This window comes from Lissotriton vulgaris, chromosome 3_1, assembly GCF_964263255.1.
Source record: "Lissotriton vulgaris chromosome 3_1, aLisVul1.2, whole genome shotgun sequence".
NCBI classification, from domain to species: domain Eukaryota; kingdom Metazoa; phylum Chordata; class Amphibia; order Caudata; family Salamandridae; genus Lissotriton; species Lissotriton vulgaris.
Genome location: NC_141689.1, coordinates 1482923112 through 1482995200, shown reverse-complemented (window position 1 = coordinate 1482995200; position 72089 = coordinate 1482923112). Strand labels below are relative to the sequence as shown.

General features: G+C 43.1%; 1 protein-coding gene across 1 annotated transcript; it reads left to right on the top strand.

Annotated features, from left to right (window-relative positions):
• Positions 1 to 749: 749 nt before the first annotated feature.
• Positions 750 to 1196, top strand: LOC147728051 (myb-related transcription factor, partner of profilin-like). Its single transcript, XM_086963724.1, has one exon. It carries the CDS (start codon positions 750 to 752, stop codon positions 1194 to 1196), a length of 447 nt encoding a protein of 148 aa, XP_086819850.1.
• The last annotated feature ends 70893 nt before the right edge of the window (positions 1197 to 72089 follow it).

Here is a 72089-nt window from a genome sequence, read left to right as displayed (position 1 = left end):
ATAAGTGACAGTCCCCAGAAGAAATACAAGTGGGCTCTACTGGCAACCACCAGCTCAAATCAAGTATGGCGGAAATGTTTTCTAAAATAAAGGGCCTGATTACGATCTCGTTGGGAAAGCCTTCCCAACAACTTGGATCGGGAATGCCTTCCAAACGACTCTTGTGCTTGTAGTTTGAATTACGGAGTATGATGCAATGCATGTCAAATCCAAACAACTCGCACAGAACACAATACGGATGACCAACTCGTAAGGAACACAATCCATCCAAGCGAATCCTACGGAAACAAGGCAATGTGACCGACTCCTAAGCGAATGCTGCATGATAGCTTAGTATGTATGGGACAAACTTGGGCCACCCCCGACTGCATGATTAGGCATCCGGTGCAGTCAATGGAACGTGTCGGTTTTGATCAATAAAGTACAACAGAAATAGACAGAAAATGGCCAAACAAACATTAACAAAGGAAAAAAAGAATTTTTTAAAATCTAAACATCAACCACACCCACATCTCTACACATATATAAGACCAAAATAATGACCTTTGCTAATTTTCAACAACTGACAGGACATAGCCACTGATTACCTGCTGTCTGCCACATACACTCACACTTCACCCACCACACAACCTGCACTCATCTAGCACCTTTGATCAACTACATTCTCAAACACACACTCATTTACTCATACCCACTCCCCCTCACCTTCATACTCACCCACACCCTAATCTCCACCACCACCCCTCACCATGCCCCCAAGGAAGAATCCCAAGTTCACAGAGAAGGAGTTGGAAGTGATGAATGATGAAATTCTCAGAGCAGAGCCACAGTTATTTGAGAACTTAGTTCAACAGACCCCCCTGTCGCAGAGAAATAACAAGTGGGACAGGTTAGTCAACAAAATGAACGCTCATGCACCTTGCCTGCGCACAATGGATGATATCAGGAGTAGGTACTATGATGTGCAAGGGAGGGTCAAGAAGCTGCTGGCCAGAGACCATGCCCTGAGTGAGCCGACCGGCGGTGGCCTTCCTGCACCACCCGTGCACTTCACTTACCTGGAGGAGAAGGTGCTGGACATCCTTCAGCCAGAGGGCGTCTATGGAATACCAGGAGCCCCAGAGCCTGGTGAGTACATACTCAGAAAGCCAATAATGTTAACAAATACACAGGCATCACTGTCAAGGAAACAGTGAAACTAAACACTGTTAAGAAAGCTAAAATAAAACAGTGCAAAATAGCATGTAATGTGTATGCCAATTTGACTAACAATATACCTGCAATGTAACTGGAAATCTCACCATTTCCTAACATGTACATACTTATCGCTAACTCACAGCAAGGCTATGGGATCCAAACACAAGTCAACTGCATCAGCCATCTTTTTTGCACACAGTCATTCTCAGGAAAGCTGAGTCACAGGAAGGGTGTCTGGGATGGCTAAGAAGGTGGGTGTGGGTACAAGCTGGCTTGCACTGCTATAAGGTGTTGATCCTGAAGCACAATACCATCATAGCCTTGTGCTACAAACACCAAGACCCAGTGTCAGCCTTCTTGCCAGTGCTTTCCCACTGAGTTTGAGGTAAGCACAGTACCTGGTCGGCTTGTTGGGTTATGTGGAATGAGGAATATTTATACTGACTTCAACTCCCATCATGCCCTGTCCTCCACACACCTTCCCAGCAAGACCAAAAGGCACACCTGGGACTATGCAGTCTCCGAGAGTGAATGGAAATGTACTGCCAAGATGGCTGACACTGAGGACTAGTGTTTGATTTGACCACAAGTTCCATCAAGGCCTTGTTCTCCTCACACCAGTCCACAGTGTCAGCCATATTGGCTGTACATTTCCATTCATTCCCAGGGACTGCATAGTCCCAGGTGTGCTGTTTGGTCTGGCTGAGAAGGTGTGTAAAGGACAGGGCATGATGGGAGCTGACGTCCGTGCAAATACTCCTCCTTCCACATAACCCAACAAGCCCACCAGGTACTGTGCTTATCTCACAGTCAGTGTAAAAGTACTGCCAAGATGGCTGGCAACGGGGACTGGTGTGAGGAAAACAAGGCCTTTATGGGAACTGTGGTCAAATCAAACACAAGGCCCCAGTGTCAGCCATCTTGGCAGTACTTTTACAATCACTGTGAGGTGAGCACAGTTCCTGGTGGTCCTGTTGGGCTATGTGTGAGGAGGAGTACTTGCGCTGACTTCAACTTCCATCATGCCCTGCCCTCCATACTCCACAATGAGTGGCCTGGTGAAGCGGTATCGTCAAATGCAATCTCGTTCTTTCATGCTCTGAAGGTCATGGAAAGGCCTGTGCACTGCTGATCTCCTGCGGTACATATGTATCGAGTGAAAACACAGTTGAGGTCACTTTCCAATGTGCACAACAACATGCAATTACACACACACAGCATTCATTCATGACACAATGAAGTTAGAGGCCAAAGGTTGAACCTAGATACAAAGCACAGCGATGTGACACTTAACACACATGTTACCAAGCTATGGTTAGGCACCAATTGCAGTGCTGTACTGAACCTAGTCACAAATATCACATGGTTGAAAGGCACACCGAATTGCATCAGATAATGCCAGATTTGTGGCACATATGATACAGACAGCAGGTCACTGTGTGAACCATGCACTGTCACACAGTGGACACTGTCATGATGTCATGTCTGACAAACGTGTACAATCACATACACAGAACATTGACAATGTGAGGCAGGCATTTATTTGGCAAGCACCCATGTATGGCTGTGACACACAGACGCAACAACTACTCACATGACAAAACCAAGCTGATGTTGCAGCTAAATATCATGGTACCAAAATTGTGAAGTGTCTGAGTTGTACAAGACTCAGACACAGTAGATTTACAGACACAAAAAATTAACACAATGCATATTCTGAAACACAGTCGACCACAGCAGTGTATTTGTGGAGACACAACATGTCTTCCCCAATGATCCCCTGGGACTGTGTCCAAGCTCAGAAACGTGATCTGTGAAGTATACTCTCAATGTTGTGATGGCCCTCACAAACAGTGTGTTGTGTGCCCCTCAAGCTTGGCACTTTATAGGAGTGTGAGCTATCAAGCCCAATGTACAATATGTCATGTTAACTACTGTCCCCACACATGTAATGCACCAGAACATAACATTTTCTGCCCTGCTGACCGATTAGTGGAAGGACGCAGTGCCCGCATACGCTTCGGGCCAGACGTCACCTTTGGCTGTTGCTTGTAATGGTGAACGATGCGGGTGAGGATTCAAAGGACGCGTTAGCCACATCCAAACTGAGTCAGACGCCACCTTTGGCTGTTGCTTGTAATGGTGAACGACACGGGTGAGTATTCAAAGGATGCGTTAGCCGCATCGGAGATGGACGCACAAATTGGCTGTTGCTTGTAATGGTGAACAACGTGGGTGAGTATTCAAAGGACGCGTTAGCCTCATATACTCACCCATTGGTTGTTTATCATCACAGTGATGGACGCACGTTTTGTTTCGTGTCTGAATCACATGCAATCCGACTCCCTAACCTTCCATCACCAATGTATCAAACTCAATAGGGGCGGATACAGATATTTTGAATGTCGCAATAGGCTTGTTGGATGTCAGGAGCATTACAGATCAGACCACCTGCATAGTGTAGTAGTTGACATAGTGGTTGTGGTATTTGACATTGATCTAACCAATGTTGCACATGACATCATGTGTTTGGGAACCATAGTTTAATGGCAGACTGGTAAGGCAATGTTCACATATGTGTAATGATTAGAAACCTGCAGTCAAAATGATGTATATGCTTGCTCTGTGATGTGTTGTAATAATACTCATGTCAAGTCTATGTAGATGACTCATGTGAATCTCTTTGTCATCCTTGTTCACAGCATCAGCACCGGCTACTGGAGGAGGCAGTTCCACAGCCCAAAGGGAATCGGCTAGCCAGACTGGGTCCATAGTGAAGGGGGATGAGGGACCCAGTGGCACAGAGGGTGCGGGGAGCCACACTGAGGGCAGGTCAGAGACTTATACAACATCCAAAGACCACTCCAGCTCCAGTGATGACTCCCTTGTGGCAGTGGGTGTTACCGGATTAGATCACAGAATATTGAACTCTGCCACCACCACTGTCATCTCCACCCTCACTGCTGCTACCATTCATAGTGTCCACGGTCACTCTCATTTTAGGGAGCATGTCTCCTTTGTGCCAGGCTCTGCACCTCCTACATCAGTCTCCCCTGCTGCCCTGAGTGTGGAGACCGTGGATTTACTGAAGCAGATCCATGTGGGGCAGACATCAATACTGAATGTCCTCCATGCACATACCAATCTTTTGACACAATTGGTGTCATACATTGAGGGAATCTCATCAGGCATGTCTGCTCTACAGAGATTTAATCAGGCCATGGCCTCCTCACTGACGGCAGCAGTGTCCCTCATCCAGCAGTCTCTCACCCCTCCTTCCTCTGCCCCATCCACAGTCCCCACTACCCTACCAGGCCCAAGCACACTCAAACAGGCATACACACATACAGCAACAGACACATGCAGTACACAAACCCCCAAACAAAAGTCAAAACACACATGCATGCACACTCAGGGTACTGACATCACACACAGGGGGGAGAGGGCAAAAACAGGCAAACATGCATCCACAGCCACTCTGCATTCCAAAGCTACCTCTGCCTCCACAACCCCTACCCTTGACTGTTCTTCAACCCCCTCTTCCCAGCGGGTCTTCCTCTGTGAACTCGGCCTCTTCCCCACTGAGCCATCAGACCACCCTTGCAAGGGAAGAGAAAATCCACCAAACCAGAGTTGAAATCTACACCTGCCTGCATGCCCACCCCTAAGAGGAAGACCCCAGAGCCCCTCACTTGTACATTCCCCCAATCTTTAAAATTAAAAACCCCACCACCAACCCACAGTTCCCCTGTAAAATCTACTTTCTCCCGGTCCAAGGCCCCACCTCCCAAAGGGCACACCTCAGACCCCATCGCTGTTTTCCCCACCCACCGTTGCACCATCATCAAGTAGGTCAAGCACTCCCCCCTACCACAAGCACTTCTCCACCAACAGCACCCCCTTCGGTCTGTTGCTGCCAATGCAATGGACCCCCTCAATCTGGTCAGTCCACTGCAGTGGACCCACACACAACACCAGATCCCATCCCTCCCGAAACCCAAACCAATCCCCCCTAGTCCTGTCCCTGCGGTGCCTGGCATGCCCCCATAGATGCTCCTCCCAGGGGAGATGTCTCCTTGCGGTTAAAGTGCAAGCTAACAATGGATGGTGATTGCCCTGACCCCCTCCAGGACTGTACAAAAATGAACAGGCCCTTGGCCTAGCGTTTGTTTTGAAATATTGATATTTCTATCATTGAGTATAAAGCATGTGAGGTTCTTTTCACAGTTGCTTTCTGTGTCCCCCAACTTGGTCATAAGTCAACTGTCATTAATGTGTAAATCTTGTTGTGGGTATACGATGATGTTGTGATGTCATGGGCTACATGTGGTCCATGGACTGTGACCTATTACAGTATGTATCCGAGTCCTCATTGTCTACATTGTCTACATTTGCAGAGTGTCATCATCAACATCATTTGTGGCCATGAGGGTGACATGAATTTGCCACACTAGCATGTTTTACTTACACTTTTGCACATATGTCGTGGTGACATTTGAATACATTGTGCAAGTCCTTCACAGTGCAACCACTAGGATGGGCATGAAGTATAGGGCTGTGATGTGCAATAAGTCATCTGTCTCATCATTACAACTGGGTACACATGAAGTTTATATACGTGGTGGTGACTTTGGACACACCCATGTGCACAGGCTGATTCAACTAAAGTATGATGTGACTTAGAAGTGTCGGAGCCATGTCTGAGTGTCCTTCTGACATGGTAGACCCCTGCCAAGAACAAGCTTGCCACAGGTGGCCCTCCATTGTAGGGAATTCCCCTCATGACAATGTGTTCATCTCTGACATTTCCTGAGCCCATGGTGTGTGTGAGGTGATCAGGAATCTCAAGCTTCAGACCCAGCCTCCAAAAACTTAAGTCCATTCAGATGTGCCTGTTTGTCAAGGTTACTGTGGTCTGACTAATCCAGTGCTTTGTCAACCTATTGTGAGTTGTGCCAACCAGCTTTTGTCTTGCTACATCATGTTGATTAAGGGTTGTGTCTGTGTGTGCTCTAACTTCATGTATTCACCCACACCCCTCATGTAATTGGGCATAAGTATCTTTTGTGTGTTGTGATTTGTTCTTGACCAATAATTTAGTCAATTTCAGCTATTCATGATGCCCTACTTCTATGCCATGTCCCGCGCAGAGTCTCCATTTCCCAGTCGCTCCTGAACCTTCATTGGCTCAGGATTGCAAGCAGAGTTAAGTTTAAGGCTCTTTGCTATATATTCAAGATCAAACAGGGTATTGATCCTTTATATTTATAGCAACTCATTCATGCGTATTACCCCAAACGTTCTCTCAGGTCTTCCTTTAAGGGTGACTTAGTGATTCCCAGATTTAAGCTTGTGAGAATGGGCGGACGCTCGTTCTCCCACTTAGGCCCTAAAATCTGGAATTCCCTGCCTACTTCATTGAAAACTGAAATCTACCTCAACTTTCGTAAGGGCCTCAAGACATTTCTTTTTCTGCAATAAACTGCTTTTTGTTCTCTTTTCATTCTTTTAAACTATCCCTTGGCACTGGGAAACCCTGTGTGGGTAGCTGTGTGCCTTAAAAGTTAAATAAATAAAAGATTTAGTCAATTTCAGCTATTCAAGATGTTGTACCTGGTCACACAAAACTGGCCTACGGGTGCAAGGATGTATGTTTTTTATCGCTGTGTGATATGTGTTGAGCAGAGTAGAGTGTGGGTGCCCAGATGTATATAGTGCGTCCATCTGTCATGCATGCGCCACGGGAGCCTGTGTCACATCCATTCTCTTCATTGGCAAATAGGGTAGTAATAGTACATTTGTTTGCACAGCATAGCGGAAGGTGTGTTCATCAAGGATGTAGACTGGTGTATCGTATGTCTGCATGGAGTGTAGACTCCTATATGATTCCAAAAAAATAAATTGGGGAAGTGTAGAGGAGATGATAGAATCACCCTCCTGAGCTAGACTTGTAAAAAATGGGATTCTATCAATGTGAGTGGTGAGTAATTTTATATGATTTTGTATATTTCTCTAAACTTGTGAATACACTGCAATGTGAAAATTAGGCCTCTCTGTGGGTGGCAGAATGAGGGCACTGTGTGTTTTTAAAATACTTCTCACACACTATGAATCCCAGAGTGTCATTCTCCCATCATTGGGGTCTTCCCGTCCCTCTACGGGGCGGGGCGTGCTTCGACCTACGAGTGACACGGGAGCACTTATATTTTTGACTATAGGCTATGTGATGTGATGAGGATAGTGATATGTGTTAGGGAGTGTAGGGACCTATTTACGTGAATGGTAGTGTAAAAAAAGGGGTTAAAAATTCCCTGGCTAGTCGAAAAAATTAACTTTAATGGTTTCGCAAGCTGGGAACATTAAAAGGGGGTTAGTAAGTAGAATTACAAGTGTGGTCTACTTTATCGACATGACATGTTTCATAGGCAGACCCCTCCTGCCTACTCATCAGGACCTCTGTTGATCCCTACAACAATACTCAATTCTAAACTAAATGTTAAATGCCTATGGTCCTAAAACTTAACAGCAAACATCGGCTGCTAGGTTTAGCCTCGGGGCTTGAGTTGGCCCTTAGTGAGGCATTATCATGAAAAATAACCTAATATGGTCTATTTGAAGTGTGGTGATAGGGCCTCATGAGCCTGCGTCTTAGGGTGATTAGTTGACTGGTTAGTGACCGCATGCCTAATCTGGCTTTTTTCCATACCCTTCAGCAGCTCCATAGATGTGGATCCACATCTACGGAGCTGCTGAAGGGTATGGAATAAAGCCAGATTAGGCATGCGGTCACTAACCAGTCAACGAATCACCCTAGGACACAGGCTCATGAGGCCCTATCACCACGCTTCAAATAGACCATATTAGGTCATTTTTCATGATAATGCCTCACTAAGGGCCAACTCAAGCCCTGAGGCTAAATCTAGCAGCCGATTTTTGCTGTTAAGTTTTAGGACCATAGGCATTTAACATTTAGTTTAGAATTGAGTATTTTTGTAGGGATCAACAGAGGTCCTGATGAGTAGGCAGGAGGGGTCTGCCTATGAAACATGTCATGTCGACAAAGTAGACCACACTTGTAATTCTACTTACTAACCCCCTTTTAATGTTCCCAGCTTGCGAAACCATTAAAGTTAATTTTTTCGACTAGCCAGGGAATTTTTAACCCCTTTTTTTACACTACCATTCACGTAAATAGGTCCCTACACTCCCTAACACATATCACTATCCTCATCACATCACATAGCCTATTGTCAAAAATATAAGTGCTCCCGCGTCACTCGTAGGTCGAAGCACGCCCCGCCCCGTAGAGGGACAAGAAGACCCCAATGATGGGAGAATGACACTATGGGATTCATAGTGTGTGAGGGGTATTTTAAAAACACACAGTGCCCTCATTCTGCCACCCGCAGAGAGGCCTAATTTTCACATTGCAGTGTATTCACGAGTTTAGAGAAATATACAAAATCATATAAAATTAGTCACCACTCACATTGATAGAATCCCATTGTTTACAAGACTCCTATATGATGGCAGCACGACCATTTGAGATGGTGTCAGGAGGTTTGGGGTGTGAATAAAGTTCATTGTCATTTCTTGTGTACTGGACATGGAGTGTCCATATTGTCCGTATGTGAGTGCTTGTCATGCAGGTGAGTGATTCAGAGTATATGAGCTACATTTAGTGTTGCCACCCTGCACATGGTATGATAGAAATGTGTGTATGTGATAAGGGGATATCCCGGTGGAAAGGTTGTGTTGTGGCATGTAATGAGAGCTGGTGAGTGAGGCACTATTGTGTGTTTTTGCTGTAACAGTGCAGTTCTGGATGAGTGTTGTATGGTGATACTGTGCATGAGTCCATGGGGATATTGGTAATGTGAGCCAATTGTAGATATGACAGGGCAACATTGAGACAAGGTCTGACTAGTCATAAGGGACAGAGTGGATTTGTGAATGTGAAGGTATCTACATCAATGATGTGATCATGTGTGCTGGATGTTGAAATTTGTTGTGCTGTAGAGTTGTAATATGTGGTATTTGAATGTGTGGATGCATATTTTCTCGAGTGACTATCCTTTGCACTTGTGCTGTTTTGTTTGATTATACAGTAATATGCAAAAGACACAGCCATTGCACTATGTATGTGTCTTGTTGTGAAATGTGGTGCTGTGTTGAGTTTGCATGTCTGTGCTTTTTGTGATGCTGCGTGTTTTGGATTGAGTGCAGTCCAAGGCATCACTCATTGTGCAGCTGGTAATGAGAGTGGTCCATCGGACATGTTTAGTTTGTCATCTGCTGAAGAGGGAATGTGTACTGTACATTGTGTGCATATCATGTATCTGTGAGGTGTTGAGTACATGTTGATGGAGAGTGGCGCTGCGAGTGTAGGTGTGAACGTGATGAGGGCTGCACCCATTTGGTTTTGTATATCTTGGTTTGCAATGGTAAGTGCACTGGGCTCGATCGCATAGTGCAGACATGCTTGTCCGTCGAGATGCACCAAAGAGAGATTATGATATGCTTGAGCCCCCCCCCCCCCCCCACCCCACTCCCAGGCGTTGTCACCAGTGCAGGCAGATTCTCTTACACATTTGGCTGTGCATTTGATCCTCCAACCCCTGTTGTATCCTCTATCTGGTGACTCATGTGTCTTCCAACTCTCCTGTTGTACACACTCTGCATAGTTAAAATGGCATTAGCCATTAGCTGCACATACTGCAGCTTTTGAGCTAGATGCAGAGTTGCTGTGAAAGACATGCAACCAAGTCAACAGTGTACATGTTCTGATCTTGAGTTGTGTGCAACACCACCAGGCCACACATGGTGACTGTCTACTACATTGTTGTTGGATCGATGTTTTTCTCCATAGCAGGTAGGAATGTGGTCTAGACATGTGACGCTGACAGCTGTGACACAACCACTGCTGGTTTGTTGTAGTGAGAGGCTCATCATTCAAATTTTGTGTCTGTGTACTTGTGGGATCACTGAAATATTATCGACGGACACATTATCGACTTACCAAAATATCGTTGACAAATTATCGACGACAAAAATATCGACTTACTATACTTATTACACAAACTACAAAAATATCGAGTAAAAAATATCGAGTACTAACTATATTGAATACATAAATATCGCTTAAAAAAATATCGACTACAATTATATCGTTGGACATGAAATTAGCCCTCACACTACAAAAATATCGACTACAAAAATATAGACTACCACAATATCGTTAAAAAAAAAATATCGAGTTCATGTTTGCACACTTTTCTTTCTAAAATACCATCTTTATCATCAATAAAAGTCATTTCTCACTAAAAAAAACGTTTCACATATAATACCTGTTTCTTACATAAAATTACTATTAATCCACATTTACTATACATTCTATTACATGCATTTTATCATTTTCTATTATTCTTTGCATTTAACTAACATTTTCATTACTTATTTTCACATATAAATATATTTCATTTAAACACGAACCTGCTTTAATGCGGGAACAACCACATACCACCATTCTCACATCAACAAACACTCCAATTAACTTAAAAAAATTCAAACTAGCCTATACTATGCTTCCTTACATCCTACAACCAATCAAATCAAAGCACACATATACTATAAAAGGGCTACATGCATTCTACCATTTGTTGCTGCTACCTCTCTGAAAAGTAGATGCCAACACTTTGAAGATTTTGTTGCAGAATAAACATCTTTAAAGATCCAGCTTACTAGCTAATTAATCAAGTAAGTAACACAGCATTTTTTTATAAAACTAAATTAGAAGTGCACTATTTTCCTTACATCTCTTATGTCTTACACTTATTTTATTTTCATGTCTTCCTACTTTTCTGATAGAAACTACTCCAACACAATTCCTATTACATGGTCATATTTCTTCATGTGCAAAATCAGATAGTAAGTATATAATAATTCTCTGTTACACACCAACTGCTTTTTTTAAACACTAATTTACAAAAGTATTTATTTTTCATTAACATTATATTTACAGATATACAGAAATTGTGCTATTTCTACAGCAAAAACGATAAAACTACCCTAATTACACATGTAAGTATAGATGTGTTTGTTATAAAACGGCAAATTTCATTAATGCACATTTTTAAACAACATATCTTGCTTTTTACATCTTCCCTATAGATCATTTGAAAGATCCAAGATCAACTATAGCAAAACACAAGAATACCCTTCAGAAAAATGTAAGTATAATTGTTATTTGCTAAAATGTGGGCACAAAAAACGCTAACTATATTCTTAACACCATGTTATTTATTTTGAATTGCCTCTACAGATATTCAGAAAACATCATACATCTATTCTACATATCATATGAAAACATCCTACACAAAATATACCAATATAGAAGAATAGCCTTGTAAAAAATGTAAGTATATTTATCATTTCTCTAAAACTGCCGAAAATAACACAGTCTATGTTCTTAACAACATCTTATCTATTTTATATTTCCTCTACAGATATTCTGAATACATCATACAGCTATTCTACCTACAACAAAGAAAACGACATATTTAGAAGTTAGTATACGTTTAAATCTGTTACATTTCCAAACGGTTCAGTATTAAAATTATAATATTTTGCTTTTATTTCTTCTATCTACTCTACAGATCATACCTGTACTAAATTGATGAACTCCAGCAATTACTACTATTCTACTATTTAAACAAGTAAGTATATGTAAAGCTTACATCAAATGCACTAGTAGACAATAATGACAACTGCTTTTGAGTAGGAAATACGTTTGTTATATATAAACATTAACGTTGTTTTTCTATATTTTCATACCAACAGCAAATAAAGACATACATACAAGAACATCATTCAAAAGACATTTCTGCTTCTGTGACTACTACTTTGATTAACTGTAAGTATAAATGCATCACTAATGATGTTAGCACCACATACGTAAGAAAATGTGTACTGATTTTGTTTCTTTCTACTCTTTCCTAGAACAAGTAAATCAAAATGACTGAAGGTGCAGAATTTGTCATGTCTCAGAAAAATAAATTGCTATTATGCTACATGGGTTATGTGTATAATCAGGAGAGACAAAGTGGTAGAAAGGTTTTTTGGAAGTGTACAAAATATTACTCCAACAAATGTTATGGGAGGGCCACTACCGAGGAAACTAATGTGCTATTTACTAGAGAACATAATCATCCCCCAAATGTCACCGAAATTGAAATTAGAGATGCCTTAGAAAGTATTAAAAGTGCTAGCACACAAAGTGACAAACCCACCACCCAAATACTTAAAGAAGAACTGGTAAAAATCCCTGCCCATGCTTCAGGGCAACTACCCTCTATTGACTCCCTGAAACGCACTATTGCACGCACCAAACGACTCACTAGCACAACCCAACCCAACCCAACTTGTTTTGAAGAAATTATTATTTCACCCGAAATGGCCATCACACACAATAAAGATACATTTATTCTTTTTGATAATGAAAGCAGTACAAACAGAATAATTATGTTTGCAACTGCAAGTAATTTACAAAAAATCCAACAGTGTCCCCAATGGATGATGGATGGAACATTTAAACCCTGCCCAAAACCTTTTTACCAACTGTATTCCATCCACGGTTTATACCATCATTCTAACATACCTTTCATTTACTGTTTGCTACCCAACAAACAGCAAACAACCTACACCGAAATTTTAAATGTTCTCAAAACGGAAATCAATAATTATTTTCCCGAAAAAATAATTATTGATTTCGAATTAGCTATGATAAATAGCATTTTGAGAACATTTCCCCACACAGCAATCCAGGGTTGCTATTATCATTTTAATCAGAGTATATGGAGGCATCTCCAAAAATCTACTTTAAGTGTACTATACTCTACAGATAGCACCTTTGCCTATCAAGTTAAAAAGTTAATAGCCCTGGCCTACGTCCCTGTTACAGATGTTGCTGAACATTACAATTTATTAATTGACAGCGCATATTATAAGAGGAATGAGGATAAGCTAACACCATTGCTAGACTATTTTGAAGACACTTGGGTGGGAAGGTTGCACAGATCAGGACATCGACGCCAGCCCAAATTCCAAATCCCTTGGTGGAATGTCTATCTCAGTACTTTAAACCAAGAGGCGAAAACCAACAACAGTGTTGAAGGGTGGCATAATGCTTTCCAAGCAACTACAAACAGAGGCAAACCCACATTCCACAACCTTCTTGAAGCTTTGAAAAAAGAACAAAGCTATCAGGAACTAAGAATGGAACAATCAGTGTCACAAATAGGGCCCAAACTCACTAAACAAACCCAACAAATGTTCCGACTACTTCAAAGTCAAGTCACATTATACCCTACAACTAGAGGTTTAGAATACCTGGCAATAATAGCAAAAAGTCTTCTATAAAAATGTCAAGTAAATATACGAATGTCTTCTTACAATACTAATAAAATTCACATGTCATAAACATATATAATGAATTATAAATAAAATATATTTGTTTGACAAACTTTTAAAAGTTATGTAAAAAAATTCGTAACAAATATGCAATGTTTATAATTTTTTATAACATACACATAACATTAGAAATCGACATTTCCCACCCAATCAAAATTGTAAAATAAATACTTACAATTTTTGGACTTGAGAGACGCAATCAAGGAAAAATCAATCCATACAATCCAATCCAATATCTTACAATTCCAATATGGGATAACCCTCAAAAACCCGAAAATAAATTGTAAAACGTAAAAAAACGCTCCAGGAAATCCCGAAAACAGTAGTGTGTACACGTTAGGATTTAAAGTTATATACACACTATTTAAAAAAAACGGTCACGCATATCAATGTATCAATCCGATTCGAAACCCTCCAAAAAACCCGAAAAAGGTTTAAAAAGTGAAAAAACCGCTCCTGGCAAACCCGAAAAATAGGAGATAAAAGTCAAAATATAAGCATAATAACTTAAACATTTGTTTCTCCGTTAAAAAACACGCTTCCTTCCATGTAGTTTTCATGCGAGGAACCGAAACCTGTAAAATAACATACATAACGAAAGCCACCCACAAATACCCCCTTCACATTTGTAAATATACTAACAATTAACATTAACCATGTAAGAAGACATTTCCGAACACTTAAAATTAGACTTGAAGGAAAAAAAGCACGACACATCTATAACGGAGACTTTTCACCCAAACGCTACTTAAACTAATAATACATACACCAAAAAACACTACAGAGTTTGATTACACCCTCAAACATGACCACTTACTTATAATTTGTAGTTAAAAATAACCTTACCTCTCTCCACGCGAAGCAACTCCCAACCGCGAGCTTCTCCAGTCCTGAATGGAGCGCAATAACCTTACGCGGTAAAAAAGTAGTCCCCTTAACCCATTTGTGTAAAAGGATAATAGAATAAACAATGTGAAATATAAAATATATAATACATACACATGTATAATGTAACAAATTAATACACTATACTCATGACAATTTTCCTTTATTAACAAAAAATAATATATTTAATATAAATTAATATATAATATGTATTATATATTAATAATATTAAATAATTATGTAAAACTTTGAATAAAAGATGTAAATATTTAGTTATTCTGTATATTTATATGAATAATTTTGTGTATAATTTTAATAAAACATTATAAATGTTTATGGGAATAATTAATAATGATAAATAATATAACTTATTTATTGTTATTAATATAACAAGTAGAACCATTTAGTATATAAAGAATGGCCTGAAAAAAGTCTCTATTTTATCTGTGAATGTATATATTTTTGTTAATAATAAATGAATGTTTATGTTTATTAATTAATAATAATAATAATTAATAAAATAATTATTATTTTTATTAATTAGTAAAAAAAGATTATATAATTATTTCTAATTGTAATAAAATTATATAATTGCTTTACTAATATTTGATAAATACCAGATATTATAATTAAACATATTGTTTCCCTATACAATTATAAACTTTACAACCAAAGCGATTTATATGTTTTATGTAAAAACAACATTGTGTGAATTATACACCAAGAAAATTTATTTTTGTATTTCAATTTATCCTAACAAATGTAATAATAGTCATGTTACTTGTTAAAAAGAAATATGTATTATATATTTTATTATATTAATATTTAATATTAACATTATTAAATATTAATGTAAGAAATATATAACAAATCATTGTTTAATGTATTTCTATATAAATACTTTAAATTGTAAATGACTGATGGGAATATGTAAAATTTACTGAAAGAATCTAGTAATCCAAATTATTTTTTACATTGACCACATGTATATAAATGTAAAGATGTTATTGTGTGAATAATAAAAGTTAAAAAAAATGTGATGTTATATTTGTTTTTGATTTTATTGTAGTACACAATAAAAAAATTAAAAATTGTTTAATAAACTAATTTGAAAACATCTATGTTGCATTAATTTTTATTATTAAAATACAGTAATGAACAAATGTATACAAATGTGCTGCACACTGACCAATTTTATATGTATTGTTACTACTCCAGTCAATCTAAAATCATAGAAGCTGCAGGACAGTAGCAAAAATTATTTTACTATTCCTACTACACTCAAGGTAATACCATAAAATGTGGTGGAGACTAACCAATGTATTTTTATTAATCCAACTCCAGTGTTGGTAATATTACTGATGGTGCTGGACACCAACCAATTAATAATTAGAATTCCAACTCCACTCTAGCTACTGTCTGGAAACATGCTAATACATAAATTGTTTTTATCTAAATAAAGGGTACTAATGTAAAGTTATAATAATAGCTATTTTCGTGTAATAAATTTAATGTATCACTGTTAAGTTAAACTATACATCAGCACTCTAAAATACCCAAAACTGTCCCAAAACACTAAAAAGACCCCTTCACCCTAAAGGCCAAAACTGACCCAGAACCCCACAAATACCCCTTTATCAACAAACTGAAAACTGACCCTGAACCCTACAAATACCCCTTACCCACAAACTGAAAACTGACCCTGAACCCTACAAATACCCCTTTACCCACAAACTGAAAACTGACCCTGAACCCTACAAATACCCCTTTACCCACAAACTGAAAACTGACCCTGAACCCTACAAATACCCCTTTACCCACAAACTAAAAACTGACCCAGAACCCTACAAATACTCCTTTACCCACAAACTGAAAACTGACCCTGAACCCTACAAATACCCCTTTACCCACAAACTGAAAACTGACCCTGAACCCTACAAATACTCCTTTCCCAACAAACTGAAAACTGACCCTGAACCCTACAAATACTCCTTTCCCAACAAACTAAAAACTGACCCTGAACCCTACAAATACCCCTTTACCCACAAACTGAAAACTGACCCTGAACCCTACAAATACCCCTACACCCACAAACTGAAAACTGACCCTGAACCCTACAAATACTCCTTTCCCAACAAACTGAAAACTGACCCTGAACCCTACAAATACCCCTTTACCCACAAACTGAAAACTGACCCTGAACCCTACAAATACCCCTACACCCACAAACTGAAAACTGACCCTGAACCCTACAAATACTCCTTTCCCAACAAACTGAAAACTGACCCTGAACCCTACAAATACCCCTACACCCACAAACTGAAAACTGACCCTGAACCCTACAAATACTCCTTTCCCAACAAACTGAAAACTGACCCTGAACTCTACAAATACCCCTTTACCCACAAACTGAAAACTGACCCTGAACCCTACAAATACCCCTTTACCCACAAACTGAAAACTGACCCTGAACCCTACAAATAGCCCTTCACCCACAAACTGAAAACTGACCCTGAACCCTACAAATACTCCTTTTCCCACAAACTGAAAACTGACCCTGAACCCTACAAATACCCCTTTACCCACAAACTGAAAACTGACCCTGAACCCTACAAATACCCCTACACCCACAACCTGAAAACTAACCCTGAACCTCCAAAAAACTCCTTTACCCACAAACTGAAAACTGACCCTGACCCCTACAAATACCCCTTTACCCACAAACTGAAAACTGACCCTGAACTCTACAAATAGCCCTTTACACAAGAACTGAAAACTGACCCTCAACCTCAAAAATACCCATTTACCCACAAACGTAAAAATTTTCCAAATCCCACTAAATACACCTTTACTCACGACTAGAAAAATGACCCAGAACCCTAAAAAATTAACCTATAACAAAAACTATGAAACAAAGCCAGAACACTATAAATAATAATGAACACAACATTAAACATAAATATATAAAAAAACAAATATTTTTTAAAAAACTATTATAAAATATATTATCACATTAGCTATAATAATAATTTAGATTAATTAATATTGTTTAATTCCAATTAATTAATTAACATCAACATTAATTAACACATTACATTTAAATGTATACAATTAATGTAATTAAGTCATTATTATAAATTAATTACCAATTAATTTATTTAAATGATATGCAATATATTAATTACATCATTAACTAATTATAATTAATGTGTTAGCAATTAATAAATGTAAATAATATACTAATTCTTAATACAATAAATCACTAATTATTATTAATTAATAACCAATGTATCAATTAAAATCATATACAAATTAATTTTTAAAAATATTAATTATTATTAATCAATTAATCAATTAATCAATTAAATTATATGCTAATTAATCAATTAAACAATTAACTAATTAATATTAATTAATTACCAATTAAAATCTAATTAAAACAATTACCAAACATATATTAACGAATTAATTATTATTAAATTACTTCCCACCCTATTCCCCTATAAACCCACAACCCGCTCCTAAACATTAGGTACTATTTATTTATATAATATATATATATTATTTTATAAAATCAATATTTTCTAACATTTTCTCGATATTTTTTACTTTCACTATATTTCGATATTTTGTCTAGTCGATATTTTTGAGTCGATATTTTTGTATTCGATATTTTTGGGTCATTTTTGCAGTCGATATTTTTTTCAACGATATTCCTATAGTCGATATTTTGTTAATGTCGATATTTTTCCGTCGATATTTTGTCCATTCGATATTATGTAGTCGATATTATGTCCAGTTACCGTACTTGTGTGGTGTTGGGGCCAGTCTTCTCTGTGCTTCAGTGTACACTGACTCATAACAATGTCATCCTTCTGTGAGTTTGTGTACTCCTGTTGCCCTGCAGGGATTGAGTATGTGTTGTGGTAGACAGACATGGTGACTTTGTGTCACATACACGTGTGTGTCTGACACCTCCTGTTCCACCATCAAATGTTTGTTTGTACTAGTATGTGGCGTGATGGGTGTATCTACTTGATGGTGCGATTCCCCCTTTAGTCATACACAACAGTACACAGGCACATGGTTGTATGATCTCGACACCTTAGATAAGGTGGCACGCCAAGTTAAATCAGGCTCCCCATGTGACCCCGCCCCCCCAGATGTCCTGCTGCAGGCATCTAAAACTACCTTGCCAATAATGCTGGAACTTCTCAACTCGTCCATCTCTGCATGCGTAGTCCCCACGACATGGAAGCAAGCCATGGTGCGGGCGCTGCTAAAAAAACCTAGCCTAGATCCCGATGATAACGCTAGCTATCGCCCCATCTCACTTCTCCCTTGGGTCAGCAAGGTCCTGGAGAAGTTTGTAAACGCCCAACTCGTTCAGTTCCTGGAGAACCATTCTCTGCTACATACATCGCAGACAGGCTTTAGACCAAAGCACGGTACTGAAACCGCCTTGCTAGCAGTCACAGAAGAATCTCGAAGGGTACTGGATCAGGGGGGATCAGTGGCAGTGATCCTCCTTGATCTAAGTGCCGCATTCGATACGGTCAGCCATAACACCTTGCTGAACCGTCTCCATGACATCGGAGTATCTGGCGACGCACTAAGGTGGTTTGAGTCTTTCCTGTCGGAGAGATCCTTTCGGATCTTTGATGGCGAGACAATGTCCTCCAGGAAAACCCTCAGCTGCGGAGTACCACAGGGCTCTTCCCTGAGCCCTGTGCTGTTCAACGTATACATGAGGCCGCTGGCGAGTGTCGTCGAACCGTATGGCATCAAAATTGTGTCATACGCCGACGACACTCAACTAGTGGTCTCACTGGCCGCTAGCAACAACAGGCAATGCCCGGCAGATCTGCTAAAATGCTTAGAGGATGTCAAGGGATGGATGACCTCCTCCTCCCTAAAACTGAATGGGGACAAGACGGAGCTAATGCTCCTAGGCCCAACCCCCCCAGTACCTTTCACCTCTCTATGGCCCTGTACTCTGGGTCCCCCCCCCACCCCCAAGGAAAGTGTGAAGAGCCTAGGTGTGTGGCTGGATAACAAACTCTCGTTTACCACCCAGGCCACGAAGTTGTCCGCCACATGCTTTGGCCTACTAAGAATTCTCAGAAAGATCCTTCCACTTCTACCGCTAGAAGCTAGAAAGGTGGCGGTACAAGGCCTCATTCAGTCTCGTCTGGACTCGAATAATGCCCTGTATGTTGGGGCTCCTGAAATGACCCTCCGGAAATTACAGATCGTGCAAAACTGTGCAGCTCGCACCCTGCTACAGATTCCACGATCCCAGTCAGCCAGACCTGCTCTGAAGAGTCTCCACTGGCTGCCAGTGAGGCAGAGAGTAGCATTCAAGGCGTTATGCATGGCACATCACGCCTTTTGGAAAACAGGCCCACCCATTAACAACGACCTTGTAACCCCCTATCACCCAAACAGGAACCTTAGGTCGATGGAAGCCTTTCTTGCTGTTGTTCCCAGAGTGAAGAGAGCCAGGTCGGGTGGTAGGCTGTTCTCTCTAAACACTGCCAAACTCTGGAATGCTCTTCCCCTCTCACTCCGATCGAATCCAAATCTGCTTTCATTCCGGAAAAACTTGAAGACACTACTGTTCGCTAAATCCTTTGTGTCTTAATTCCTCCGTCCCTGGTCTCTCCGCCTCAGCACAACTTAGCGCTTGGACGCCCCCGGGCAGCAATCGCGCTCAATAAATTTATTTTCATTTCATTCATTTCATATCACAATGATGGGTGGTCAATAATGGATCATCATTAGACATCCAGGGATCCACGCTGTGTAGGTGCCCTCTACAATGTCACCTGTCAAGTGAAGTTTTGATGAGGCACGATGCTGCTGATCAAGGGGGGTGGTGTTTAGACTGGCCAAATGTGAGTTGGCTCCTGACAAGGCACCTACCTCCAATGCGGACTCCCTGCACCAGCCATGCCCTGGGAGTCATGTTTGGGTATGTGAGATGACAGTGCTTCTTTCACGGCACATGACACAGTGTGCAACAGTGAGTCTGCTCCTAAGCCTGGCCCCCATCCACAATTTGCATCACAGCGGATTAGCAGACAGGATACAGGCACCACAGTGCTGTGGCCTGGAAGTATCTGTGGAACTGAGTCAGTCTCCTGGTGTAGTGTTTGGTGGTCCCCCATGCGTGGCCCACGTGTGAGACTGATGCACCCGCTCATCAACCAATGCCTGATTGACCACATTGAGTAAATATATGGAATATATCCTGATTGGACTCAACACACATATGGCTCAGTGGAGTGAAGCCGCCGTCATGTGTGTCGGCCAAAGGTAAGCCAACTTCTACCCTCACACACATGTTTTTTTTGTTCCGCACTGGGTGGGTAGTCAGTTGTCTTTGTGAATCTTCCCCTGTGTATTTCAACAGGCGCGGTGCATCCATTGGGGTGTGGGGGCGTAGTCCCCCCACTCGCAGCTCCCTCGGCATTTCTGAACTTAAGTAAACTGACTCAGTTACATAAGTTCAAAGACGCCGAGGGAGAACTGACAATCATGTCAGTCAGCATGACATTGGACCGCCCACCCCCTTCAGAGACTGAAGGAGGTGGGATGTCCGGCGTCATGTTGACTGACAAAATTGTCAGACTGTCACCAGGGGCAGGCAGCTGCACAACACAAGTGCGCATGAGTGGGGACAGAGGGCGAATTTTTAGCCCATGCCCAGTCATGCGCACTTGTGTTTGAACCGGTTTGCACATGCCCATTAGGAGCCCTTCGGTCTCCTAATGGGCGTGCAGCGGGCGAAGAGTAGCTGTGCCCTAAGCCAATCCTGGCGCTGCTGGAGGCGCCAGGATTGGCTGAGAGGGGCTGCCAGTCCACTCTAGTGCTGGTGTGAAGGAGCCAAGGGGAGCAGAGAGGCGGCGCGGACCGGTGGTCAGGTAAGTGTTCAGTTCGTTTTATATTTAATTCACTGTCTCCCGCCCTGTGAACCGCGACCCCCCCTACCGTACAGTAAGTGTAATTCGCAGATGTAAGTAAATATTTGCACTAAATCAAGGGGCCCTCGAATAACACTGCTATTGTAATAAAGAGATTTTGGAGGGTGGAAGAGCTCCACAGATGCTGACAAACACGCGGCAGCACCCCTCATCTTGTGATGATGCCATTTCTAGTAACTTGCTCATATTTGGCCCAGGCCCTGAACTGTTGTCATCAGCTACGATGACTTATCCAGCAGTAAAGCTTTCCCTTCTGTAAAATAAGCCCCTAAGATTTCGATGATTCGCAAGTGGCAGAAAGGGAAGCACCATGCATGCAACACCTTTCACATTTAAAATGACTCTGAATTTCATGGACATTTTGTACAAATATTTGACCATCGGTTGTGTGTAGATCTCGCTAAGAGACAGCAATGCATCAATTTCCTCATGATAGAATGCTACTTGCATGGCTATCAAATGAAAATCAGTTGTTTGCGTAGTTCACTCCTTATTCAAATAATACCTGTTTGTTCTAGATGACACTTAAGTCACAATTATTCTGAAGTAAATCTAAAGATGCTGCTGTACATGTGTGTTAATGATTAATAAAGTATGCTGTTGGTGTTGCATTAGAAGCACACATGAGTTACTGGACATTGCTTGGAGGAGCTTTCTCAAGGTTTTCAGAAAATGCACAGAGCTTGTCTGCAGAGTGCCAAATAAATGCAATGGGCACACAAGCAGTGTAAATACTAATACAAGTACCGAGTGTGGGTACGACTCCATAATAGTGCCACTGCCATGCACAAGCAATCCACAAATGACTGTGAGCCTTGAGAAAGCACTTGCTTGTGCTGGGTCATGATGTATCCGCTGGGTTTTGCTCCAGGGGTCTTTTTCTATCCAGAACAGTGTTTGAAACTTTATTTTGTCAATGGTGACTTTTTATACTCTTGAACATGCATTGGTGCTTTATTTATGTAGCCATAGTTTTTGACTTGTGTTTTGTGGAAGCGTCGATCTTTTGCCAATTGTGTCTTCACAACAGAGGTGATTTTGCACATTGATCAATCGGCAATCGGTGTCCCTGTCACGTTCACTTTTATGTCAATTGGTTAACCTGAAGAATTCATTCCTAGGGGATGCCACCAAGGGAAGTGCTGTATGAGAAGTTTTAGTAAGTGGGAGAACAAAACCTACGAAAAACAACAACCAAGTTTGCAATTACCATGTAAACTCGAGCCTAGTATGTTCTATAATTTCTTTCTAAAAGGTGGTTAATTTTAAGACCATTTGTCAAACTAGCAACTGGGATTGAAAGGCAGCCTTTTGTGCTTCTAACCTTTGGGAACAATAATGAATATAATTATACTGCCATTAGAACGTTGTCAAAGAAACAATTTATACTTGGAAATGTATTTATTTAAACATCAACTAACCTGCCGGAAAATGTTTTTTAAAAGAACATCTAAATTGCAGAAAATTGTATGGTCTGTCCACTGGATAATTAATGTAATTGACATATTTAGTATTTATGTTTGATATTTGTACACTAGTGCTAATGGAGAAATCCTAAGAAAAAATGTTGATTTGCTGAAAAAAGCATGAAATAATGAAATGTCACCCTGTACAATTGATAACAATCGGTCTTTTTGTGAAACTAATTATTAAATAATGGCTTACAGATATTTTACAGGGAAAATAATTGTTTTGATTTTTTTGAAGATAGTTTTATTGCCCTGCTTGAGATGCATTAGATCTTGATAATGGGATCAAGTGGCCTTTTTGTTAAGCTGCAGAGGCAACATTATGTGTAGCTTTAACCAGTCTGTGTTCTTTCATGTATTTACTTTCCTGAGGCAATGGCATTTTATTTGTTGATTTATGGCTGTACTATTTGCACATTTTGGATATCATTCTAATGTTTTCTTCACACTTGTGCTTCAAAATACTATATATATATATTCCCCCTTTTTTCAACATTTTGCATAAAAAAATCCCCGCACCCTCCGTTTGCAGTTCGGTCTCGCTCGCTCCGCACACTCACTTGTTTCATTAGGGTACAACATTTTTTTGCCACCCAACTTTCAAATTCCACCAGCTGCCCCTACCAACTGTCTTTGTTGGGCATTGAGTGGATGTTGTGTTTTGTTTCTTTCTCTGCTGGCCGTGGGCCTCCTACATCTCCACTTTGCACATTCATTTGTTTTGGCAGTTTACGTTGCTGCCACAGTCTGGGACTGTATCTAATCAAATATGGGCCTTGGGATTGAATTCTTTGTATGTACTGCTGCTCACGTCCCAAATGTGTGTGTTGATGCATTTTTTATGGTCACATGTCACATTGTCCAATTACACATTGCTGGGAGTGTTATCCCCCAAAGCACTGACTGGCTGCACATGGCTGAGGATATGTAACGCCAACCATAATATTTTGCATCAACTCTGTTAATGTGTTTGGCCCCCATCACCCAAGTTGTCACAACAGTGCTGGGGGGGTGGGATTAGCCCCCAATCCCTTAATTGCTGGACCATGCTTCAGGGTTGAGCCCCACAAGCCAAATTACATCACTCATGACATGGTCAGTGACATCACTCATGACATCACTGATGACACCATCCAGTGAATGTGTGTCTTTCTGAAAAATAAATGTTTTTTATATGTATATGTAAAGGTCGCTGGAAAAATAAATGTTGAAATAAGTGTCTTAATGTATGTTTTCTTATATGTGTGTGTTAGTGAGTGAATGACTGTCTCACTAGTGTCTTTATCAGTAACTACATATGTTTTAATCTAGTATATGTGAGTATTGATGTATATAAGTGAGTATTTGTGAGAGTGAGAGATTGAAAGAGTTCCTGTTTAAATAAGTATGTGTTTCTATAAGTGATTGTTTAAGAGAGTAAGTATGTGTAAGTTTCTTTAGAAGTAAGGTGGTAGTGTGTGTATAGTTGACTGTCAGTGTGTAAAAGGATGTATAGGTGTTTCACTACATATGATGAGTGAGTATATGTATGAGTGACTATATAGAACTGTTGGTAAATGAGTGGATATGTATATAGATGGTGGTATTACTGAATTGGTTGTTGTAACTGGTATGGGTATCTCTATTTTTTTGAAAATTTTAGTTTCTATTTTTGAATATGTGTTTCAAGGGTTACATTACACTGAAAAGAGGTCTGTCACTCTGTCACAAGGATGGTGTCATCAGTGATCTCATGAGTGATGTCACTGACCATGTCATGAGTGATGTAATATGTGACGTCATCAGCAGTGCATTGCAGGCGCGCAAGTTATAGTGAGTCCAACTAACTATAACGTGGGAATTTCAATGGTTTTATATCAGTAAAATTTCCAGCTAACTATAACTGGTATGCAACCTATAGTTTTTTTCAGTGAATTTAATAGGTTTTTTAAATGCTAATTCCTAACTATAACTGGTGTGAAACCTATGGTTTCTTCAGTGAATTTCATAGGTTTTTTAAATGCTAATTCCTAACTATATATAGGACCTCAAACCTATGAAATGTAATATGTTTTATAATGAATCCTATATTGTATATTTATATAATACTATTTTATTATTTCTGGTAATTGTTTTTGCCCTGGTACGCTCCCGGGGCGCGTACCGGGGAGCGCCCCGGTCAGCGCAATTTTGCCACGCGCCCCGGGGCGCGTACCGGTGAGCGTCCCGTTAGCGCTATTGGAGCGAACGAAAACATCATCATGATGTATCGCGTAGCTGCGTCCTCATGATACGCACGGCCTAAGCGCTACCGGAAGCACCCAAGCGCAGAAGAACGCACTACGTAAGCGCCCCGGGGCGCTTAGTGTAAGCGCGTCGGGTCATGTGACCTGAAAATAACACTTTTCATTGGTTCATAACAGTTTTAGTTTCATAATGATGAAACCCCTGGTCTTGTGACCTGAAAATAACACTTTTCATTGGTTCAGGACATTTTTTTTTCCAAATGATGAAAGCCCCTTCCTTTTTCCCTCAATCTCACTTTGTGCTTTGAGTGAGGAGGATCTGTTTCCAGAGCTATTACTACCTATTTCTACTCAGAAATGGCTACAGTAGCAGCAGCAGCTGGATCATCTGCCCCACCACCCCCACCACAAGGACCACCAGAACATCTCATTGGTGGTCAAGAAGAAGAGGAGGAGGAGGAGAAAGAGTAGGAAGGGACAAGGCAGTTCCAGCAAGAAAACACTCCACCATACAAACCTAAGGAACACTTCATATGGGAGTCTTTTAAAATCCCAACTGGTTTAAAAAAGTAAACGCTGCAAAGGTCAACTGTCTCATTTATTTATTTATTTATTTTATCAATTTATAGGGCGCAACAGCTACCCAAAAAGGGTTTCCCGGCGCCTAGACACAGCTAGAAATAAGGACAGAAAGGAGGGAACTGTGTGAGGTGGTTATTGTTCGTACAGCCAGGTCTTTACAAGCTTTCTAAATCTACAGTAGTTTTCTTCCTTCCGGATGCCTGGAGGAAGCGTGTTCCACAGGGAGGGTCCAAGATAGGCAAAAGATCTGCCCCCTGATCTTGCCCGTTTAAACCTTGGTATACAGAAGCATGCTGCTGTCTGGGACCGGAGGTTTCTCTTTGGCGTGTAGAGGCAGGCATCTGTGGTGCTGTGCTATTCAGGGGGAACCCCACAAAAAAATATTCCTTTGGGAATCATACAATGATTCGGCATAGGCAGCGTTTGCACCCTATTAACTTTTCAGCAGCAGAGATGAGAGAACTCTGCAAAAACTTACCCCAATCATCTGGCACAACCTCAACAACCAAAGAACCCCCTCCATCAGGTCCAGAAGCAAGTCAGTTGATTTCAAGTATCCAACCAAAGTTTGGGGATACAAAATTGTTTGTGTACATTGTGGGAAATTAATCACTTATGGTGAGCAGAGCATTACACTCATCATGCTTGCTGGTGATAACCACAAATGCACAAAGAAGCCTTAATTTTTTCCTGTTTTTTTTTTGCTCCAGTTGAGCTGTTTCCAAATCCCTGTTTTTTGTTTTTCCCTATAAAAAATAAAAACAAATATAAAACTGTTCATAAAAGCCAAAAAAAGTAAAAAATGTTCAAAAAAACAATAAAAAATATAAAACAACAAAAAGAATAAAAAACAGTTCTTTTTAGAACTACCTCCAATTTATAAAAAAAGGCTTCATTTTTTAAAAAGTCTGTCATTCTTTTTTCCCCATGGTACGCTCCCCGGTGCGCTCCCCGGTGCGCGTACCGGGCGCTCCCCCTGCAAAAATCGAAAAATATATATTATTTTTTTTGCCCCGCGGGGCCCTTTTATAGCCCCCACATCAAACCTAGGGGGTCAGGGGGGGTCTACTCTGCCCCCTTATGGTCAATTCCCCCTTTGTTTTTGCCACCTCTTGTGTCTCGATCCTACCGAGACACAAGATGGCGGCCGCTCCGGACTGTTTAGAATGTTTACAGACACCCGACAGCCAATCCGATTTCCGCGCGCAAGTCGCGTAGCGCGCCCGGTGTGTCCCCGGTGGGCGTACCGGGGCGCGGCCATAGATATATATATATTTTTTAACCTAAATTACTCAAAATCCACTGGAGCACATATCTTGAGACATAGCAAAGGCACATCAGGCTACCAGTCCCTACAATTTTGCCAAGTTTGGTGCAAATCCATTCATCCGTTCGGGCTAAAAGTGAGTTTGACCGCCCTATGGAAATTAACATGGGGAAAACACGTTTTGGGACCCCCCTTTTATCTCAGCCCCCACTTCACGAATCCCCCCCAAACTTTCAGGGAAGGACCGGAGCTCCATGAGACAAATTTGAGGAAATCTTCAGGCAGATTCGTCAACCGACGCCAAAGTTATTCACAATAGAATTTTGAGATTTTGCATTAAAAAAATCCTAACTATAACTACCTCCTGGCGACCGCCAGTAGGTAATATATGTATATCTATATATATATATGTATATATAGGGGAGCATGTCATTTGAGATGTCATCAGTGATGTCATGAGTGATGTCACTGACCATGTCATGAGTGATGTAATATGTGACGTCATCAGCAGCGCATTGCCGGCGCGCGAGTTATAGTTAGCTGAACTAACTATAACAGGGGAATTGCAATGGTTTTGTGTGAGTGAAATGTCCAGCTAACTATAACATGTGTGAAACCAGTGGTTTTTTCAGTGAATTTCTAAGGTTTTATAAATGCTAATTCCTAACTATGACCTGGCTGAAACCTATGGTTTTTTCAATGAATTTCAAAGGTTTGAATATGATAATTTTTAAATGTATTAATTGTTATATTTTTTTACACTGATTTACTACATTGTTTAAAAGTATTTATTTTTAGATATTTTATTTTTTAAATTACATTCCATATCTTTAAAATAAATTGAAAAAAATGTTTTTAAAAATATTTAAATTGTAATATTTATTTATTTTATTTTATATTTTGTTAATTTCTATATATTTTATATAGCAGGCAATGATATCCTATGGAAGGAAATTCAAATTACTGTAAGTATGGTTTAAATTACTTTTCAGGATCAGTAGTAGGCTGAAAGATGCAGCACTGAGGTCTCTCCTGATAACAGGTGAGTAAATCGGAATTTGTAGTTTGGCTGATTTTAGAGGAATTTTTTTAAGTACCAAAACTCCACACTTAGAAGAACTTCCAAGTAAAACCACTCAATGTTACCCTATGGAAGTAAATTCACTTAGTAGGTAAGTAGTGTTATCATTACTTTTTCTTACTCAGTGGTGGATCCTGGATCCAGCACTGGTGCATCTCCTGTGAACAGTTGAAAGAATACGTTCAAGTCATACAGGCGATTTTTTAAGGAATATTTTTAGTTTGTGAAAATAGACACTTAGAAACTTTTCTGGTGAAAACCAGACAATGGATTTCTATAGAAGGAAATACAAGTTACTGGTAGGTACGGTTAGAATTACTTTTCAAGGTCAGTGCTGGGCTAAAAGATGCAGCACTTGGTTCTCTCCAGATAAAGGTGAGTAAATCGGAATTCATTGTTCGGATGATTTTAGGTGAATATTTTAAAGTTCCAAAACTCCACACTTAGAAGAATTTTCAAAGTGAAACAAATCAATGTTAGCCTGGGGAATGAAATTCAAGTTACTGGTAAGTATGGTTAGAATTAGTTTTGAGGATCAGTACTGGGCTCAAAGATGCAGCACTGAGGTCTCTCCTGATAACAGGTGAGTAAATCGGAATTTGTACTACATCCAGTAAGCGCCACAGAGCTGCGCAGCAGAGAGATGTAAAAAGGGGCACGGCATGCACCACCTCTCTGCAACGCAGCGCAGTGACGCTTCCTGGAAGCACCTGGTGGACTACTTGGCCCCCATGGTCCCTCAGGTTTGAAGTTGAATTTTTTCCCCAACTTAAAATGCACCACAGGGCCTGTTTGCAAACATCACATAAGGCCCCGACCCTTCCCTTCACCACTGTGTAAACGCGCCCTGTCACCGTTCTGAGTTGCAGAGAGGTATAAAAAGGGGTGTGACCTATGAACACTTGTCTGCAAAACAGCTCCCTGGCGCATACTGGAGATACCTGTTGGGCTATTTGGCCCTCAGGGACCCTCAGTATTGAAAGAGAGTTAAGTCCCTAACTTAAAACGCACCACGGGGCGCATTTGCACACTGATGAAGGAAGAGGGCATTGCCTGAGGTGACATGTCTGCAAACACGCCCTGTGGCGCATTTAAAGTTAGAGAATTAATTCCTCTTCATTCCTGAGGTTCCCTGTGGGCTAACTCCTCCCCGATCTGTTTTTTTATTTTATTTATTTTTTAAGAAGAGAGCTGTGTAGCCCCCCTTCTTTTTCTCTTTTTTTGGCCCTGGGGACCACATCCCCCAGGGCCTCACCCCAATTCTTAATTTTATTTTTATGGGAAGGAGGCCACGTGGCCCCCCTCCCGTGGCCAATTCCGGGGACCCCATCCCCTGGGGCATGGCCAACTTTTTTATTATTTTTCTGGAGGGGGGCTGCATAGCCCCCCTCCTATGCCCACTTAAGGCCCCAGGGACCCCATCCCCAGAGGCCTGCCAATCTTTTAAAAAAAAATTCTTTAATGGTGGGCCCCCCTCCTGGCAACTCATGGCCCCGGGACCCCATCCCCCAGGGCCTCACCCCAATTCTTAATTTTATGCACAATTCCGGGGGGCGGGCAGGGCCAATCAGCTCTCTATAGTAACCATACTGGTAAAGGCAAACAAAATAGGGGGGGGAAGAAAGTCAGGATTACGATTAAACGAAAAGTTGGGTGGAAGGAAGGGCTAGGGAGAAAGACGAACCTCCAGCGGATCAGCATCGGGAGGCACACAAAGGTCACCCCTATATTCGTTCCAGGCCCCCCAAACGACTCTCCACCTCCTGGGCTTGCCCCGGGCCACATATACAGTCTTCTCACGGAGCATGCACCAATCCATATTGGTCTTCCACAGTTCCACGGTGGGGGGAGTCGGGGCGCCCCACTTCTGAGCGATATCACGCTTAGCCACCATGTTCCCCAGAGTGACCCATTGGGTTTGGGCAGTGTTGTAATCAGTTGGACCCCACACATTCAACAAGCAGCGCCGAGCTTCCGCAGGCAGGTCCACTCCAGTTACCTCACGCATCACCGCGTGCACCCGTTCCCAGTAAGAGGCAATAACCTGGCACTCCCAGATGGTATGCAAGAAAGTGGCCAGTTCTCCGCACCCACGCCTACAAAGACCGTCCACTGAGAGCCCCATGTGAATCAATCTGGGGCCAGTCACACAAACTCTGTGGAGCATCTTCAATTGAACTAGACGAAATCTAGCCGAAATTGCCACTTCTTTGGGGGAAGACACCGCACACTGCCAGTCCTCATCATCCAACTCAATTCCATCACGCACCCACTGGTCTCTCACATTCAACAACAGATCCGTTCGAACATTTATCAACTTTTTGTAGGTCAGGGAAATGGCACTGTCCGGCATATGGCCGTCCAGCACCCTATCTTCCAGTGGGGATGATTCGGGGACCTTCTCACCAACCGGCAGTGCAGCCGCAAGAGCATGTCGCAATTGGGCGTATCTAAAATACTCTGTGGCACCCAGTTGAAATTCAGTTTTCAGAGCATCAAAAGACTTGATCTCCCCCCTGGCCATCACATCAGCCACCTTGGAGATTCCAATAAGGTCCCACCGGTCAAACCCCTTCGTGTGCCACAACCTACCCAGCAAGTCAGAATCATAAAGTGGAGTGGCCATAGTAAGTCTACCCTTCCACCCCAGTGCTTTCGTGATGGCCCTCCAAATGTGCGCAGCAGTCTTGGTGGGACCAGTCATTTTTCCATCCAGAGATCTTGAATATAGCGCTCTGTAATACTTCCCATCGTTCAAGAGCCAACGATCCATGGCGTACCCCGGGCTCTCCGCCGGTCCATAAAAGCCATGGTTAAGAGCGGCCAGATGAGAGGCCCAGTAGTACCGACGGATATCAGGCAGAGCAATGCCGCCATCGTACCAGGGGATAGTCAGTTTGACGACAGCAATACGCGGCCTACCCTCCCATAAGAGAGTCCGCTGCAGACCTTAAACTTCCTTGAAATATTTGGAAGGAACGGGATCCTGTGTGTTTTGGAGCGCATATAAGAATCTCGGCAGGGACATCATCTTGAACAATGCCGCGCGGCCCAGCAGGGACAGCGGCAGCCTTTTCCAGACTCCACATCACGCCGAAGGCGCGCAAGAGGGGGGAGCAAGTTATTAGTGTATCGTGCCCGGGCATCCGTTGATATATAGATACCCAGGTACTTAAATCCCTGCAGCGCGACCTGTATTGCGCAGCCCCTGGGAAGACGTGGGGTTTCTCCACTAAGCACGTAAAGGTAGGATTTCAACCAATTGATAACTAGGCCCGAATATCCTCCAAAAGTACTCAGCACGTCGAAGGCCACAATCAAAGACCGGCAAGGGGAAGTTAGGTAGAGCAGGATATCGTCCGCGTACAATGATACTCGGTTCTCAAAGCCCGGCGACCACTTAATCCCACAGATGTCTGGGTGGGTACGTATCCAGGCAGCGAGCGGCTCAAGCGCTAAAGCAAAAAGGAGTGGTGACAGTGGACAACCCTGTCTGGTTCCCCTGCTCAAGGCAAAGGAAGCCGATACCCCGCCGTTGACTGTTACGTTGGCCAGCGGGGAGGCGTAGAGAAGCCTGACCCAACTAATAAAGTCGGGGCCAAACCCAAACTTAGACAACACCGCCCACAGATAATTCCATTCGAGGGAATCAAACGCCATAGTTGCGTCCAGTGATGCCAAGACGGTCGGCTCACAGAGTTTGTTCACCCGCGCCATGACAGCGTGAAGCCTCCTAAGGTTGAGAGCGGTGTTACGATGAGGTATAAATCCCGATTGGTCCGGGTGAACCAGATCGGCGATCACACCCACCAGCCGGTTGGCCAGTAGCTTAGCCAGAATCTTGGGTTCAGCATTTAGCAGGGAGATCGGACGGTACGACCTACAAAGGTCCCTAGGCTTCCCTTCCTTGTGAATAACCACAATAGTGGCCAGTCGCTGGTCCAGCGGAAGCTCACCAGCTTCACGAGCCTCCAAAAACATTCGCCGCAGGGGTGCAGCAATGGTATCAGCCTTAATCTTGTAAAGCTCCACCGGAAGACTGTTGGGGCCGGGAGCCTTGCCAGAGCGTAAAGAGCGTATCGCGAGCGCCACTTCGTTCGCCGTAATGCCCCTGTCCATGTCGTCACGTTCGGTGTCCGACAGGCAAAGAAGGTCAATTCCATCTAGGAAAGAGGCCGAGTCCGACTCAGTCGAGGTGGAGGCTGAAGTGTAGACCGTCTCAAAATAGTCTGCAAAGGCCGAAACAATAGCGCTGGGGTCAGTAACAACCACCCCGTCTTCACCCAGCAGCTCGGGCACCACACGGGAAGCCATCTCCCTCCTATCCAGCCAGGCAATAAGCTTGCCCGCCTTGTCCCCTGCATCGTAGATCCTCCCTTGTTGTTCTCTGCCCATCGCCTTGGCAGCGTCAGTGGCAGTGGCCCGGTACTCCGACTGCTTTAAGGAGAGGACAAGCAGCAGGTCAGGTGTCGGATCTGTTTCCAGTTGAGAATCAAGGTCCTCAATTTCCGACTCCAACCGCACCACATCCTCATCCCTGCGCCTGCGCACCTCGGCTATTAAGGAGAAAGCTTCTCCTCTCAGGACAGTTTTGAAGGCCTCCCACAAAGACAAGGCCGACGATACCGAGCCCGTATTCTCGGAAAAATACAGGGCAATGGCTTTAGCTAAGAGGTCACGAGTTTTGGGGTTGCGAAAGTACCAAGGATTGACCGGTGCTACTCTAGAGGCTGCCACTATACCAAAATCAAACGACACCCAGACCGGGGAGTGGTCCGATATGCCTCTGGCCAGCAAGCGGGCTCCGGAAATGGTCGAAGCTTGAACTGCCGGAGTCAAGATATAGTTAATCCTGGAAAGGCTTCCGTGCGCGCCCGAATGAAAGGAGTACTGCCGCTGGGCAGGATGGAGAATTCTCCAGCAGTCAATAAGTCCCATGGTGCTCAAGAAGTCTGGGAGCCAAGATTGTGCACCGCGAAGATCTCTGGATGGAAAACGGTCAAGGCTCCCCGACACCACCGCATTAAAGTCACCGCCAACTATGAGCAATCCCACCGGCAGGCCCAAAATGGCACCCCCGAGATCCTGAAAGGTCGTCGACTGCAGACCAGGGGGGACATAAACAGAAACCAAAACCAGGGTACCCCCCTCCCATCTACCCACGACGGCAATGTAACGGCCTCTATCGTCAATCACACTAGTCTCCACCTTCAATGGGAGAGACATGCGCACCATAATCCCCACCCCTCGGGACCCTGAAGAGAACCCCGAGTGAGCCACCATTTTAAACCCTTTCCTATTGAGTGCTTGGCACGTATTACCAATGAGATGCGTCTCCTGTAACAAAATGACATCGGGTACACACCTTTTAAACATTTGCAGTACCACCCCACGTTTTATGCGATCCCCCAGCCCATTCACATTCCAACTCAGTACATTTAGCGTCTTACCCCCCATCATCAAAGCCCAGGCCCACCCGCCGCCCCCAGAGAGCAGCTACCGCAACATAATAAACAGGAGAATGATCACCTTGCCTTAAGAGGAAAGAAAAAGGAGAAACACAAATAGAACATTCAAACCAACCACCCCCCACCCTGCACCCCTGCATTAGACTAAGAAGCCCCCCAACTAGCAGTGTGCCTGTCACCCCAGAAAACGAATCTACGGAAAGCCCCCCGAGGAGAAAGGAGACATCCTATCACCCCCCGTTATCCCCCAGTCTTGAAAAGAGCAATATTAAAAAGAAAAAGAAAAACAGTAGTCCGTGACTGATTGCGTGTGCAGGGCCATCCACCGAAGGAAGTCCGAGAAAAATTGTTTATTCCTGAAGATCAGGTCCGCCCGACGCCCCTTCCGACTGATCCTCAGGGGCACTCCGTTGTTGAGGCAAGGTGTCCAACCAGTCTCCAGCAGCCTCCGGCAAGTCAAAGAACACCACCCGGGCGCCATGTTCTATCCGAAGCTTCGCCGGGAATAGCATAGAGTACTTCATCCCCATCTCCCTCAGCCTACGCTTGACGCCCATAAAGCTTTGCCGGCGTTTCTGAACCGCTTGAGTGAAGTCGGGGAAAAAGTTCACATCGGCATTCTGAAATTTCAACGGACCACCTCTCCTCGAAGCCTGCAGGATCGCATCCCGGTCCCTGAAATTGAAAACTCTGGCAATGATGGGGCGCGGAGACGCTCCCAGTTTCGGTTGGCCACTAGGTAGTCTATGCGCTCGCTCCACCGAAAAGAACTTACTCAGTCCACCGGGAGCCAGGTGTTTCAGCACAAGATTCTCAACAAAGAGATCGGCAGCGTCTTCTTCGGCGCCCTCCGGTACACCGATAATGCGGACGTTCTGGCGTCTTGCCGGTCCTTTAAAATCATCGAGCCTGCAGGCAAACAGCATGTTCGTGGCCTTCAGGTCCCGAATCTCCGACTGCTGGTCGGTCACATCAGTAGTCAAACTCAACGCCTTTATGTCGATCGACTTGACTCTGTCGTTTTTTCTTGCCGAGGTCGGCCCTGATGAGATTGACTTCAATCGCCAACGTGTCGACCTTATGTGTTAACACTTCGTGCTGCTTATGCATTTCGGCCTTGATGCCCGCAATGGCCCCCATAACATCCCGGAGGGTGGGTTCAGAGTCATCCGGTGACACATCGCGCTGAGAGTCTTTAGTACGGCCTGATGCTCCAGGCGATCTCTTAGGGAGGGTGAAACGTTCAGAGATGGTGGTCTGCGAGAGGGAAGGTATCCTGCTGACTCTGGGCTTCCCTTTGTCCAGGTCACCTCTGCCCGCCATGTTGGGCGACGGGGGTATCGCAATCCAAGGAAGGGTCCAACCGGCACTGCAGCTTCCAGGCAGCAGAAATCAGTAATCACCTCCACCTCCTCACCAGCACGTCAGGCCGCTGGACAGTCTGGTCTGACCACAAGCGCAGAGCGGGGCAGCTCCAACCTCCTTGGACTGCCACCGCGTAGGAGCACCACCGTCACCCTCGGAGTGCCAGGCTGTTATGGCGTCGTAGTCTCCAATCTTCAACACGGTGTAACTCCGCGTAGGGAACCCGGATCTTCGATCGGAGAACGGGCCCCGCTTCAGCAACAGCACCGCAACAGATTCCCACTAATGAGGGACAGGATAGATAGCAGGATTAATGCGGAGGATCGGAGGGTCTTCGGAGCTCCAAGCTCACGCGGCCATCTTGGTTGCCCGCGAAGCTCCCCCCCCCCAGCAAATATTTTTGCATTGATTTCAAGTAATGCTATCATGCTGTAGCTGTCGGGGTTGGTGCACAAATCTTTCTTGTAAATGGGGTGTATGATTGCCCCTTTCCACGAATCCAGGATCCTAATTTCTGATAGGCAGGTGTTGTATAATTTTCCCAGGTAGCTCTTCCAGAACACTGGGTCATTTTTAGGTCGAGCATCAGCACCCAAGCGCTATCTGCAAGAACTGCTGTAATCACTCGTAATGAGTGTAATCCCACCTGCTGCTTGCCAATGATTCACTTGCACATCACTTTTAATTCTTGGCTCTTTATTGACTGTGATCCCAATCCATCACTTTAGTTTTTAGGCCAGGAGCACTGACCAACTGCATTTTCCTTACACTGTAGGTCTTTATGTATTTTTTGGGGACTACTTATTTATTAATAGGGCGCCCGTTTCACTCTCAGCCGCGAACATCTTACAACTTGCATTTGCAAGTAATGAATCCTCCACTAAATCTAAGTAACATGTCTTATAATTGGCAGCACTTAAAAAATGGCACGTGCTATATCAAGCTCTGTCCAATTAACTTGATAAATGCGCTTGTCAGGGTGGAATCTAAACACAGATCTTTGCTCATGCCAGCTGCTTTTGAGCCTCATGAAGAGTGTCAGGCAGAGGAGGAGTGCCCCCTGGTTGCTGTCTGCTTGTATCGGGCACAATACAAGGAAATGCCCGGTTATCTTTTACTGCTGCAGTTACTCGGAATTTGGTTGAAATGTGTGTTCTGCTTTTACCTTGGAATGTAAAATATATACACCACAATGCCTGTATTCGTAAGTCACTTTGTTAAACGATCCGTCATAATCAGCCAAAGATAGCACAGTGCCCCAAACAACTACCAGTCATGGCAGATACCACACCTCCTTAAACCTCCCTATTACTACACAGAGCCTAGGCTATCAAATCATGAATATTCACTCAGGCTTTGCTGTACCTTTAATGTAATACCTTTTGCTTACAGTTCAGCAATCTTGTAACCTAGGCACATCGCCTGTGTTTTTAGGAAATGAGTGAAAACACGTGCCACAAATCTTTTCCTCTATTAAGTCAGAAGGATGTCAAGCTTCTTCATATGGGCCTGCTCCTCATCGGGCCTGCGCTATAATGCCTGATGGGCACCCGTGAAGGGGCACTTCGGCGGAGATCAAATCCGTGTGGTGCATGGAGGTGTGTGGAATAAGTAGTTTAGTAAGTGAAGAGTGGTGTTTAAAATAGGTTTAGGGAGGCCCTACTGCCTAAATTATATTCCTAGGACTCACTAACCTAACTTAAAACAATGAAGCCCTAACTGGATGCAATGGTCCTAGAGGGCGTGTGTGGTGTATAAGGTCGACATGTTACATGCCTCTAGAAGCCTCAACTAGCCGTGCTCCTGCCCCAGCTCTGATTGCCACGTTACCTGTCTGTCATGAGTACATGGGGTCACATAGTACAAGGTAAATCGGACCTGGTATTTATTCGCAAAGTTGGTAACTATCGCCGGTCCTGATGAATTGTCACAAGACCCGTTAGGGGCTACTAGAGGCAAGAAACAAGTCGACCTTATACACCACACACGCCATCTAGGACCATTGGATTTGGTTAGGGCTTCATTGTTTTTAGTTGGGTCAGTGAGTCCTAGGAATAAAATCTAGGCAGTAGGGCCTCCCTAAACCTATTTTAAACACCACTCTGCACTTACTCCACTACTTATTCCACACACCTCCATGCACCAAACGGCTTCACCATAAAAATCTCCTCCAAAGTGCCCCTTCGTGGGTGCCCATTAGGGGGCGCATCGCTGGCCCGACGAGGAGCAGGCCCATATGATGAAGCATGACATCCTTCAGGGTGTGTGAGGGCACTTTTCCTCAGACCTGAACACTCATACTTGCACCAAGGAACTGCCCACCAATCTGCTATACCTGTACTCAAACCTGCACATTGAGTTTGTTTTGGTGATTCTATGAATGTACCTCTATTTAGTTCGCAGACATTGTTAATGCTACTAATCTGATCTGAAATTGGTAGGGTAGAAGCTCAGGGCAAAGCAGATTACTGAATTTTAGTTACTCCAAAAATCCCTGCAGTACTTCCAACAACAAGCATTTGCAATGCAATAGGTTTCGCATTTCCAAGAGTTTGATATTTTATTTATGTGTTTTAAAAACCTGCAAATGGTGCATAAACATACACCAGAGAGTTTGTACTTATAGTCGCTGCTTATAAGAAGCTAGCCTTACAGCAAATGTGCCTTATTTTACTGCCAGCCTTGCTTCTTGTAAACAAGGACTATAAGTACAAAGTGTATGCTTACGCACCATTTGCAGATTTTCAAAACACATAAATAAAAGGCATTGGCATTTACAATGCCAATAGCTCAAAGTCTCGCAAATGTTAGACCTATTGCATTGCAAATGTTTGTTAAAAACTGGAGTAGCTAGGCCATTTGGTCTAGAAACCCTGCTGCTTCTAGATGGCAGGATTCCTGCCGCGACAGAAGGTTCCGATACAGTTAGACCTGAGGTTTTGCTGAGGAAGCCCAAGAGGGAGCACTCTTGTTAGGGGTTTGGTATATATTTAAATAAGTGATTTTCTGTGTTTATAGTATACTTACTTCTTCAGACTTCAAAACTTCAAGAATAGCAAAAAAGAAAGATGGATGCACCGATGCCGAATAACATATATGAATGCTTACTCAAAGTGAATCCACAATTATGGGTCAATGAATTAGAAAGCTGACGGGAAGCTCCCCCCCCCCCCCCCTCACCACAGACTGAAATTAATATTTGATAGTAAGCAGCTGAAGCAACATCTATCCATATATACTTCATGAGGTCTTTCATAAACTATGCATGGGGTTACTGATCTATGCTTATTTGGAAGAAATCAATTAAATATATGTTCAAAAATTCGTTCTGTTGTGTATTGCAGCCATGAAACATTACATAATTACAAGTTATTTAAAAAAAAGTTTCTATCGGTTTGTCTACGTGTGAACAAAAGATTAACCTGTGCAATTTATTTGCGTGGAAAGGAAGGCGTTAGCACATTTTCCGTAAGGCTGGTTGGAGTTCAACCTAAACAAATCTGAAAACATGTCCATGCATGAAGAAACAGGTCCAAGCTATTGTTGCCTCCGGAATGCAGAGTTCCAGGGTGCAATGTACAAACAAGTTGACAATCAGAACAACTTGTGACATCACTGCTAAAGATTTGATCTGATTTCAGCACACTAAACTCTGTGAGTTATTTTGCAGTTTAAAACTGCTAGAAAATGACTGGCTTATACACCCATTTCAGATAAAACTGAAATACCTACGGAAACAGTGAAAATGTAATATTCCTACAATTTACCATGAGACATGAGATATGGGCACACACCATGGTTTTGCTTTAGGGTTAGGATTTTGCTTAGGGTCAAGACTAGGGTTAGGAATAACATTAGAGTTAGGATTAGGGTTTAGGATTAGCCAGAACACTTGTCTAGGGACAGATTTATAGGTTATCATTGGACATAGTGGTAGGCAAATGCAAGGCCACAACGTGGTTCAAATTATGGGGATGCTGTGACAAAGGGCCATATGTATCAAGCAAATTCGCATTCGCAAAGGCAAAGGCCGAAATTCGCAGAATGTATTAAGCAAAATGTGGTGCAAAATAAGGAATCGCAAAATTTGCGATTCCTTATTTTGCAATTGCATTTAAGGAATCGCAAATTTTGTGATTCCTTAAATGCAATGTATGTAGCCAAAAAAATTTGCAAAATGCCCTTAAGGAATCGCAAATTACCACCAACTTCTAGTTCTAGTTCTAGTTATGAACACGTTAGCAAAATTTGCGATTCCTTATTTTGCAATTGCATTTAAGGAATCGCAAATTTTGTGACTCCTTAAATGCAATGTATGTAGCCAAAAAAAATTGCAAAATGCCCTTAAGGAATCACAAATTACTACCAACTTCTAGTTGGTGGTAAGTTGCGAATTCCTTGACAAATGCACATTTTAGCATTTTTCAAAGTGCCATGTGACGCACATACATGCCCTTAGGGCATGTATGTGCGCCACATGTGCACCCATGCACCCTTGAAATTATTCTCAATTTGCGAATCGCAGATTGAGAATAACTTCCCATTCATTCCTATGGGCCTTCTGGCCCATAGAAATGAATGGGAAAGTATTCCTTAATTGCGATTCGCAATTTGCTAATCGCAATTAAGGAATTTTAAATAATCGCAAAAAAATGCGATTTTGTACATACATACCCATTTGCGATTCTCAAATAGCGATTTCTTAAAAATCGCTATTTGGGGATCGCAAATGGGTATCTTGATACATATGACCCTAAATTACTTGATAAAGGAAAGATAAGTAATGCACCAGGAAAGGCAAATTAAGTGGCAAATGTTTTAATTATGAACACGTTAGCAAAATTTGCGATTCCTTATTTTGCAATTGCATTTAAGGAATCGCAAATTTTGTGATTCCTTAAATGCAATGTATGTAGCCAAAAAAAATTGCAAAATGCCCTTAAGGAATCGCAAATTACCACCAACTTCTAGTTGGTGGTAAGTTGCGAATTCCTTCACAAATGCGCATTTTAGCATTTTTCAAAGTGCCATGTGACGCACATACATGCCCTTAGGGCATGTATGTGCACCACATATGCACCCAATCACCCTTGAAATTATTCTCAATTTGCGAATCGCAGATTGAGAATAACTTCCCACTCATTCCGATGGGCCTCCTGGCCCATAGAAATGAATGGGAAAGTATTCCTTAATTGCGATTCGCAATTTGCTAATCGCAATTAAGGAATTTTAAATAATCGAAAAAAATGCGATTTTGTACATACATACCCATTTGCGATTCTCAAATAGCGATTTCTTAAAAATCGCTATTTGGGAATCGCAAATGGGTATCTTGATACATATGGCCCTAAATTACTTGATAAAGGAAAGATAAGTAATGCACCAGGAAAGGCAAATTATGTGGCAAATGTTTTAATTATGAACACGTTATATGACACTATGGCATTAAAATCTGTTTCAGAATGTTATTGATCATTAAAACAAAAGGGAGCCAATGATTTAGAAAATGCACAGATTTCTCGAGAATGACAAGCACAGTGAGCATATCCTATTTAAAATATTTTTTTATCAATTAACAACTTTGTCCTGGAGAGAAGTACATGAACGCCATTTTAACACCCACCTTTCTATTTCCTAGAAAGTTTTTGTTAGACATATTCAATGTTGCACTCAGCTGATAAGAAGCCTAGATGGATGTACACATTTCATATAATAAAATGCTCATCAATTTTATTCTGGCCTTTGTTTGCCCTATTTTGTAACTTGTCTTCAATTATGGGTTTCCCCTCTACTCCTACTACAGAGACTCCAGAAGCAAATATTTCCATTGAGAAAGAGGCATTCAGAATAATACTGTAGACTGCATGTTTTTTATAAATTGAATTGTATTATTTTAAGCAAATAACCTCAGTGCTACATAACTATTTATTAAGATACAGTATTAGTCTTACAAACCATTGCGGGTAGTTACAATTTAAGACATCCCATGATAATTTAACTACTGCTTTTATGTTTCATGGGACAGCCCGGAGATATGAGGACAGCTTTTTCCTTATGCACTACCATACTTGTCCCACTGGAAAGCACTTTAATGTTCATAATCTAAACCAATATGCAACATGTTTGGCATCGAACCGACCTCTACTTCACATCTTGATATGATGGTTTTAGAAAGTACCTATGATGTAAACATGAAATTGGATGAATAGTGGAACAAAACATTTTCATGAAGAAGGAGGATTTGTTTCTTGCTGCAGACAAAAAATACAATCCCAGTCTACATTGGGAAATGTAAACACCATCTTTGCAAAACTGTAGAGGTGTTTGAATACAGCATTCAATAGTGGAATGCTGGCCATAAGTAGAGTGTCATTGGCGGATTTATTCCCTATGTGAAAGAATTTTTGGTCTCACCTACTAATAGTTTTTAACTGTCAGTACCATATGACCTATTGTGTACACTACCAATACTTAAAAAAGCTTTGAGTCAGCTCACTGTTTAGCCTTTTTTGGGTTTCCAGTCAATCTTTTGTGTTTGCCAGTGGCATAACTATAGCCCACGCATCCCCTGTGGTGCGGTGGGCAAGCTCCATTGGGCCCCTTCCAACTGTGCATGGGTGGCAGGCCCCTAGCCTTTGAGCTCCTGACTGGATCGGGAGCATAGGGGACCCTCTCCATTTTCTTTGCAGCCCCCCCCCCCCCCAAGTGTAGTTACTCCACCGGTGCTTGCTTTTTACTCAATGGCTTTACTTCTTCCATTGTTATCCCCTGCCCTGGAACAAGGGGTCTTATTTACAAGCCTCTTGAGCCACCATTGTGTCACTTTTTTTGTGGGAAAAAGTGATGTACCGACAGCGCAAGGAGCTTGTCAATAGGCCTCATAGTTTCTTTACCATTCTTTAGGTTGAATGATTTGTATCTTTCTACTAATCCCATGAGGGATATTTTTTCTTTTCCTTTGTGCACTTTATGGGAGTACATGCCTTGTCCTTCTCTCTTATCTATGCGGTGCTTCCCTGTTGAACTTGCCCCATGCTTTCCATTACTTCCCACTTCTACCAATTCATCTGTAAAAGCACAGCGGTAGGTATATTTTTACTGGATTTGAATAAAGAGCATACTATATCAAGTTAGGTTTCTTTTATGGTGCTTGGAGGGGCAAGCCTTTGCACTCATTCAGCCTGCATTTGAGAGAGAAGGTTTGCCTGGAGTGACTGAAAAAATGGCTCTTCTACTGGAGGAGCATAAATCTGCTACTGGGGCTGTTGCAGCTCACCAAATGGCCAAAGCATTTTTCCAGTTCAGTCATTTGTTAAGTAAATGTCCAGCAGTTTTCTTTACGTTCTGGCACTTACTTACCAATGGTTATGTTCTTTTAAGCACTTGAAGCTATCCTCGGTCAGATTTTTAAACTGGATTACACAATCAGGTGTTTTACATTTGGTCAAACTTTTCTTGCGTGAAGTTTGAAAAATAAGCCATGCCATTTGCAAATATTGAACATATTGAATTCAATGTTCAGTTTCAAGACATCTTAACATACGCGTTTCAGTTTCCTCAAGTATTTTGATTTTTTTTCTTTTCATTTTTTAAGCAATGCTTTCACATTATAAAGGTGAGACATATTGGCTTTCCCAATGTTTAGTAGTGCATTCCTTTGAACTAGAAATATTTGTAATTACTGATTTGTTTCAGCAGGTGTTGTATTAAGTGTCAAGGGTAGCAAATAAATATTTATGTGGAAAATTCCACAGCACCGAAACATATAAATATAGTGCCTCCAGGCATTACTAGCATTGGATGTAGCCTCAGGGTTGGAGATACGATTGGGCATAGGCTATTATTAGGCTTGAGCATAGGGCTGAGATGTTAGTGTTAGTACGAGCATTAAAATAAAAGCCTATGAACAGTTTTGTAGTAAATATTAGGCATAGGGTCAGATGGTGTTTGAGGATAGGGCTGGGATTTTGCTTCATTTCACAGATAGGTTAGGCTAGAGGTTATAATAATGCCTAGGCTTGGGGTTTAAGATTAGCCGTATACTTAGGTTTATGAGTGGTTATTTTTTTGCTCATATTTTGAGCATTGAGTATTTACAGTTGTGCTATATTTACATTACAATGTTTTTTTCAATATAATTGTCTTCTCCATTACAGTTTAGTTATTAGGACCTACAAACAAGCCGGGGGATGAATACCAAGGAATGCATTTGTAAAAAGAGATCAGATGTCAAAGTTAGACAATGGAATCCCTTCTTTGGTCCCAAGTGAACTGTATTCATTTTGGATAGATGTACTGATATTTGAACATCAAAGAGGGTTTAAAATCAATGGGTTAGTTGTGGGTTGTAAAATGGAAAGACAGTGTAGTTAGGTTACAGAGGTTGTAACCCATCCGAAATTAGATGTAAAATTCAAATAAAAATTGCCCGCTAATAATTATTTTGCATCAAAATCTGTACTCCGCTTTTTTGCTTTGAACTTAGTTTACCCTATCAAACTTCTCTTACGTGCTTTGTACCAAAAGCAACCTCTACCTCTTCATCAGCAAAAAAAAACTTCTGCACAGAAATTGTACCCACTGACTTTTCTAACAGAGCTATATTAATCAATTCTGATTTATGTTACCCTCTGAAAGCCTATAGTCGACTGCACTGACCCATCGGCACAATGCACCTGCTTTAAAATATTTTAACTTTGGGGTTCCTGCATTTCTTTCACGAGGAACAACGCTCCTACTATCTGTATCTTGTGACTGCCTCATTGCATACTAACATAACAGCGATGTAGTTTTGCATTTTCAGGAGCATTTGCTGTCACTGTACATGGCTGTTTTATTGATAATTGAGTTGGAGAATTATTGTTTTAGAAATTGATAACGATCAAAAGTACAATTTGGACAAAAGAGTTGGTGCCACTTATCTGATTCATGATGAAAACACTTGAAGGGAAGACAAAGGCTTGGAGTCGTGAAAAAGAATAAAGGGCCAGAAGTGCTTAGAATCGATTTGGGTAAAATTGCTGCACATTGTGCACTAACGTTTACCAAATCAATTTTAATTTTATGAACTGACCTATGTACTAATTGGTCCATTTGCAAAATTGTAGTGGCTTGTAATCCAACCGACCTCATTAATATGCATTCAATACGTCACAAAATTGTGACCCACAACGATTGGCTGCAAACTCTGGGATGGTGGCCTGCTGGGATCAGCAGACCACCATGTCTGTAATTCCTTTCCAATAAAGCAATTTTTAAAAAATGTTTTCATAAATTCTGCCATTTTTCCTAAAAAGAAAATGGGATGTGTTTAAAAAAAATGAAATTGTTTGTAAACAAAAGATACAATAAGAATGTTTTGAAACAGGATTTCCGGGGCAAAACATGAATTCATCCAATTGCAAATCAATATTTAGAAGGGATGCCCTAAAAACAACTCATCCAAGTAGCAAATCAGTATGTAGTTGAAAACCCAAATTGTGATTAGGTTACTTGTGACCAAAGTGTCATATGGGTTTCAGACATACCAAAAAGCTGTTTTGCAAACTCAAAGGGTCATATTATGAAATTCAGACCCTTTGCAACTATAAAATGATTTAATAAATCTGCGTCATTATTTTTCGGGAGAAAAAAAACAAGCAACAATTGTGTAAATGGCCATTCTAAGAATAAGTGCAACCATTCACGATTTATTCCAAGCCATGGTTTTATGACAATGTGTTTGAAACAAAACTTTCATAAATTCTATGTGATCTATAGGAAGTTACAGTTAAATTACTCTGCTGGTGTAATTGTGTTGATATTACTAAAGGAAATTTTCATGAAAAATGTACACTCAGAACTCTGTCACCTTTCGGGGCCAAAAAAGATTAAAGCCCAAGCAAGCACTGGATAATATGGCTTCTGATGGCCTATTTTTGCTATGAAAGTTGCCAGATGAATACAAACTACCAGAGGCACACTTGCTCTACTCAGTTTTTGTTTCTATGAACCTCTGTAATCTAGATCTTTAGTCCGAATGGTAAGATTGAGCTGAATCAGTACTATAAGAAGGAGGACATATTTTATTGCTAAATTAATGACCAGGTTTGGAGCATGGTATCGCTGAAAGACAGAATTATCGGCCAGTTTTATTTCTGCTCATATGAACAAAAAAGCCTCAATGGGATGTGCGTGCATGGCTATGGTAAGCAAGTTGGAGGCCATGTAGAAGACCTGCTCCGGAGCTGTGAGTTTCTGGGGAGCGGGGTAGTTATCTTTCTCTTCCCAGATGCTGTAAGAAATCAGGCAGCAGTCAGACTTCCAGAAGAGCCTGCCTGACCGGGATTGTCAGTTGGGAGCTCCCCAGTGCGGTGGGACTGAGGCTCGGCTAAGGCATCTGCCGACCATCCAAGATGGTGGATGTGGCCCGGAGATGGGGTGAAGGGCCCGGCCTGGAGAGTTTGGTGACATCGGTGCAGGGAGTCCTGCACAGGAAAGGTGGCAGTGGGTGCTCTCCTTTCTCCCCCCGAGACCTGCCCCTCCTAAGGTGGACAAAAGCGAGGAGCTGGGGGTGGCGACTATGGGGGCCCCTGCCATACAGCAAGACTGTTGCAAGGAACCAGGAGCACAAACGAAGAAGGAGGGAACAGGGTCTTCTGCTAGCCACTTTAAAGATGCCCTGGGGAACCCCTTGATTGGGAGTCCTGAGGTTCGGATGGCCCAGGGGCACCAGATGACAGCTGGGAGAAGCAAGGGCGCTGCTCTTGGGGCCTAACGGTGAACCCTGATTCTACTTGGGGCCGTGCTTCAGGACAGTGGCCCAGAACAAGCACCAGTTCCAGTAGGGGAAGACTCAGAGTAGCGAGGGGGCCAAGGGTTCTCATGTCACGGTGCAGCCGGAGCACATATAAAGTACAGTGAGAGGGAAAGAGCACCTTAACCCAGGGGGGTGGTTGCACTGTCAGCCCATGAGTCGCTGCTGGTTGCATGAGGAGAGGAGCTTGGGCAGGGGTAGCAGTGGCTTCATGATTGATCCCCAGCTGATGGCAGAGACTTCATGATAAAACACTTAAAGTGAAGACAAAGGCTTGGAGTCATGAAAAAGAATAAAGGGCCAGACGTGCTAAGAAACAATTTGGGGGTGTGTGGCCAAGCAGGCTAAGATGGTGGTCGCACCGTAAGTTTGCTCCTGGACCCCTCCGCTATCCGCCTGCAATCTGCCCGTCCTGGTCGCCATCCAGCCTTAAATCTTGGCACCCCCTATATGGTGGGGGGTGGTGCTTAGGTTTGGGTGTGGGGACAGTTGCCTCGGGTTTTACTGTTTGTTTTTTGTTGTTCTTATGCCAGCAATATTGCCTCATCTTGTGACATCCACACAGTGATCGACATTGTTCTTCTATGTCTCATACCCCACGCGCTGGCACCACTACGCTCTCTGCGCATGCTGGGGGCTCGATCATTATTTCAGCCTCTCCATGTCCGATGACCGAACTAGTCTCACCTTCCTTCATATTGTGTCATGGAACGTTAATGGCCTCCTGGATAAGGTTAAGCCGACTGCAGTACTGCGCTATGCCCAGCGACACAATATAGACATATTGCTGCTTCAGGAGACCCACCTGGTAGGCAACCGTTGCCCCTTTCTGACAAGCTATGGTTATGGCGGGATTTGGCACTCTGGGTTCACCCGGGGGCCTTGCGGGGTGGCGGTCATGCTGCGCCTCGCCCTCCCTTTGTCAAACGTACAGTCATCCACAATCCGGGGGGGGGTTGCTTTATTTTGGAGTGGAGCATTGGGACCCAACCCTTGAATCTGACAGCTGTGTACTCTCCCCCTTCTCTGCTGGCCTCCATGCTCCGGCACCTTGCTCCACTGTTAGCTGCCCTACGCCCGGGGACCACGGTAGTGGGGGGGACTTCAATGTGGTTATGACCATGAACCTTGACTCTGCTACAGCCCCTTCTGTCTCTTGGGTTTCCCACTCCACACTCCTCTTGAACTGGGCTGTGACCCTGGAGTTGGGAGACACCCGGCTACTCGGATGTTCACTCATACATTGGCTGCCCATCATACACAGGCCAGGTTAGACTATCTGTTTATTCCGGCCCTGGACTTTCGATTGATACAGGACATCGTTATCCTTCCCAGGAGCATATCGGACGACTTCCGACTTTCTAAGCACCTAGGTAGTCTCCTGGCCTCTTCACACCCAGTCTGGCACCTTAACGCCTGGTTTCTCCAGGACAAGGAATTCCGGAAGCATGAAGGGCTTGAACTACTTCAATACTTTGCCGTTAATCAAGACTCGGTTTCGTTCCCTGGTACCTTATGGGAGGCCGTCAAGGCAACAATTCGCAGGTTTGCCAAGTGCCACCTTAAGCTCCAACGCGCGAAACAGGAGGCCCGGCTTACGCTCCTGGAGGCCCAAGCTGCCCGGCTGGAGGCCCATCTGCCTGAAGACGAACAGAGGATCAGGATCGGAAGCTTGCACTCCTTAGGGATGAGCTCAGGCAGGCCTCCATGGAGTCCGCTAAGCTGTTGTGGAGGTCCTCCGTGGTGGGGGTGTATGGGTGGGGAGATAAAAACGGGAAGCTCCTCCACCACTTGGCCACTTATCCTATGTCTAACTGCATTATTCCCGAGGTGATGGATTCCCAGGGGGTGACCCAACAGGCCCCCACAACGATGGCCCAATGTTTCACTTCATACTATGCTTCTTGGTATTCTGCTGAACCCCCAGACCTCGCTCTCTCAGAGCTCCTCCAGAGTGGGAGGTTCCCTCTCTCGTGACTCACCGACACTGAAGCAGAGGGCCTTGATATCCCGATTACTCCCGAAGAAATCAGTGATGCTATCTCCCGAATGGCTGGGGTAATACGTTGGGCCGGATGGACTCCGGCAGGAGTTCTATGCAACTTACCGGTATACGCTGATCCCCCTTCTCTTGGCACTGTACCGCGGCTTCTTTCTTCCTGAAACAGATCTGGCCACCATCGTGGTGATTCCTAAGTCTCAGTCCCCCTCTGCCTGCTGCTCTGATTATCACCCTATTACCCTTATCAACTCGGAGCTCAAAATATTTGCTTCAGTCTTGGCACAGCCCATACGCCCTTATCTGAGCACATTGGTCCGCATGGAGTAATGCAGCTTTATGCCCGACCGCGGTACCAGGCACGACCTCAGACGACTCTACCTTGCACTGGGCGCACCGACAACAACTAACTCGCTATCTTTCATTGCTCCTCGTGGATTTCTAGAAAGCATTTGATCCTGTGGTTTGGAGGTATCTGGAGGCGGTGCTGTCGGAGGTGGGCTTTGGGCCTAGGTGATGGTTAACCAAGGAGTCCTAACTTTACTACTACTAAATTGAGAAAAATTCAAATTTTAAGACTTTCGGTATTCACAGAAGGCATTTAGGAGTCCTAAAGTTAGTAGTCCTAACTTTACTACTACTAAATTGAGAAAAATCGTAATTTTAGGACTTTCGGTATTCACAGAAGGCATTTAGGAGTCCTAAAGTTAGGAGTCCTAACTTTACTACTACTAAATTGAGAAAAATCCTAATTTTAAGACTTTCGGAATTCACAGAAGGCATTTAGGAGTTCTAAAGTTAGGACTCCTAACTTCTGTGAATACCGAAATGAGTACGTTCATTCTGTGAATACCAAAAGTATAAAGTGCATTCTGTGAATGCCAAAAGTAGTAAGTTCATTCTGTGAATACCAAAAGTAGTAAATGCAATCTGTGAATACCAAAACAGTAGTAAGTTTAGGATTGAGTCTTAAGTTCAGTCTGTGAACCGGGCCCTCAGTAACTCACAAAATTGTGACCCCCGATTTGCTACGAACTCCAGGAAGGCGGCTTTCTGGGATCAGCATACCACCATATCTGTGATGCCTTTCCAATAAAGCAATAAAAAAAGATGTTTTTGTAAATTCTGCCAGTTTTCCTAAAAAGAAAACGGGAGGTGTACAACATTTTTAATTATTAGCAAACATATGAGTAAAATGTGGTCCATGGGTGATAAAATAAGAATGTTTTCTCTTTTCTTTCCCTCCCTATATATAGCTTTTCCCCTTCTCCTTTTTCCTTTTATTTTTCCTCATTTTTTCCTCTTCTGTAATATATTACAGATGTATATTAATTGTCACATACTCATTTATAATTTACTATATTGTTTTGTATCCTATGAAATTGCCTATCTTTGATCTCCAATAAAAAATTATGCCACAAAAAAAAAAGAATGTTTTGGAACTCCTGGCCAGAGTCCTACTCACTCCCTCAGCAGCTCTGCTGCTGTGCTGCTGCCTCTGCCCTATGCCGTGCTCGGTGCAGGTAGGCGTTCAAGCCCGTTTTACCTTGGGCTCAAGCAAAGGGGATGTGCCTTGCTGTGTTCTGCCTGTTTTGTTGCCAGGGTTATTGCCCTGATTGTGCCTTGATTGTTACTCTTGCCTTTATTTTTTTAGCCCTAGTCTGTTCTACCCATTTCCCGCTCCCTTCCTGCTGTTGATGCCCCCCGGCCCTTCCCCCTGCTGTTTCCCACCTCCCAGCTGCGGCTCGCTTCCCTATATAATGGCATCCACGCCGAAGGCGTGCCAAAGACAAGCTTGTCTGCGCTCGTCCGTGACCTGACCATGACCAGCACCAGGGACCCTGGCTCTACAACCTCCCACTGCTACAACTCAGCTGCCATCCTCGCACTTAACCCTGGAAGGAAAAACAACTGCCAGCTGTCCACACCGACCACCACCCACAGCCAATTCTCCTGCCACTACTGCTCTCAAACCTTCACCACCCTCCGACCCACCATGGCTGATACCAAAACATCGAACGCCAGCACCACAGAAGCATTGAAGTGCATCCTCCCCAACGTACCCCCCCCTGCACAGAGATGCCGTAGAGATCTGGAACCTGGACAAATGCCTCCTCCGCCCCCGACATGCCATCCCTGATGGATACAAGGTCTAGAGGAAGAGCTGCCCCAACCGCCCAGAAGAAGGACTCGCCATCGCACACAAGAGCTCCCTCCGACTTTCCACCTCCGCTACAAGTGACTTCTTCTCCACCACCGAACACCTTTCACTTCCAGGTCCAGACCAGCCCTATAACCACTCTTCGCAGTACCCCCACCTACAGACCCCCCGGCCTTCGCGCCCTATTCACCACTACCATCGCGGACCTCATTGCACCCCACACCTTTGTCTCCATGGACTACATACTCATTGTAGACCTGAACTTCCATCTCAACAACTGAAGCGACGCCAGCTCCAACACCCTCCTGGACAACCTCGCCCACATCAGACTGAAACAGCTTGTCACCACGCCTATCCACAAGGAAGGACACAACTTCGACCCCATCTTTGCAGATGGGAACAACAACCACTTCAACAACACCTAGCAACCCCCATGGACAGACCCCCACTGCGTACACTTTCTCATCAACAAACCAATGCCGCCCAAACATGCTCCCTGCCCTCCTCGAAGAAACTGGAGCAAAGTCAATAAGGAGCAGCTCAACTCCACCTTCAACCGCAATGCCCCCACCACCTCGAACAATGTCAACCTTGCAGCCAAAAACTCCACAGATGGATCTCCAACTGTGCAGACGTGCCTGCACCCATACGTAACCTCGACAGACAGCACCCCACGAATGCCACCTGATTCACCACTGACCTTGAAGAATCCAGACACACCTGCAGGCATCTCGAGAAGAACTGGAGAAACAACAAAACATTGGAAGATCCCACCACCTACAAGAACACCATGACAGAATACCACCAACGCATCAGACCCACCAAAAGGACCTTCATCCATAACAAGATCCTCGCCAACTCCAGGGAACTCTTCAGTGTACTCAATTCCACCCTAATCCACAAAGGGCACACAGGAGGAACGTAGATCTTCCTCCACGGGCTGCGCCCTACGTATTGATTCTGACCGGGGTACCAGAATTAGAGGAAGGAAGAACTGAAGACTTTCGAACTCTGAAAAATAAGGTGGTCCATTGGTTGACAAACAACAGGCCGCTACCTCCAAATATAAACGGGGAAATACTGCACGTTAGAAGAGTGGGGTAGCTGGGCCATAGACCCAAGGATCTAACGGGGGCGTGATCATTGTAAACTTCAAGGATCACAGAGTAACCAAACACATTGGGGAATGGTTTGACGGTAGAAGTGGGGAAGGAATTACAACTCGGGGCTTAACCTATTTTTATCCTCAGTCCCTATTGGAAAGACCACCACGTCCACTTCCTATACGTGGGCATAATACCAACTATCCCGGCTTTAATATCCTAACATTTAATCACTATTCTTCGCTTGCCAGGTTGGAAGGAGTCGACTGACTCTGTAGTCGGGTTTCGGGGGACCCTCCAATTCGTAACCATTGTGTATTTAAAGAACCCCAAAGTATGGAAAACACTGATAGCCCACTACAATGTCTGGGCATGGGCAGTCTAAGAGTAGGTCAAAAAGGAAAGAGCAAGGAAACATATCTAGTAAACAAAAACAATTTTAGAACAAATGAGGGTGGATCTTTTTCTCCACAAAAAGAAAAGGTGCAATCAGGTGGAAATAGAGGCTACTTCCAGTTAGTACTTGACCGTGTAGTACCTACCTCAAATAATATGGCCAATATACCTACCATCAATAGGAATAATGAAGGTGTTACGAAGCTTAGCGATGACGCAATCTTCGAACCAGTTGTAAACATTAGCAATCCCTCCCATCATGAGGAACACACGGGAATAGACACGGACCCAGTAGCACACAAAGACGTTTCAACTATGGGGATCCTATTTTGGAATGTCGCAGGGCTCCGTTCAAAGATTAGGAATGGTGTCTGGCTAGATTTCACTATCAGATTTACTATCTTATGCTTACAGGAAACCTGGGCCACCTCAGAGAAACACCTGGAGGGATACAGAACATACTTTTCCCCAGCATTACCCTCTCCTTCTGGCAGAGCTAAGAGTGGATTGACCATCTTTGTTTCAAACCTCCTCCATCTTATAAGCATTGTCCCACTAAAACTGGAGTCAAACTTTCAAATTCTTGTCTTACACCTTAGCTACTCTAAAGCCCTTGTTATTGTGAATTTCTACAATAACCTCCATGCAGCTGACCTAATAAAAACTTTAAAGGAGATAAATGCACTCCTCATTAAACTGCTAGCTAAGGTCCGAAAGGAACTGACTATAATTTGGGGCGGGGACTTCAATCAGACGCTTTGCAAACAGAGCGCGAGTATAGTATGTGGGGCTGAGGATGAAAGCGGGAATCCTGTAACTCATTTTCCCCACACTGCGGTTGGCCAGTCTCTGAATGAAATTCTTTGTGGCTTAGAACTGAACCTGGTTAACGATCTGGTGAACCCCCCTATCCCCGTTTTACCTACGTTCAACGGTAGAGGCTGCTTAAGTACAATTGATTTTATTTTCATCTCAGCAAACGCATCAAGGGACCTGATTAATTGTAAAACCCACGATATAATTCTTAGTGACCATTTCCCAAATAGTATGTCACTGAAACTGTCTAAGAAAACGGAAAGGTTAAATATTAAGTCGACCCTTACCCAAAGTAACCTCTCCCTAGATAGACTTAACGGATACTCCCTTAAGTGGGAAATGGTAGATCCTCAGGCTATTACCACCAAACTGGTCTCTAAGCTAAGACCAGTTCTTGAGAAATTGCTTGATCTAGCCACTACCAGCGAGGACTGGTTCGACAGCGTTTGTACGAAAGCCTATCAGGACTTAACATTAGTTCTACATAAAAAGGATAGATCCTCTAAGGAAATAGCCGCTTATCGGAAAATTTATAAACAGGCCCTTAGAAGCAGGAAGAACACGCTGAAAAAAGAGCTTTGGACCCAACTACATTGCTCCAGTGCCATAAGAGACAGTGCCGTGTTCTGGAAGATCCTGAAGTCCCCCTTCCTAGCTACTACAATGGTGAACCCCAGCCTTGATGTTGCCATTGAGGAGCAGGCATGGGTTGACTATTTTGAGCGGATATTCAGCTCACCCTCTTCCGCAACTCGATTATTTTCGGCTAAATTTAACTTCCTTCCCGCTGCCCATTAATATAACTCATGAGGAGGTGGAGACAGCCCTGATGGCTATCAAAAATGGCAAAGCTCCAGGCCCTGACAGCGTCCCCATCGATCTTTTTAAATCTAATATGGAACTTTGGTCGCCCATTTTAACTAGGGTCCTTCAGGCAACTTGTGAGGTGGGCCTTATCGATTCATGGTCCCAATCAATCCTTGTGCCCATATTTAAGAAGGGGGATCGCCAATTACCATCCTGCTACCGGCCTATTTTGCTGCTGGATTCCCTGTCAAAAGTGGCCGGTTGCATTATTTCAGAACGTCTACAGCAATGGGCCTCAGATAACAAGGTTCTGTCCGATCTCCAGTTTGGGTTCCGTGAGGGACTGGGCACAATAGAGCAAGCCCTTAACTTATCCCTAATAATTGACAAGTATGTCAAGGCGAAGGGGGGGGGGCATTTACATGGCATACATGGATCTCTCTGCAGCTTTTGACTGCGTCCTTCACAATAAGTTGTGGACCGTCCTAGCTGACATGGGAGTGGATAAGTCCCTGTTAACATTCTTGCGAGAACTGTATTCGAATCCCCACCGCTAGAGTTAGATTTGGAGTAGCGGTGAATTAACAAAGTCATTTAGAGTAGAGCGCGGCGTAAGGCAGGGCTGTGTCCTAGCCCCGTTTTTATTTAATCTATATACCAATGGCTTGGAAAAAGCCATGGTCGTGGGTTCTAAGGACCTCCCAACTATAAATAAGCGCCCTATACCGATCCTACTCTATGCGGACGACGCTGTCATATTAGCGCATACCCCCCTAGAGCTTCAGCGTGCCCTTGTAAAGTATCACAACTTCATGGCTAACCTGGACCTAAAGATAAACATCAAAAAGACATTTGTTATGTCCGCAGGCCCAAGGTTGAAGAACATCAAGCCCATCTACATTGAAAATCAAAAAAGTGGACTTCACAGCCACCTATCCCTATTTAGGAGTAGTTTTTGACAACAAATGCACCTGGAAGCCTGCCATCGAATCAAGGAAGCTTACTTTTAAAAGGACAACAACAGCCTTGGTTAACTTTGCCAACAAACTAGGCAGGCGCCCCCCGATCGAACTTCTTGAAATTTACAAGGCCAAATGTATTTCGAGCGCAATATATGGTGCCGGAATCTGGAGCTTTACCAAGCTAGAGGAGGTCCAAAGGGTGGAAAATAACTTCTTAGAATTTATCTTGGATGTCCCAAAGGGAACTTCCAACTATGCTTGCCACATGGAGTTGGGTTTGACTTTCATAACAGATCTGATAAGGATCCAACCCCTTCTTCTGTGGCGCCGCATATGGTCCACCAGTGAAACCTCTCTTTGTAGGGACCTTATCGAGGACTGTATGTCCCTAGATAAGAGCCACCATATCCCCTGGTTAGAATATGTCAGGAAATTTCTCTGCTTCCTTGGTAAGCAACAATATTTTAATTCGCCCTCTACAACTGCAGTAATACCAAGAAAACGGTTTAAAAAGGCGTGTCTGACTCATCTAGAATCTTTACGATTATCCAGTGAGGTTTCTAAATCTACTGTACAACACTCACTGCAGATTCAGACAACAATGACGGTCCAGCCTTACTTAACCTTCGAGTTTTCAGGATATGAAAGACTTTTGCTAACAAGGTTAAGACTTAACAATTTTCACCACTTAGTCACCTTCCCTAAGATCAATAACTGGGAAAAAGACCCTCAACCATGCCCCTGCGATGATTGCTCCCCCCAAACTACGATCCACACGTTACTTTTCTGTACGTTTTACCAGGATCTGAGGAAACAGTGGCTAACTCCTATTTTAAAAATCATGGGCTTATGTAGGTGTCGTCCGGCATTCCTTGCGCTTCAATTTTTAGAAGTTGAACCTTTTGCTAAATCAGTAGTAAACTTCTTGAAATTGATTATTAAGCACAGGCAGAACTTAGAGCAACAGTGACTTGTATCTTGTGTATCTGTAAAATAGTTCACTTTTATTTTTCTTTTAGATCCTACTGTATTTATACATCAATTCATGACGCATTGTTTGTCACTTTTCTTAACCTGTAAGCTTTTTACCTCGATTGTAATGGTTCTTTCCGTGTCTACGCATTAGCAGCTTATACTCTTATGGTCGTAGCTTCCATATAAAGATTAAAAAGTGCTTATTTATGGGATGAATGGAACCTTGGGAAACTGTCATATTGTTGATTTTGTATCATTTTTTAACCCAACTGTTTTTAACTGTACTTTTTAGATGTAATATGTATTGTGCTTTTATGGATGTTCTACGTACAACCGAAAAAAGCTTAATTTGATTTGATGATTTGACTAGACTTCTGACTCCGAAACCACCATCTACTCTAGCAATGCCAGCCAGCCCACCATCTCCTCCTGGACTCCATTCACCACTGAAGACACCACTTTGACCATGAAAGGCATTGACTCAGGAGGCCCCACGGATCCCTGCCCCCCACACATCTTCCACAGATATGGGACGGAAACCCAGCTGATAACCCTCCGTACTCTGACACAGGGGGTTTGCACTTCTGAACATAAAACTGTACTATTGGACTGCCCAACTTCAGGTCCCTAATGATTGGATTTACAGAACACAGGAGGAATCATCGATCTGCACCAACAGGAGAGTGATGGACCTTGAGGGGTACCCCCAGATGATGTATGGGGCAGGTATGGATATTCCACTGCCAGGCCCCACTGCTTTGGTTACAGAGCTGTTGAGAGGCGACTAAACTAAATGGCTGAATGGTTTGGGTGATGCTTTACCCCCCACTGTGGGACTTATAACTTTGTTTGCCCCACCAGATGCGCTGCAGAATGAATGGGAACAGGACCTGGGGCAACTGGTGAATGATGTCTGAGGGAGGCTTGCAGCCACCCATGGGATGTCACCTCACCATATGGACTGCACAAGAACCTCCCTTCATGTGATGGGGAGGATAGGCAATGACAGGTGACTCAGAGGCTGTGAACAGAGCAGGATCATGATACATACCCTGTGGGAGTGCCAGAGGCTCTGTGGATACTGGGAAAGGGTAAGAGACAGGATCTCATCAGTCTTAGAGACCCCCTTGATACTCACTCCACAATTGGTAATGGTGGGTATCTGGAGAAAACAGACGTTGGCAGGTACTCACTTATTTTCTGCACTGTGGCCTTAATGGTGGACAGAAGAGACAGTGTTCGATGCTGGGATGGAAGAACACTACCAACAGTTTTTGAATGGGCATCTAATTTGAATGGTCATGAGAGCAGAGAAACTCATCTATCTACCTAGCCTAGGTGAATTTGAGTGGCGGCGGGCCCACTGAGATAGTATATGGTGGACTTGGAATTAGATGACTAGAGAGTGGACCGACAATGGCGGGGTTGGTCGGGGAACTCCCCCATGGGAGACACGCGGGGAGGCACTGCACGGAGTGGGCTTGGAGACATCGAGCAGTGCCGAAGCAGTGGACGTGGTGGAGATGGGGAAAAGGAGGTCACACGGGCAGGTGGCATGTAATTGGGCTGTACTGTTCTGTGGCACTGTTCTTCTTTGTATGAAAACTAATAAAAAGATCTAAAAATAAATGTGCCTCAATGAAGGGAAATAATAAACCATCCATGTCCATTCCTTTTCCATTCCATGCTCGAGTCAAGGAATATTTGTAATAACCCTGAGAAGATATGTGACAATGGATTAACATTCATTTTTTTTAGTCTAATTAAAGAAATGTTGAGCACATTCAGGGCTGCACAGGAGGGATTTGCCTCTAAATCCTGGGCAGAAGCTAATATTTTGGTTTTCAGTAAAAAGGGTAAAGACCCGGAATTGATGGGGTCCTCTAGGCCGATTTCATTATTAAATTGCAATGGCAAAATGTATTCATAGATCTTGGCAGCCCGCTTGTCCAAGATTATCAGTCCTTTAGTCTTGCAGAGCCAACATGGCTTTATTCCTGAACGCAGTACAGTTATGCATGTTAACAAGGTGGTGACGCTTTTTGATGTCGCTCAGATAGAAAGACGGGAATTAGGCTTAATTTTATTAGATGCAGAAAAGGAGTTAGAACGTGTGGAATGGGAGTACCTGTGGGAATTGATGTTTCATTTGGGTTTTGGGAAACGGTTTGTCGCAGGTTCTATACACTTCACCGGTCGCTAAGATTGCCTCAATGGGTCTATTATCGGAGACAGTCAATATCACCTGGGGTACACAACAGGGGTGCCCCTGTTCACCCCTGCTTTTTGCGTTGTATATAAATCCGTTTATCGAACAGTTAGGCAATATCTCTCTGATTAAGCCTTTTGAAGTGCATAAAATTCCCTATTTGGTGTTTGCATACGCAGACGATATAGCAGTAACTACTACGGATCCTTATCTTGCACTTCTAGAGATCGAGCGGCTTGCTATACTATTTGGCCAGGTAGCCGGCTACAAATTAAATGTTACTAAAACACAAGTTTTAATTACTGATAAAGTGACTCTGGATGATATTCGAGTTGTGAAAGAAGTAACTTACCTGGCCATTATAATCAGATCATCGTTGCAGGAACTAGTGGATGCTAACTGGACGATGTTTTTACGTAATAGTCAGAAATCACTAGATACGTGGACTGGATTACATCTTACATTAATCGGAGGAAGCAATATAATCAAAATGAATGTTTTGCCTAAGGTGTTATATGTGTTTAGAGCTGTACCTATAGAAGTAACACGAGCCCAGCTCCAAAATCTGCAGTCTATCTGTTCTAAGTTTCTTTAGGCCCCGGGTAAGCCTAGGCGGGCTATGAGGTTTTTGTCGCTACCAATTGAACGTGGGGATTAGCCATTCTGATTTTGCTTTGTACTTTTATGCTTGTTTTTTGTTAAAGATGCGAATCTTATTGACTGGGGAAGATATAGCCAATGCTGCAGAGGCCCCCTATATTTTTCAGATTCTGTTGGGACCAGAGGCGCGACAATTTTTATTCAAAGAAATAGATGGCATTTGCTTTAAACAGACAAGGTTTAAGGTGCTGATTTCTGCTTTTAGCGTATGGAAAAGTATACGTAAGCTATGTCTAGTGAAGAAATTGTCTCAGTATACCCCAATAATGCTATAAAGCTTCTTCCTCCTATTTTTTGGGTCAGAATCGCCTTGGGCTGGAGGGCAAAAGGTATTGTTCGAGTGGCGAATTTTTTTGACACGGCTGGGTCTTTAATGTCTTATGAAGAGTTGTCAAGACAGTATGATTTGTCTAAACTTCAATCGTTTAAGTGTCTTCAAGTTAGAGATTTTATTAGTCGGAAAAAAATTACATATGCTACTAATGCTGTAGTTGAGGCCATTCAACGTCATGATAAAATTGGGGTGGTTTATAAGTTATTATTGTTGTATAGAAAGGATGATTTAGATAAACATAATGCTAAATGGTCTATGAAATTGGGAGTAGACAATATATCATTAAAATATGTTATTATAAGATTTTGGGAAGATTTGCTCTCTGCCAATTTGAAAGTGCAATGCTTTAAAACGGTTTTTAACTGGTATTATACGCCAGCTCGTATGCTCAAAAGGGGGGCAGGATATGATGGCAAATGTTTTCGGTGCGGGTGGACAATGCGGATATTTTGCAAATCTTTTTTAGTTGTGGTCAGTTGACGAATGATATTGCTAGTATAGAGCAATTTTTGTCTAGGATTATTGGAACTCCAATAGGTATTACACCCGCAATTATGGTTTTGGGTGTGGGGCTTGAACTTGTGAAGGGTACTCCTTTGTTTAAACACTGATATTTGGTTTTTAGAGCTATGATGGTTGCCCGGCTGTGTATTGCGGCTGAATGGTTACAAGCTGCCCCCCTTCCTTTGAACGTTGGAGGGTAAAGATGTATAATTTATTTAACTTAGAAATAAGTTTGCATTCAGTTAAAGGAATGAAGAAACGTAAAATTGGTCTTGGGATTTGAGGATTGTTTAAAATAAAAATGATGAACATTAATTCTTTTAAAGGATTGATCCTACTCAAAGAGTGACAACTAGGCATCAATTAGTTTGAAATGTTCAACTTCCTGTTTGTAAAAGTGCAAAGGTGGCACAGTCCTTTCTGTTTGTGCTAAATGTGTATGAGTATTTCCTGAAAATTACATGTTGAGATATTTTGGGGCCAATTCACAAAGGCATTAATGATTAAGTCAAGTAGTACGTCTGTTTTAGTACTACATATCCTAAGAAGTGAATTAATAATACTATCATTGATGATGTGTTTTCTCCATATTACCTCCCCTTAGCTAAGCTGTCTGCAGATCATGCATTAATTCAGAATGTCCATTCTAGATCTATTCGCTTTTGGCAGCTCACAGCGGCTCCTTCACAAAGGCGGAGGAGCGCCGCCACACAAGAAAAATAAAATTATAATAAAACAATGCTATTATCATTTTATTTTTCCTGTACTTACCCAGTTTTGTATTAGGTGCAGGGCAGGGCTGTCAGACAGTAGGGGGAGGAGTGGTGGGCACTTTCTAAGTGTGCATGACAGTTTGACCAGCCGTCTTGGGCCAGCCAAACAGTCTTTTGCACTTAGCATGTTCTCCACCCGGCTGTATTGCAAGGCCGGGTGGAGAACATGCACATGCTCCCACTGCCTGTCTGACCAATCAAGAAGCTGCTGTCATGCTGGTGAGAAGAGCGTTGACATTGGATAGGGGAGTCTGGGAGCCTTTGTGCCATACGTCATCGACAGAAGAACAGAAGAAGGACGCAGGCGGTGGCCGGCAGGTAAGCGCAATTTTCTTTTTTTTTAGCCCCATCATCAATGCACTGTAGCAGCCGTCACTGACAGTTTAATGTCTTAATAAGAGACATACAGCTCTTCTCAGCTCCAGCACACATGCACAAAATATGGCCTCAGCTAACACTTAGGCAGTCTAAATAAGAAAGGTAGTAGGTGTACCAATGCTGATCCGTTGAAAGAAATAGAAAATCAACAAATCTAGTGAAAAGAGAAGTAAGACATACTAAGCCTTTTTATTTTCGTTTAAAAATTCAATTCTCTCTGATCAATAATACATTTTCGAATTATTTTTATTTTTCAATTATTTTGACAGTTACCTTCTAATCTCTTTCAGGGCATTAATAAGACCGTGTATAGCGCACCGATTCCATTGAACCTGCTTCAGAACCCAGTTGCCTCTGATGCCATTGTATATTCCTGAAATATCATGTTTACTTCTACAGTCAATAGGCCTCCCCTGACACCGAGGGCACACAATCTCAACAGTCACTGCAAAGTCAACACTTCTGTAACTCGCTCAGTCAAGTGCAGATACCGGGCAAATCATTAGCATTTCGAATTTCACGACACCTACCTGCGATTAGTCACACCAGCTTTTCTTAAAAACACATTGCGCCCTAGTAAAAAGACAAAGATCACTGTGGCTCAATGACTGCTGAGTGACTCACTGTTAACGGTAATAAATCTTTCAGCTATCACCCAAGGCATGAGAAGCATAGGACTTGCTTCAGTGGGGATAAAACCTGCAAGTTTGAAAGCCATTGCATTATGTTAAGACTGGCCTGGCTCAGTCGCAATTCAGGTGTGCCTGCCAGCAGCTTAGGTGTCAGAACTTGCAATCAACCCAGGTGCCAATTCCTGGTGACCTGTTACGAATGGTTTCAACCGAATCCAGGTGAACGGCGATGGAAAATAACCCATGGGAATCCAGTTGTTTCTTAGACACGATATAGTGTATTACCTGTTGTGGTTGTTTGTGCAATTTGGTAATTTTATTCAAAAATGATAAATTGCCGTGGTGTTTTTTTGTTAGAGATGTAGAGTCATATGTTATATATAAATCCACTAGACACCATTTGTGACTGGTCAATTGAAAATTCCATTAGTAGGAAATCAATACAGGGAGCTTTTATGCCTCGTTTTCCTATTTAACATGTTCAAAGTGCAACAGATAGTTTTCAGGGTCATTTAGCCGATAAATGCAGGCAAATAGTATTTATGCAAGGTTATCGATGTGGATTTGCACCCAGTTTATAAATGGAGGCTAAAATGGGGGATAACTCATGCAAGCAGTACTTGCGTCCATTTCGTATTCGTTGTTAGTGCCAGAACCACTGTTTACCCCTTCAGCTTGATTCCTGGATACACCAGCACCTTTGCTAAAATAAAACGCCAACCCACAGGCAGACAAGCTCTACCACAGCCATTTTTTCCTGCGTTGGCATAGACCCTGAGTGCCCAACTGCATGCAAACTTGCAACCTTGCATCCTATCTTTTATTGTGGCCCTGCCGTCATACTCATTGAGAATGGGTGCAATGGGCTAGACCTGTCACTGAGGTTGAAAGGTCCGTGATTTTTTCTGTGACCTTGAGTGATGAACCAAGTGTGCCATCATAGATTTCAGTGGACTATTGTCCTCCTTCTGGGTCTAAACATAAAGTGATTGTGGCAGCATACCATGTTGTGTGAATCTTTAGGGTGACATGAGAAGTTTTTCTGTATCAATGAGAGAGAGAGAGGCCTAATGACCCACCTTGTCTAAAGATATGCAGTTTTGTGGAATCCAGATTCTTGCTTTGACATCCTGTATGTATATCCAGTGCACATGCATGATCAAAGAGTCTGTGACTTGGGTTGTAGTAGGACTGTGTGCGTGTATGTGTATGTGGGTGTGTGCTTGTGTGTTACTCTGAGTACTGCAGCCAGTGGGATCCATTTTGGATGTGTGTGGTGCCAGCATGACACAAGATGGAGGGTGAGGACAGCTTTGCCAAATAGTGGAGGTGTATTACTTGCATTTTTGTGATTGGAGGATTTGAGATCCAGACATTAAAGTGAGGAGGATGGAGTGAAGCCTACGTTTAGAAATTCCATAAGGACTTTGTTAGCAAGGCACTGCTGATTAGGTTTTCCTGAAAGGGGGGAAGTCGGGGCCTGCGGTTTCTGTTGTTCAAGGTGAGTATGTCTCAAGGACAGTCCTTCTCTTTGTCGTCCTGTAACTACTGCATCACAAAGGGTAATTTACACAAAATGGGGTTGACCCAGACATGCACTAGGACCTGGGTGAATTGCGGTACAATAAGGGGAAGTGGTATCAGTGGAAACACAATATTATATAGACATTAACATCACCTCATTAATCAATTGCAAATAATATTTAAGCATGTTGAAAAGATTTAATAACGTTGAACATATAATGCATCATGTTCATAACACAGCATATTTGTCAACATTTGTACATAGGTGCCCCAGAAGGGGAAGGGAGGAGATGGTACATCAATGTGCAGAAGTGAGGGTGAGTGATGTAGGGAAGGCAGTAAACAGTATGTACATCCAAACGCATAAAAACCCTATCCAGCCTTAACCAAGGCTAAATTATTTACAGAAATAGAATGTCAAAAAAGGACACAATGAATCTATCACTGTTGTCCATATTCAATACAGAGAACCTAGAACTGTTGACGTTTCGACCCAATGTTAGTGTAGGAAATTCCACTCCTGACATAAGGGTCTTCATCAGGACCATGGGGGGCAGTCTTGGCTCACCTTATAAAGGGTGATGACAACACGGTGCAGGAAACTCACACCTCATTATTTCTATATTGTGGGAGCTTTTGCTTGTAAGACAGAATCAGTGCTAAATTAAGTGAGAAGCATCACTTTAAAGAAAGGCTGTGTCTGGAGATTAGTCTGAGAAAGAGATTTGAAAGTAAACCAACTCAAACCACTTTTGACGCTTGAGACAATGGGAACACTTGGCCTATCCAGAATATATAAATAAAAGTAGGATCCAAACAGCCACACTTTGTTCCAGACCCAAGTTTATCTTGAGGAAGGAGTAGGAAGGACCAGGAGGAAATGCCAGTATGCCAGTATGCTTTCCCAGCAAGAGGAACTATACAGAAAGCTGAAAACCAAAGAGGCCCTACACTGTGAAGGGGTCTTCCCAAACTCTCTGCACTATTTTTGGAGTGAGGTATGTCAGAAGCACATCACTCATCTGCCAGCTACAGTTTCGAACATCTGATGCTGACTCTGCTGATGAAGAGTAAAGGACTACGTCACCACTGAGTGGAGAGCCTGATCTGCCCTGAACCATCTCGCCCAAGAGATCACTGTCCGAAAAGTCAGCTTAGGGGCCACAACTATGCCCACTGAGCATCAGCCCTCAACTGACACTGAATGTCATTGCTGCTGAGCCAGTTGTGACTGCAAGGATCCAAGTTCATGTTTTGACCCCATCTCGAAAGGCCACATCCATGGTCCTGCATCAAAGAAGCCAAGATAAGAAGGCACGGTGCTGTCACATCTGCAGCACACCTGCACTCTCAAGAAAATGTTTGCTGCTTAACTGGAAGAGGTGTGGCGCAGCAGCCAGAGCGTCTGAGTCTCTGGCAGTACGCTCGCAGTTCAATTCCCAGTGGCAGCTCAGCTCAGCATCATGTGACTCTGGGCAATAGCTCACTTAATCTCACCAACGGTCCCCAGCGCCTTGAAACCCTTAAGGGGGTGATATGTTCACGCTTTACAAATTAGGAATTATTGTTATATGACTTGGTTGCTTAGCCTGACACGGGATGAGGTATAAATGTGCATGGACTGATTTACTTCAAGTGCTAGATGCAATTATACTGCAAATAAAATAAACAATAAACTATTGAACAGTGCTGCCTATTGAAACCAATGAAAACATTTGAGGTATCAGCACCTGACCGTAATCCTGCTTAAATGTACAGGAAGAATGGTGATGGTAGTAGTGTCAATCTAAAGCCAGCGGGAAAAAAAGGATGATTACCAGGAAGGGAAGGGACTGCAGTGCCTCGCAAAAGAAGGCAACATTCAGCAACCTTGTATGTCTTAATCACTTAAATGCATGATATTGAGTTCTGCTGTGAGATTAAACATCCATAAAGACTTGCACTTGGCTGGACAATACCGTATTGAGCTTTTTGGCTGATTGTTGAGCTTTGAGCCTTTTGCCCCCAACTGTACCTCCCTGAGAAACCAGTGTCTTTTCACCCTCACTACCTTTAGGCAGGGGCGTGGCTAGAGCTTGTGGCGCCCGGGGCTACCCCTCAGATTGCCGCCCCTTGGGGGTGCGGGGGGGTGCTGGGGAAAAAGGTTGGTGAGCACTTGAAAGATGTCCGAGTCTCCGAGGAGAGACACGTAGTATTGCTGCTAACAGTTACCTCGATCATGTAAGTTACATGCACATACATGACACGGTCAAAGGCTAGACAGTTGAATACACCGGAGACTGGCAGTACAAAAGAGAACACACAGACTGCATGTATGTATATTTGTATGGAAGACGTTCCTAAACACCGTTCTTGAGCGTGCCTTAGTGAAGGACATCTTTAAACAATTTCCTTTTCAAGACTACTAGAGCTTCTGGCCTGTCGGTAGGTGGTTTGGGTGGACCCGAGATAGGGATTCAGACTGTTAACTTTACTCTGTTTTGGGTTTGAGGGAGAGGGTGATTTACTACAGCAGGCATATTTGGTTGTTCCGCTGAATAAGAATTTGAGTGTTGTGCACGTTTTACATTTTTAAATGGAGCCAGCAGTTTTCCAGCACTTGCGGCTTTGGAAGCATGGGCACATTTAGCTTCTGCTCTCAGTTTACTTCAGAGATGGGTTGGTGACTGCAAGATTCTGAGAGCTGCCTTGGGAGTCCGGGTCAGGCCTGGCCCATTCATCGTTGCAGGGCTGTCTCCTGTTGCACGTACAGTAGGCGTCAGTTACAGGGTAAAAAGCCTCGAGTTTAATCTTACAGTAATAGTAATAAATTAGTGTAAGTGACAAGGCCTTTCTCAATGAAGTGTGCAGCTCACACCCCGTGCTCCTGCGATAATGCCAAAGTCCCTACACTAGTGCCCCCTGCTACTGCCCATGTAGCACCAACTTTGCTTCTTTTTTATGAGGCCCTGGTTCCTTGTTAGTACCAACATTTACCTCTCCATACAGTACCCACCCTGCAACTGCCACAGTTCGTTCCTCTTCTGTAGCACCCACCTTGCAACTGCCACACAAAGGGGCAGATTTATGAGGCCCTTGCACCACGTTTACGCCACTGTTGCGTCACGCAAAGCGGCGTAAACGTGGCGCATCCCTACGAACGATTTACAACGTGACGCATCTAGGCAGATGCGTCACGTTGTAAAGCCCTGCGCCGCTTGTGGGCGTTCCGGCGCAGGGTGGGCGTTCCGGGGCAGGTGCGCCTCGCAAAAGTGGCTGAGTGAAATCTATGAGATTTTACTCCGTCACTTTTAAGCCAATGCTGCGTCAAAAGCCTGCGCCTGCTTGAAGCAGGCGTAGGTCTTGACGAAGCATTGTTAAAATGGGGCACCCCCGAGCCTCGCTGGAGCTGCGTCGCTCTTGCGACGCAGCTCCAGCAATGCGCCACATTTCCGGCACAGATGCGTCACGCATCTGTGCCGTTTTTGCACCATGGTGCGCCGCATTATAAATGCGGCGCACCATGGCTGGCGGAGCTGTGGCGCACTGTGGCGCATGTTAACTGGCGCATCCCTGGGGATGCGCCAGTTAACATAAATCTGCCCCAAAGTCCTTACCTATCTAGTGCCACCATCGCTGCTACCAGAGCTAGTCTTTGCATCTATCACCAAACTCCCCCTACCTGTAGGGAGCCCTCATCCTCCCACAATGTATCTTTCCCTTTCTGCGCCCTTTCTACTTCCACAATGTGCCACTTTCACAAAGCCTCAGCCTTCCTACCACAAGAAATTATCTTTCCAGCTAATTACTAACTACACTTATACTGAGCCTTTATGTTCGAGCAGGCCTATGCTAGAGAAAGTGAACATAAACAACTACTAAGCATGCTTAATTAGACTTAACTTCCCATATTCCAAAATGCTTACAGTGGAGCAAATACGTCCTTGCTCCTGAATGATTATTACATTCAGAACAAACCTTTTGCAGAACATGGAATAGGCCGGGTATGAAAGCAGCTTGCCAACAGGCTCAGAACACACGCTAAGTGAGATGATTCACAGGTGATATTAGGATGAGAAATGGAATGGTAGTTTGTGATGGATTTTGGGGGCCCTGGGCCAAACGAATTTTGGGGGCCCCCGTTCCGCATAACTTTGAATTTAAGATCCAGTTTCAGATTTTTCATGACCTCTTTGGCCAGGTCATTGACAGTGCACAGGCATACTCGTCCAAATTGTAAATGTGTTTATATCTAATATTTAGGTATAGTGACTTGTGTTTTCAATATTTAAAACAGCAGCTTCTCACTAATATTACTGCTTCTAATATGTGAGGTCCTGTTTTGAACGAAAATAACCTTTTTTGATGGATGATGTATAAAAGATAAACACAACATTTCTGTTCAAAATGTCCCTAATATACTCTCTCACATCCAGCGCTTGTGTGTCACAGCGTCAGCTGAGTGCTTGTGTAATCTGTGGCACCTCACCGGCTGTGAGCATGGCAGCGCTTGTGTGTCACGGCATCAGCTAAGTGCTTGTGTGATCTGTGGCACTGTTTGAGACACTGACACTGCCGGCCTGGCTCAGGTTCTTGCTGTGATTGTGGCGCGCTCTCATAATTTTTCTGACTGTCTGATGTTTTCAGAAGGTGTTGGGCGTGTGACCGATGAGTGAGCACATGTAGGATCATCTCTGAGACATGCCTGGATTGGGAGGCAACTGGGGCCACTCCTTTTCTCCTGCCACAATCGATCAGGCATGCGCATCCTCTGGGGTGCAAACCTCAGACCTGCTCTCTGATTCCATGTTTAACATTTGGTTTAATGCCACAATTTATTGTTAAGTGTGTTTGTCATGAATTGCATTGTTTTCTTGTTTTTTTGTATTTATTTTAAAGCTTGGTATATTGAAAGACACTAGAAAATTCAGGAAGAGTCTGTCGCTGGCTCTCTTATTCTACCCCTCAGTTCTCTCTCTGCCTCTATGTGATGTGTTTTATTCCGCCGCCCTACAGTCACAAGCCGCCGCGGCCGCAACGGGCCTCGGCGGGCCTGAGCCTCCAGACAGTCAGGGTCGCGGCCGCCTCAAAAAAGGTGCCGCCTGGGGCGGACCGCCAACACCCCCACCCCCCCCCCCCCCCCCCCACACCACCCTAGCTACGCTGCTGCCTTTAGGGTCAAGTGGAGAAAGGGTTGGACTTGGCCCAGTTTACAGAGCTTACAAAAGTCAAGGTAGAATGGGATACCAATGACAAACGACCTCAACCACCACGGTCCGTGAGGGGGGCAGTGACCCTTTCTGCACGGTGGTCACCCGAATGGAGTCGACTGAGGTGTACCTATTTGTAATTAAATGAATGCAAATACAAATCCTTCTGTACTTTAGCTTACATGACTTAAAAGAAATTCTAGTGTGTGGCACATTCCTTCCTCTAATATTAAGACACCCCTGCCCTACATTGTGAACATTCTGTATGCTTTAAAAATGGATAAAAAAATGATATTCCTACCCCTCTATAAAGAAGACAGAGGATAAAAAGTATCTGTATTTTCAATGTGCAAGTACTAACTTATTTAAAAATGAGCTATTAATACGTAGGCAAGTGAATAAGTGGCGCAAATGGTGATATTCACAGCTGCATAAGTGCTGTCAAATTAATTTTGATATGAGGATACACCTTCACAGTGTTATATACATTCATGAGATTATTATACCATAAATAAATGTATGTTATATTTTTTCATGATCTGCAATTTAGCCTCTGAAAGGATCAGTTAGGGATCATCATACCAATGGAAAAGTTTAATATGAGCTAGGTGGTCACGTATGTAATTTAATCAGGGCTTTTTTTTGGACAGCTGAACAATTCTGAATGTCAACAAGGAGATTTCTTGACCAGCTCAATTTCCCATTTACCCATATCGGTATCCAGAGTGGTGAAAATTCCAAAGGCAGATTGTCTATTAAATGTCTAATACTCTGTTCTTCACGCATAATGTAAGATGAGACCGTTGATGGACCCGCCAAAGCCGTGTTATGAATTTGATTTTTTCCGACTGAAGGGATGTAAGAAGTCTATAACCCCAAATCACCTCCCAATCCCTTCCAGTTGCCTCAGCAGGGCCAGACTAGGAACTAAAAGCAATGCCCCTTTGCCATCAAAAACTTGCCTCCAATGGCTTCAGTAACCTGCGGAAATGCCCCATGGCATGCCAGTGAGTCTCCTATGACCTTATGCACTCACAGCATAAGTGTGTGGATAAGCCATCAAAGAGTTTAGACAACCGAAAGACTGCAATATTTGCGGATTTATTTGCAATTTGGTGGATTCATGTGCCGATATTTGAAAACTCACGGAAAATAATACACATGGACTCAGTCTCGCGCATTCTATTGCTTCTAAACATATGCAAAAACTAGTTATGTGGCAGGCAAAATCGCTTTACTGGCGGTTTTGAAGCAATGGTTAGCAAGTCCCTTGCTTCCATAAAACTTGCAAAGCAGAGTATTAAGTGCAGAAGACAAATTAGAATTAGAGAAAAACGAACAGTATCAGCAGTGTACAGAAGCGATCGATTTTATTTTTATTTCCACTCGATTTTTTTGCTCATTGCAAACAAAATACTGGGTAAATATTGATCATGTACAAATTAATAAATTACAAATGTATAGTAAAAGTACTAGTAAAAGTGGAAAAGTATGAAGGTATAGCACTGCTGAAAGCAAGTTAGGCTTGAGTTTCAGTTTAGAAGAAATGTAGGTAAATTTAGGAACAAAAAGCAGATAATCCATGTGAATTAATTAGTGAAGAAAAGAAGAAAATATGAGGGGAAATGAAAGAAAACCGAAAAAGAGATTTAAAAATTAGTGAACAAAGGACCGGAATAAACGTTCATTTCCCATCTGACTACAGTTAATCCTACCAATTTCTTGGGACAGAATCATTTGAAAGTCTCTCGAGGGTATTCAGACAACAATATCTCCGAAGGCCCTTCTTTACACCCTGAAGGTCATTTATTGTTTTGTGAGTGTATCTAGAGATCCCCACTGGAATCTTCTGTCAGAGGGATCCTGGCAGGATCTATCTGATGAAAGAGAATCGGCAGATGAAGTGGGTACACTTTAGTCATTGCTGAATGCTGAGCGAGATGCAATGTTGATTTGAGGGCTGGTCGGCATTTATTTATTTTTCAGCAAGAAATGCCCTAAGCAAACCCACTATAATACACACCAGGAGGTCCGTCTTACACGGGGTGGACCTCACAATGTTTGAAGGTCAGCCATCTGAGGCCTAGGGTGGCTATCTTTGGGTGTTTCCATCGATTCCCAGTCACCCGTTCTCCCACCATTGGGTTAGACCATATCTCTTTGGTTCCATTCTCTTCTGTTACACCCTGTGATTTAATTCTGTAAACATTTCGTGTTGGCATGCTTGACAGCTTTTTTCTGTCAGCACACTCACTCAAATACACATGATATGCTCCCTTTAGGGTCACAGAGTGTTTCAGGATTACCTTTCATAAACTTTTCCAGGAATAGACTCAAATCAACAAAGGCCTCAATTGTAACTCTCCAGTTTCATTGTCCTTCTTAGCAACTATTACTCACAAAAAGTCTCTATAGTCTTTGAGAATGTACGAGCTTCTGTTCTTGGCTCTCGTTCTAGTTTGCACTGTTCCTTCTGCTTATTTTTTTGTGTGGTAAGACATCTGTTTGTTGTTTCATATTCTGACATTGGGCTTCAGTTAATTCAATATCAGGAGGATCAATCTCTTCTGTGGCCTTGTGTGGGAAACATACTCTTGCATATGTCCCCCAATACCATAACATTGTGAAAACGGAGGGATATTGTAGCCTGTATACACCTGCCTTAATTTTTCCATTGTTATGTGAGGATCTTTCTTTAAACTGCACATCATGTATTGGAATTTCAAGTCCTGAACTCATTCTTCATTCTTGCTTCTTTTTGATGACAAGCATCAGCCCACATTTGTGGCCATTCATACTCGTGCAACAAATGGAACACCCAAAGTTTCATAGTCTTTGTATACTGGACGTCATTACCTACCCAATTATGTTGGAGCTAGCAAAGACCACCCAACATCCAGTCAATGCCTTCCTGGTGATAGCCAGGAGGTTGTCCCAACATTGTGGTCAACTCTCTCCAAGCCAACTATCATCCTTGTCTATACTTGCACTCTAATCATACATTTCCTTCCCAACATCACACAAAGCATACAATAGCTTTCACCTTTAAACATTTCTTTGACTACGCTTGTCTTCAAAGTAGCATATATTGCAGCCCATCTCATTCACCTTGAATATGATTCTGTGGCAGATGAAATGAAAAGGAACCATGGGAGACTCCAGCTTTTGCAACTGTCCAGATCAGAAGCATGGCCAATCTCGACGTAGGGCATTCCTGCCACACTGTGTGCTGATCGTCTTGTATCCGCTTAACAGCTAAATGTTAAGACTAGACCACACCCTCTGATCAAATGTTGAAACAACATATGTGTCTTTCCAGTGTTGTCTTCTAAGAACTCTTCTCATACCTGCCACTTTGAGGCAACGATGCTTCACCAATTCCCTCACTATGATACTCAATGTACCAATCTCGAGGATTGCATGTCACTGTATAAGCCAACAAATATATCACATTCACTGCATTGTATGCATCTACATTATTATGATAAGTTTTTATTTATTATTTTTCACACCGTGTCTACTTACCCAGATGTACCAAGCAATGTTGTACTTAGGCTCATGTAGTGATTGCAATATTTTTGTCATGTAATATATCCCATGCAATACTGTGGACTGGTGCAGTTCTAGGTACTAACAGTAATGCCTATGCACACCTGAACAGAAATATTTCACAGTCGTGTACGGTATGTAACACAAAAAAGGGGAAAAGCCAAAGTTAAAACATCAAATACGACGCAATGAAGCTTTGAGTAGGTTTAATGGTTCCACAACCAGCCGACACGTGTTTCGTCGCGTGGGAGCAATGTCTTCGCGACTCTTCAGGGCTGTCACTTTGATAAAATAGGTCAAAAGGTCGCTCCACCGGTGATATTGCCGACCCGGCAGGGCCCGTGACCATGTGGGTAAGTTTCCCCAGAGCGCGTGGTTCTCGTCAGGATAAGTTCTTGCGTCTATTTATTTCGAGTGAGCTCCGGTTGGTAGATAGAAGGGTTTGTATCCCAGGAGCGGATCTGGTCCATTCACCACAGGCACGGATAAGCACCTCGTGGTTCCGTTATTTGAAACGTATTGAGCAGAGCGTCTAACTTCTAGCACTCCCGGGTGCATTTTCCATGCTGCCACCTTCCACATGGATCCATTGACTAACCAGTGGACTTACTTACCAACCTGTCCTTGTCATCGTACAGGTAGGCTGCTCTCTTCGAACCTCATCCTCATCCTTGCTACTTCCCTTTCCTGTTCCCTTCCTCAACTCTTCCTTTCCTCTCTTATACAGCCCCCTAAAAGATTTGGCAACCCGGTCCTGAAGATGATCCTGACTAAATAGGATCGAAACGCCATCGACCAATGGTACAGCGCAACTCACGGCGCATACTCAATTTTGGTTCGTAAAAAGTTATATATCTTCTAATCACTGAAAATAATTAAATCTACTGAGCCATTGATTCTTGTATATATATTTTTTCATCACATTGTCACCTTGTGTCTTTCACTGTGTTTTTCCACTTTTCACTTGCGCCGTCACTCATTGTATCACGAGCACAACGTGCACTAAGTTCTTTTGGGTTGCCTTCGCAATGTATGCCCACAGTGCTGCTATAACTATTTTGTATGAACTGTGAATTTAAATATATGATGCCATTAGCACTTTTGAAAGAATACTGGGAGTCTCCCCTTTTTGCTTCTGCTGTATAATGTCGTGTACATACACATGTATCTGCCTTCCTCATTGAATCCGGTAGAGACATTGCTGTCAATTACAACTATTATTCTTTCATCACACTTGCCAATCAATCATGCTCAATCTTGAAAGATGCACATGTTTTACACTTACCAGACTGAGTTTGCTGCCTCACATTACTGCCACTATATTGGTCAT

Bases quoted from the DNA above. Each gene is read 5' to 3' on its own strand.
- LOC147728051 (XM_086963724.1), top strand. From the start codon at position 750: ATGCCCCCAAGGAAGAATCCCAAGTTCACAGAGAAGGAGTTGGAAGTG.